The sequence below is a fragment of the Octopus sinensis genome, linkage group LG30 (assembly GCF_006345805.1).
Source record: "Octopus sinensis linkage group LG30, ASM634580v1, whole genome shotgun sequence".
NCBI lineage: Eukaryota > Metazoa > Mollusca > Cephalopoda > Octopoda > Octopodidae > Octopus > Octopus sinensis.
This window is the reverse complement of record NC_043026.1, coordinates 3381900-3453988: the sequence shown is the minus strand read 5'-3', so window position 1 is coordinate 3453988 and position 72089 is coordinate 3381900. Positions and strand designations below refer to the sequence as shown.

General features: G+C 38.6%; 3 protein-coding genes across 8 annotated transcripts; 2 read left to right on the top strand and 1 right to left on the bottom strand.

Moving 5' to 3' along the window:
• Positions 1-24814: 24814 nt before the first annotated feature.
• On the top strand, positions 24815-26086 carry LOC118768487 (zinc finger protein 492-like; the record flags this gene model as incomplete). The annotated part of the gene is made up of 2 exons (XM_036515105.1): positions 24815-24892; positions 25331-26086. Coding segments are annotated over 2 exons (666 nt in total), but the record flags the coding sequence as incomplete, so codon positions are not given.
• Positions 26087-47284: 21198 nt separating this feature from the next.
• LOC115226734 (zinc finger protein 239-like) lies at positions 47285-57064 on the bottom strand. 5 transcript variants are annotated; one of them, XM_036515174.1, is made up of 3 exons: positions 56927-57064; positions 50165-51537; positions 47285-47829 (listed from the first exon to the last, which is right to left on the bottom strand). In XM_036515174.1, exons 2-3 carry the CDS (start codon positions 51177-51179, stop codon positions 47771-47773), a joined length of 1074 nt encoding a protein of 357 aa, XP_036371067.1. In that variant the 5' UTR covers positions 51180-51537; positions 56927-57064; the 3' UTR covers positions 47285-47770. The 5 variants fall into 5 exon arrangements, with proteins under 5 accessions (XP_036371067.1, XP_036371069.1, XP_036371070.1 ...); XM_036515176.1 differs by having other exon boundaries at positions 47285-47836; positions 50340-51537; XM_036515177.1 differs by lacking the exon at positions 47285-47829 and having other exon boundaries at positions 49895-50376; positions 50629-51537.
• Positions 57065-58384: 1320 nt separating this feature from the next.
• On the top strand, positions 58385-62778 carry LOC118768516 (zinc finger protein 271-like). 2 transcript variants are annotated; one of them, XM_036515179.1, is made up of 3 exons: positions 58385-58544; positions 60717-61209; positions 61880-62778. In XM_036515179.1, the coding sequence occupies exons 2-3, from the start codon at positions 61065-61067 to the stop codon at positions 62134-62136; spliced, it is 402 nt and encodes a 133-aa protein (XP_036371072.1). In that variant the 5' UTR covers positions 58385-58544; positions 60717-61064; the 3' UTR covers positions 62137-62778. The 2 variants fall into 2 exon arrangements, with proteins under 2 accessions (XP_036371072.1, XP_036371071.1); XM_036515178.1 differs by having other exon boundaries at positions 58390-58544; positions 60717-61400; positions 61736-62778.
• Positions 62779-72089: the final 9311 nt, after the last annotated feature.

The window sequence follows — 72089 nt, the reverse complement described above, 5'->3', positions numbered from 1 at the left end:
AGATATGCCCTCAAATGTCCGGGTAGACACGCTGGCAAGCTATGCAGATGATACGAAAGTCTCGCAGAAAATACAGAACCCCAGCGATGTTGCACACCTGCAGTAGGAGTTGGACTCAATCTACAGATGGGCTGAGGATAATAATATGCAGTTTAATGCTGAAAAATTCCAGGCCCTGTGCTATCAGCATCCAAAACTGAATATTAAACTTACAGGATACACCGGTCCACAGGGAATTTCAATCCCAGAGCCTAAGTCTGTGAGGGACCTGGGTATCGACATGAGTGAGGATACCTCTTTCCAAGTGCACATTACCAGGATGGCGATAAGTGCAGACGACTGGCTGGATGGATCCTAAGAACATTCAGAACCAGAGATAAGGAAATCATGATGGTTCTCTGGCGGACATTCGTCCTCAGCCGTTTGGATTACTGCTCACAGCTATGGTCACCCACCAGTGTAAAATTAACAGCGGACCGTGAAGCAATCCAGAGAAGATTCACAAAGATTATCTCTTTGCAACAGCTCAGCTACTGGGAAAGGTTGAAACAGCTAAGACGCTACTCCCCGGAGAGAAGACGGGAGAGGTATGCAGTAATATATATCTGGAAGATCCTGGAAGGAATTGTGCCAAATTTTGGCATTGTAAGCTACACCAATGCTAGAACGGGACGACACTGCATAGTGCCAAAGATCCCAGCAATGCCGTCACGCTTCAGGACCAACTACTGCAATAGCCTGGGCTTCAGGAGCTCACAGCTTTTTAATATTCTCCCAAAGAGCCTGAGGAGCCTGCACAAAGTGGATGTAGGGGTTTTAAAATCAAAGCTGGACCTCTTCCTGTCGAGAGTCCCAGATGAACCTACCTCATGGCAAGAGGTGCAAATGAGGATAAGCAACATCAAACTCCATTCTTCACCAAGTGCCACATATTAGAGGAGACTCTCAGTAATAACAGAGTAGCAAACGGCAGTGCTCCAGCATGGTCACAAATCTGAGCTGAAACTACAAAAAGAAAAAATATGTATGTTGTATGTATATATATATCTATATATATATATTGCCATGTTGATTCGCTAGCCTCTGCATGCATTTTTTTTCTCTCCTTCTTTCTGTGTTTCTTCTCTGTGTATCTTTCTGTTGAAGAGCATAGGCTCGAAACGTTAAAGACTTGTTTTATTTATATTTCCTGAGCGCCATACTAATACAATTGTTTGTTTGTATTCCACCTGCCTTCGTCTTTTGTTTATTTCCGTAAACCTGCCTTCGTCTTTTGTCTATTTTCATAAAGCTTCCCGTTATATATATATATATATATATATATAATATATATATATATATATATATATATATGTATATATTTGTATATATATATATATAATATATATATATATATAATATATATATATATATATATATATATATATATATATATATATTTGGATATATATATACAAATATTAATTCAATTTAATGGGATTAATTGATATGCGGGTATTCTATTTCAGATAATAACCTAATGAAATACAATTTTTCAACTGGAAATTTTCAAAAAGTTTGTGACTGATTTCCAACATTTTCGTTTCTCATGTTTTCTTGACAAAGATTTACACTACAGTGAAATGCAGGGTAAATATAATCTTCACAGCTATTAGTAAATGTGTATTAACCCATAATTTCTCAATCTGATAAGTGTGAGTGAGGAAAATTTCTAAGTGCAATTTTTCATTTCACAATTCTCAAAATATTTGCTGATTATTTCAAACATTTACAGTCCTCGTCTTTTCTGATAAATCGATACATGCCTCTTGACCTTACAAGGTCAGCAAGTCCTCAGTGTGCTGCCACTACCTCATACATCGGCACATGAGCGCCCTCACCTTCGCTGTCATTGTTGCACTCCGCCTTGCACCCAGGCAGCCACCACGCTTGCTCATACACTCATTCATGCTTGCCTGCTCCTCACCATCATATGCACCGCTGACAGCATCTCTGGTCATTCATCATTTTTCACATTCAGACTCCTCACCTTCGCCTTGATGTCATGGCTATGACCTCATCCGCTGCCACAGCTGTGAAGACTACACCTCTGCCTTGCTTCTAGTCCAACAATATCATCATTGTGTCCCCCAATGCATTCCCATGACCACCTCCATCAGTTGGTATGCTATGGAAGCTTGCAATCTGTTGCTGCCCTACTGGCTGATTTCGTACTGCGGACACTGTTGCTCATGCTTATGCGCTCTATGATCAACCACCTGCTTCTCTTTACTTCCTCCTCATTGACCCTCGACCTTGACTCAACATCCCCTCCATGCTGGGCACCACCAACGACACCTCACCACTTCCATATATGCTCACTGCTCCGGTTTTGTTATTTTCTGTTGTTGAGGACCCGGTCAGGTTATGCTACTGATCTTGTGTTGCATTGCCACGGATGCAGCAGAAAGGCAAGAAGTAAAAAGAATATAAATGTGATATTATATCCCAGGATTCATGAAGCTTCCAGTCGTTGTGATACGTGCACCAGAAAATAAATAAAGCAAGAAGAAAAAACACATTATTTATAAAAAAATAATGAAATTATTATATAGTGCTCAGGTGCACCACAACTTGTCAAAAGTGCATATAAAGCATATGCAGTAATGTACAAATGTCTGGAAAGTGAACAGTATATGAGTCAGATACATGCTTGTGTGTGTATGGAGGGGAGAAGATCAGGTGTAGTGTTGGTGAATCTCAGAAAGCATGGAAGTTTTGAAGGATGCAGTGCTCCGACAACTAACAACTGATGCCGGCAGTTTGTTCCATGCTTCAGCAACTCTTAGTGTGAAAAAATGTTTCCGAAAGTCATGGGAGCTGTGCTGTTTTCTGACTTTGTAAACATGTCCACGGGTGTTAGACAGGTGGAGTTCGAAAAGGTGCTCAGAGTTATAAATACATTCACACAAATGAAAGAAAACAACAGTGTCCCAGTGCAGCACAACTGAAAAAATTCTTGCAGGAACAAATGGACTTCATAACAAGAGGTAAATGACACTGGATAGTTATTGCTGTTCGTAACAGTAAAGCAGAAGCTAAAACTGTGGCTACTATTACTTGCACATCCCAAGGTTCTCTTATGACTTAACTATTTATAGAGAAGACTGGTGACCAAAATAGGAGTTAGCAATGTATCAGCCCCAACAGGGGCCAGACAAAACTGGTGGCAATGGTGGAGGAGCACATAAAGGTTATAACCCTCAAGTCCACTCTCTAGCAGAATCATTCACCCATGACTGTGGGTGAATAAATTAATTGGGTTTAAAAGACTGTGTTCATTGAGGAGAATCTTTTGGTGAAAACCTTGTTAAAAAGTATCAGCAAGGAGAAAAGTTGTGACTTTAAGTAATGAAATATGGTAAGTAACACCCAAGATTGACTTTGAATCAAAATATATCAACTAATATTGAAGAAAATTATACAACAGTTGTGTTCAAATGAATCATCAAAAAATATTAGCATCAAAAAAGTGGTGTATCTTTAACTGACAAAAAAAAAGGTGATTGTTTACACAAATGAAAATATTTTGGTCATTTTAAGATATTTAACATTATAAAAGTTGGTATCAGATGTAATAGTTCATGTAGCTTAATGGTACAGTATGCTTATCTGTTTTTTAAATGATACGGTTTCTCTGTAGTGGCTTGGTATAAAGTTTTCTGTTTTCATTTTCTAAGAGTATTTTATCGATCTTAGCTGTTTTCACTTCTCCACTGCATTCGAGATTTCTTTTCTAGATTTTTCTAAAATTTTTCTGGAACAACTGAATAACAACATCAGGTTTAGTGAGAAAAATTACATCAGTATATCAAATTTAAACATTTTCACTCAATTTAAAAATTTTTAAGAAGTGAAAACCAACCAGAAAAGAATTTCACTTTTTCCAGAAAAATTTTAGAGAAATGTTAAAGAGGTTTAAAGTTTGATTATTCTTAATCAGAAAACAGAATTTAGAAAACGATAAGTTGTAAGAAGTTTTGAAATTTGAATAAGTTTAAATGAATCAAGTCAAGCGAAACACTGGAGAAGGAAAAATTATCCATAAATTTTTTTTGGAAAAATTACAGGAAAACAAATTGTACATTATTCTACAATGAAAGTTTGAGATACACAAGGATTAGAGTTAGGGTTTAGCAATGGAGTTTAGGGTTTAGGGTTAGAGTTAGGACTATGGGTTGGCATTTAGGGTCAATCTGACTAGTGGATAACCTGGGGTTAATTAATTAGTAACAGAATTTTAGTGAAAGTTTTCCTAAACTTTTTCTGGAACAAATGAATAACAAAATCAGATTCAACATGAAAGAGTACATCAATACACCAAATTTGAAAAAAACAATATGTTTTTTTCTAAAACAAAGGTTCAGAACATAAGTATTGTAGCTTTAAGCAGACAACAGCTTTGCTTGTTACGATGGGAAACAGGCACCGATTTGTCTGTGGCTGAGAAAAAGAAGTGATATTTTAAAAGATTAAAATATTTTTGTCATTTTAAGATATTTAACGTTATAAAAGATGGTATCTAATGTATTATGTTGCTTAGATTAATAATTCAGCAGACTTAACTGGAGTTTTTGAGAAGTACACATTTGATTCTCTGCAGTGGCAATGGTTGCTATTTTTTTAACGTTTTTCTAAGGGAATTTAGTCAACTTTCCAAGCTGTTTTCAGAGCTATTCTATGTTTGGGTTTAGTTCAGATGAAAGAGCTCTGTAAGAGGAAACTTTGTCTATGGTGAAAAACCTTGACAAAAAATATTAGCTGTTGTTTGGCGTTCAGTGTAAAAAGAAGGGGATAATTTTAAGAAATCAAAATACTTTTATCCTTTTAAGAGAAAAATATTATTTGAACTCAAATGAAAGAGTTCATCCAGATGAATTTTTGGGAAAAAGTTTTGTCTAAAAATATTAAACCTAAAAATAGTTATGATTTTTTTTTTGCAATTTTATATTAATTTTTATTTTTTTGTTAAATTATTAAATCATGTACATATAAACATATAAAAAAATATTTCACTCATGAAAAAACCTAATTATTAATTATTTAATTAGAATATAGCATTATTTTATAATAAAAATTGTTTAAAAATGTGTTTATTTGTAAGAGATATGCTGCTGTTAATCCTTTGATATTTTTATATGCAAACAAAATTTCTAAGTTTAAACAAATATTTAAAAAAATATTTACCATAGTATCATTTTTTTCAGTTATAAAGGTAAATATCATAATTATAATAACAGAAGTGCTGCCTGGAAAGACAGTGAACTAAAATCAAAAATGCAGGTGCAGAATCCTAGAATATTCTTAAATATTGAACATGGAAAAGTACAGAACAAGAAGTGATTAATCCTGGAAAAGTACAGAACAAGAAGAGCAAGAACTTAAAATATTGCTGCTGAAGTTAGAATTTGCTAAATAAATTTCAGAAATTGTATTAAATCTACTCTCTGACTGTAGATCTGTCAGTGGTGAGGGGGATTTTATTTTTGGTTGGATGGAGACAAAGAATTTTTCTATTTATGAATATAGGAAAGGGTACAACAAATGTCAAAACCAATAAATCTATTCTTATTCTGAGGAACCCAGCCCAGATACATTTGAATGACCTATAGCAAAAAGCTAGTATGTTGAAGTTAGAAGGGTAAGGGAAGATAGACTATTAGTGCTCTAGAGGTTTTAATGCCTAACTACCATTTGACATTCAGATTCTATATTCAGAAATTTAAGTAAATATTCTTCAGACAAGTTTCTAAATGATTTCAGTAAATTTTAGTATCTTATATAGGGTATCTTATATAAGGATAAAAGATATAGAAATCATTTCATATTTATATAAATATATATTATTTCTATTAATATATAATCATAATTAGCTAGTAAGTGGTGATTATTTTAATGAGTTGAATTAAAAGAAAATTTTAGACATAATACTTACTAACCATGGAAAAAACATATATATATATAATCAAAATAAGCGTCCTACTGATTCAAAATTCTATTCATTTATTTATGCAGCTGAGAATAGCCCTGCATTTAAATTGATGAAATGATTGCCTTGTTCAATTAAATGAAGACGTTTGAAACGGTCGTACTGCATCACTCCTTGATATCCTGTTGCTTATTTTGATTTTATTCACCTATTTGAGTTGTACGGATAATACCGCACTGATTTGGTGCTTCAACTTAAGTACCTAATTCAACTGACTCGCTAATATGGAACAGTGAGAATGAGGGCTCAACACTGCATTGGTAGATAAGTTCTCTTTATTTGTGGGCTAACAAGGTAACCATTGGTTTCATGCCAAAGCCTGCCACATGGAACGTTGGTCTAATGACTATAACAAGTAAAAGAATAAAAAAAAGTGTGTGTCTGTGTGTGTTTACATTCACGCGTACATACATACAGTCTAAATACGCGAATAAACCTCAGCAGGGAGAAACACAAAAAGTAAAAATAAAGTAAGAAATGCAGAAAAATAAACGAAGAACAAAAAATAATAGAATAATAAATGCTACAACATACTTACCATTAGAAAAAAATAAACAACAAAAATCAAAAACCTACCATTTGCTGTCTCTTCAGCTCTTCCTTCCATGGGTCGGTCGTTTCGGCTCCTTCTTCTCGCTCTGCAGTTCCTCCAAAGTAGGTATCTCGTAGACAGTGTCCAGTGGGTAAAACTTCACAACTTTCTTCTGGTTGAATTTCTGGGTTGGAAGTGGATACAGTTTCCTGTTGAGGCGTATCTTTGACTCAGCGGGTACCTTAGAGGTGGGACAGGGAGTAGGATTCCTGAAAAGAGTAAAGTAATGAGCCCTGCGTTTAATGGTGTCTAGATAGTCATCTGACGTTTTATATATTTTAGGTAACGTTGATACAGACACTGAGAACGCAGGCGGTGACATTGACGAGAACGGAAATGTATTTAGCGAGGGCAAATTCACTGAAGGCGACAGAAAAGACGAAGACCATTTTAACACTGATGAATTCTTATATGCTGACATCTTTAACGGCGGCAATTTAGCGGAAGACGACGACGAAGAAGCATGACGATACGAACAAGAATATTCTGCAACATTGGGCAAGAGATATGGACGAGAGTACATTATTTCACGAATAGACACAAAAATATAAAATGCAGAACTAACAGAAATAAGCAGAAAACACTCAACAAAGAAAGGAAGAAAGAAGAAAAGGAAACAATATGCCAATAAATTAAAACAAGAACAAATATAGAAAGAGTGGTACTACTTAAATACAGAGGTCCTGATGCATCTACGTAACGATATAAAGGGAAGGTAACCCTAACGCTAACCCTGAAAACTAACCCTAACCCTAAACCTAGAAACTAAGCCTAACCCTAGAAGCTAACTCTAAAACTAACCCTAACCCTAATCCTAGAAGCTAACCCTAAAACTAACCCTAGAAGCTAACCCTAAACCTAGAATCTAACCCTAAAACTAACCCTAACCCTAGAATCTAACCCTAAAACTAACCCTAACCCTAGAATCTAACCCTAACCCTAATCCTAGAAGCTAACCCTAAAACTAACCCTAACCCTAAACCTAGAATCTAACCCTAAAACTAACCTTAACCCTAATCCTAGAAGCTAACCCTAAAACTAACCCTAACCCTAACCCTAAACCTAGAATCTAACCCTAACCCTAACCCTAGAAGCTAACCCTAATCCTAGAAGCTAACTCTAAAACTAACTCTAACCCTAAACCTTGAAACTAACCCAAACCCTAACCCTAGAAGCTAACCCTAAAACTAACCCTAACCCTAGAAGCTAACCCTAACCCCTGAAGCTAACCCTAAGACTAACCCTAATCCCAGAAGCTAACCCTAAAACTAACCCTAAGAGAGGTTAGAGTGGGGAAAGGGAGGGGGCGGAGGGATGGAGATGGAAACTGAAAAATGAAGAAAATGAGAAAAACAAAAATTATACATCTACTGATATAAAATGATGGATAAAGTGAATCTGTATCAATAGATCAATAACTGAGCGATAAAAGAAACAAGATGGATTGAGGGTGGCGAAGGGAAGTGTAAATGGATTGATAAGGATGTGAGTTAAATATGAAATACGTGGATTAGTTGAAATCAATAAATATATGAGTAAGTAATCGAATTGAAAGAAGAGGAAAGCAAACGAAAATACAAGGGAGGGGGTGAAGAGAGGGGGGATGGAAAGGGGTTAAGAGAGGAAAGAAGAAAACGAAAATAAAAAGAAAATAAAAAGAAATATAAGATGGAGACTATAGAGATTATGGATAATCTGAATCTATTTTCTTTTCTTTTCTAGGCACAAGGCCGGAAATAAACTGAATATATTAAAAGATCGATGAAATAAGGAAATATATATAAAAAGAGGAAGGGAGAGAAGGGGAAGTAGAAGAAGGGATTGATGAAGTCGTTGGTTAAAATCAGAAGAAAATCTGGATTAGTTTGAATGAATAGATTAAGTTGAGAGATTGAGAAAGGGAGAAAGGAGAGAAGGAAGAACTAGAAGCAAAAATAAAAGAAAAACAGTAAAACGGGAAGGAGAGGTGGAGATATAGAGCCAATAGACTGATAAAGTTATCGATGAATTGAATGTACCAATAGGCCAATCAGTTACTAATAGATTAACATAAGGAATGATAGATTAACACAAAGGAATGATAAGGGGGAAAGAATTAGTTGAAAATCCGATAAATGTACGGATTAGTTTAAATCAAGGGATCACTTTGTAATCGATAAAATGAAAAGACGGACGCAACAGTAACGGAAAAATAGAAAGAAGGCCGTAAGGTGGAGTAGACTGGTAAAGTTATCGATGAGCTGGATATAAGAAAAGATGGGTAAGTTATCGATCAATAATGTGTTGTAGATTAATGATTCAGTCGGTTGAAAGAAGAATACAAAGGATCGATGGAGTATTTAAAGTTAACGATAGACTGATTCTAATTACTAGATTAGTGTAATCAATAAAGAGAATAAAGCCAGAGGTGAGATAGATTGATAAAGCTGTTAGTTGAGTTAGTATAAAATAAAATATATATTGATTGATTTAAATTGATAATTGATAAATCAATAAGGAGCCGATCAATCGATTAATCAAACAACCAGATAGAAACTTTGATGGCATGCACTGCTCTCTCACTCAATAATAATAATATTGTATAAGCTTAAAGCTTATAAGCGATCACCGTGTAATCTATAAAGAGAATAAAGCCAGGGGTGAGATAGATTGATAAAGCGATTAGTTGAGTTAGTATAAAATAAAATATATATGGATTGATTGATTTAAATTGATAAATCAATAAGGAGTCGATCAATCGATTAATCAAACAACCAGATAGAGACGATGAAAGGTAAAAAGTTTTGGTTTTTGTTTAAGTGAAAAACGAAAATAGAAAACAAAAAGATCAAAAGAAAGAACCAGTAAGACTGTGAGTAACTTAAAATATTTAAAGTAAACTGTAGAAAGACTTCAACTGGCAGACGGATATGGCAACGGAAATCTTGATGAGCGCAGAATGAAGTGGGGAAAGATGTTTTCGAGTTATGTTGTGACGTAATAACATTCACACACACACACACACACGCACACACACACACGCATACACACACGTGTGTACATGCATATACATATCTCTCTTTTACTCTTTTACTTGTGTCAGTCATTTGACTGCGGCCATGCTGGAGCACCGCCTTTAGTCGAGCAAATCGACTCCGGGACTTATTCTTTGTAAGCCCAGTACTTATTCTATCATCCTCTTTTTGCCGAACCGCTAAGTGACAGGTACGTAAACACACCAACATCGGGACAAACACAGACACACAAACACACACATACATACACACACACACACACATACATACACACACACACACACACACACATATATATATATATATATATATATATATATACGATAGGCTTCTTTCAGTTTCCGTCTACCAAATCCACTCACAAGGCATTGGTCGGCCCGGGGCTATAGCAGAAGACACTTGCCCAAGATGCCACGCAGTGGGACTGAACCCTGAACCATGTGGTTGGTTAGCAAGCTACTTACCACACAGCCACTCCTGCGCCTATATATGTGTAAGTATATTATTTGAATAACCCCCATCTTTTATCTTCTGCTGGTTTTCAATCATTTTACTACGGCCATGCTTGAGCACCGCCTTGAAGGCTTTTAATCGAACAAATCGACCCCAAGACTGGTTCCTTAAGCCTAGTACTTATTCTATCGACCTCTTTTGCCGAACCATAAAGTTACGGGGACGTAAACATACCGACATCGGCTGTCAACCCATGGATGACGGCTAGCATCACGCTTGAAACTCAAGAATATCAACGAATTTGAATTAAACTGTTTTGATCCATACATGTACATGTAACTCCCACTAAATTGATTGAGTGCCCTTCTTTCGTTTGTCCCCTCAATCGTATAATATATATATATATATATATATATATATATATATATATATATATATATATATATTATTATTATTATTATTATTATTATTATTATTATTATTGAGTGAGAGAGCAGTGCATGTCATCAAAGTGATACTGGGGTAAAACATACGAAGCCCAGAATACCCATCATGACTACCTGTCTGATGAGGGTACACCAGGCACATGCATCACAACCATATGTGAATGACATAGTGATCTCACGTCAAGATAAACAGGGCATGACTTTGCAGGTGGGGCCCAGTTAGAATTTTCTTCACGTTGAGTCCATCCCGCTCAAATGGTCCCTGAATAAGGGTTGTTTAAGGATGTTGAACGAAACACCCATGTTTCCAGGGGTGCAGAGATGCACATATCGTCAGCCACTAAGGGACATGCTCAACTGGTTAAGGTCAAACAACTGACAAGCTAATCTGTGGTATTGAGCAGAATATTTGCTGTAGCCCATCTTTTATACCAAGACAAAAAAATGTTCATGGTAACACTTCCAATCAGTTAAGATCAGAAGCCACGAGAGCCACTGCCTGGTACTGCATCAGGGCATATTATTATTATTATTATTATTATTATTATTATTATTATTATTATTATTATTATTATTATTATAGCCTTAATGCAGTACCAGGCATTGGTTCTCATGGCTACTGATTTTAACTGATTAAAAGTGTTATCATGTACACTGTTTCGCCTTAACCAGATGAGTATGTCCTTTAGTGGCTGACGATATGTGTATCTCTGATCACGAGCAGACGTAGTGGGGGGAGGGACATCATAGCTATGTATTGAGAGGAATTCTTTGAGATTTGAATAATTCACCTTAGGAAACATGGGTGTTTCGTTCAGCATCCTTAAACAACCCTTAATCAGAGACCATTTGAGCGGGATGGACAACTCAACGTGAAGAAAATTCTAACTGGACCCTACCTGCAAAGTCATGCCCTGTTTATCTTGACGTGAGATCACCCTGTCGCACACACATGATTATGATGTGTGTGCCAGGTGTACTCATATCAGACGGGTAGTCATGATGGATATATTGGGCTTCGTATATTTTACTGCAGTGCCACTTTGATGGCATGCACTGCTCTTTCACTCAATAATAATAATATTGTATAAGCTTAAAGCTTTTGAGCGATCACCGTGTAAGGACTAAAGAAAATAGTCTAATATTGGGGCATACAATCCCTCGACGGAAAAAAAGTAGGGATTCCGTACGCATGGAACGGAAACCCTACATATTACCGTCGACGACTTATATCCCTTAATATTAGACTATTTTCTTTAATCTGTAGCGTGAGTGACATCCTCACTGAGAGACGTATTAGAAATGATCTCGTGCTAGATAACAACCATCTTCGGCTAGTTTGACCTTGTTGTGTCCACTTCTCTGATTGGTTGGCATTTGGCGCAGTTTGTCTTTTGACTTATTTCGCGCCAGTGTGTAAGCCAACCAATCACGGCCTTCGGATAAGGACTACTTCATTTGAGCCACCATAACCCTATAAAAGGCGAGATCGACAAACTATTATTCGTCTTTGGCTCTAGACCTTCTATGGTCTAGTCACTGACCACAGAGCTACTCAGCCATGTTCCAGTTCTAGCGACAGACGACCAGCCAACCATGTTCCTGCTCTAGCCCTGACGACGCTAACTTACACCAGCGACAGACAGGACGTTCTCCATCTCCGTCGCCTTCCTCTGCCGTCGCCATCACCATCGTCGTCCTTCAACTCTACGTCATCTCCATCTCCGTCGACTTCAGCAATACGTACGCAGCACTCGCTCGGGTTTAAACTCCACGCTGTTATGAATATTTCATCGAGGTAAACAACTCCAGCCTACCTGAAAGAACTTACTGTATCAAGAGACTCGGCACGGTATTGAAGCCACAACCGCTACACGACATGTGTTCAACCGGCAATCTGCCTTCTGACCCCAACATTTTGTTACAGAACTATTGCTATCGTGTACCCCACTTACGAACTGGTAAACTAATTCCATCTTAACTCAATATGCTGAGAGACTCATCTTATGCCCTGTATTCTGTTTTATCTGTCGCACACACGAACACACAGACACAAACACTTATCGCGTGCATACAAACACTCCACTTTGCTAGCACTCTCTCTCTTTATACACATTTGTAAATAAAGTCTTTCTTCTCTCAAACAGTAGAACGGTTGTCGTCCTCATTATTCCTTTTGGCACCGTATTTTATATCATGTATTTGGCTTCTTATTGTGTTAGGGTCGACCGTGCGGCGTTTTAAAGGAGACATTTGTCACCAACTCCTTACGAATGGTCGTATTCCCTACACTGGTGACCCCGAGGTAATATCGATCATGCAGCCATTATTATTCTCAGGGGCCTTAAGTTCGCTCGAACGTTCCAAATTGGTGACCTAGTGCCAGTTTATGTGACCAACCTTTCAGATATCACCTTTTCGCTGCAGAATATCCATTTTATCGCCGTTTTGTCTGTACGGTTGTATTCCCTACAAGTCATTACACAGTGATCGCTTATAAGCTTTAAGCTTATAAATTATTATTATTATTATTATTATTATTATTTAGTAGTTTTATTTTTAGAGCTTGCTTCCACTTCACTACCGAGCGCAGCTCTGTGTGCCCTGGAGATTGCTGTGGTTTATTGTGATGCTCTGATGGTTACTGTATTGAAAGTGTTTTGCGTAGGATGTGTGCAGTGCCCAGCAATGCAATTTTCTGTATGTTATATATATTTGTAAGTCCTGGTGTTTTTGTTATGTATTTTCCTACTATGATAAGAATTGTTTCTGTTTTTAGATTCCACATTCGAGTTACCTCTATTTCCAGGTCTTTGTATTTTGAAAGTTTCTCCATTTCTTTTAGAGACACGTTGTCATCTGCTGGTATTGATACATCAATTAGAAAGCATTTTTTTCTTCATGATCTCTGACAACTATATCTGGTTTGTTGGCCTTAATTTCTCTATCTGTGTGTATTGACATATCCCAGAGTATGCTTGCTTTCTCGTTTTCTATGACCTTTTCTGGTGTGTGCCTATACCATCTTTTTTCTGTTGTTATTCCATAGTGTTGGCATAGCTTCCAGTGTATGTAGCTCCCCTCTGTCGTGTCTGTGAATATATTCCTTCTTAGCCAGGACTGGGCAGCCAGAGATAATATGATTTATTGTTTCTTGTCCATCTCCACATATTCTGTTATTATCATTATTATTATTATTATTGTTGTTGTTGTTATCATTTACAGAATTGTAAAAATTGACATTGCTTACCAAGAACCATCGCATATATATGTGTGCGTGCGTGGAAAATTGGTGTGTTTGTTTGTGGCATTGTTAGCTAACTCTCCCTACATCATCTTATTGATTTTGATGAAACTTGACACGTGAGTAGAACTCATGTTTGGAAACCACATGACATACTTAGATTGTTGGAAAAGTTGATAAGGCCCCTGGAAGGGACTTTGTATATACCTTATGTAACTATTTTTTTAAAACACCCAAGGGAAATAACTCATGCCCCTACACAATATTTTTTTTAACACTCAAGGGAAATAACCCGTTTCATTGTTTATGTTCGATTACTTTGAACCAACGATCAGCCAACCCAATTCTGCATTTCACTACTCAGTTTTGACTGCTAAACATTATCATTGCACTTCCTTGATTTGAATCTTGAACCTTAAAGACTTCATTCATACATTTCTATACATACATAATTTACTCCGATAATTCTGCATTTTTACAGTTACACTTTCTCCATGACAGTAGATAATTTTTTTTCCACAACGCATTTGTAGTGGCTTCATGCAGGTATAGCGTGGGTTCGATCCTCGATTGCCAAATTTCATTTAATACTTCAACAGAACTTTTCTCACAGTAAAACAATAGATTTTCTATGAATGACAGCAGTTATATATTCCCAGATGCCTCCGCTAAGCAAAATCATGTCTTTGCCACTTGACCCTTCTAACCTTTTCTAGGCCACCAGGGGCTGGAATGGAGATAACAGACCCTCAACGAAATCATTTGTTCTCAACAATATGTCTATCCTTCTGGCTGCATTTTCGATAGTTATAAAAACAAGAACTCCGTAAGCTAAACGCAGTTACTGACAGCGATCACCAATGAGTGTGAACGTTATTATTGCACTTTCTTATAACACTTCATTCATATATTTCTATGCATATATACTACATTCATATATTACCTTAAATAAATTAGCCTTCATAAAGTTCGCCTTTAAAATGCCACGACGAGTCAGAGTAGGAATGGGCGCTTCTACTTCACAAGCTGCTCTAATACGACAACGGCGATCTCAAGTAAGTCTCTCATTCATTATGTTTCATATTTACAAAATAAAACAATTATTCTTCATCTATTCTAATTCAATATCTAAACGGTTATATGCATATTTCTGTAATTAATTTACTCATTGCATTAATAGACATTTTTTCAACATCTCCAAATAATTAAGTTCTGCCAATGCACGCAGGGTTTCTATTAAATTTCATTACACTATGAATGCCCATAACTCCGATAATTCTGCATTTTTCAAGTTCAAATTTTACGATGAAAGTCCATAAATTTTTCATTCCACAACGTATTTCATAAGTTTTTCCCACTACTATGAACCTATACTGTGAATGCTTAAAATTTTTAAAAACTGAAACCAAACTTTCACACCACACTGACTCGCGACACCCTGTATTATCAGTTATACTTATTTTACAAATCATAATATTTATTGCTTATTTACAGTTCACACAACATTTTGATGATCGTCTATTCTAATTCAATATCTAAACGGTTACATACATATTGCTGTAATTAATTTACACATTGCATTAATACACATTTTTTCAACATCTCCAAATAACCGTTTCGTCAACCTCCAACAGTCTCTCCCTCCTCCAGCTGACAGTTTTTGTACGTTTTCGTGATGGAAAATACACCTTTTGTGGCAGTTATAACGAAATTGCTTTCTTATATCAGACTAATAAGGCGTTTCAGTAGAACATCTTTATCCCCGGGAATTACCGGGTACACCAGCTAGTATGTGTGTGTGTGTGTGTGTGTGTGTGTGTGTGTGTGTAGGAGAACTAGGATGCTAGCATACCTAAAAGGATTATAGATCCTTGATACGATTAAATTATATGGCGTTACTCCTTACGATTCGTCTTGGCCTAACGGCCCTTAATGTTTATCTTTGTCGATTGCTTACTCGTATTCTTTTAGAATCGAGCTGACCGTCTCCACTTTCGAGCCATCTGACCCCATGACTGTAACGTCAACCGTGTACGCCGATACTACTCTGCCGTGTCCCACTTCGAAAGATATGTCCTTCAAATGGTCAAACTTCTGCAGCAATGGATTGAGAGCCAGCAAGTACAGAGGAGGTCACATCAAACAGCCCTGACGGACCGAGTGTGCAATGCGGCCGTTTATTTTTACAACTTAGTGGGTGCCTGTGTCCATTGCAGCGATCCAACCTCTAAAAACAGCCGATTTCAGGACGGCTTCCAAGTAGCGATGGTCAACCTTATCGGATGCTTTACACTGATCCAAACCGATCAGGGCACCACCGAAGCCAGCTTTAGTCCCAGCCCTCTCTATGATGCATCTCATGCAGTGGAGGTTGTCGTTGATAGACTTGTTCAGGATTGTGCACATTTGTGCTTCCCCGGCCAAAATACCCAAAATCTTAAACTCAGTGTTTAGCAGATTTGTGAGCCGAAAACACACTAGAACGTCCCCATTGTTGGCTTCATAAACAATTTAAATACCCATATTCATCAATGCAAAACTAACGTTTTTAGTTTTCCACTGAACACTGGTTAAATCCATAGAACTGGGATGCACTCCTGTGCCTTAAAATTTTTTTCTTTTACATATTCTACAGAATAAGTATATTCAATGAAGAATATCTCATAAGATGACAATATTCCTTGTCAAAGTTCTTTTTCCATTATCTTGTCTCTTCTTGGCATTGCTGTCGAATTCTGTTTGGCCTGCATATATCTGCTGGTTTTCAACATATATACACAACAACATAGAATTGTCCCTGGATCAGGCAGATACAATCCACATCTCTCTAAACTTTGTCTTTGACTCTTATCTATTGACATAACAAAAGCAAGTTTGATGAGGAATTGCAATCTTCGTAGAGTGAGTGGTAAGCCCGTGTCAGAGGGCTGAAGGGGAGATTCGAGAAATGGTCAGCACTGCTCCAGTATTAAAACACAGTTGAGTTTCCTCAAAGTCAGTAAAATGTCGGTGGTGTTGGGCACCACTGACACTAAAGTGGAGCTCCAGTCTTGATGTTGATGGTGTGAGGAGGAGAGGTTGCAGATATTCAAACATTTTGGAGGATAGGCACAGGCCTGGCTATAATACGAAGCTTGCTTCCCAACCACATGGTTCCAGGTTCAGTTCCACTGCGTGGTACCTTGGGCAAGTGTCTTCTACTATAGCCTCATGAGTCGACCAAAGCCTTATGAGTGAAGTGGATTTGGTAGATGGAAACTGAAAGAAGCTCGTCGTATGCGTGTGTGTGTGTGTGTGTGTGAGTCTGTTTGTTCCCAGCCCCACCATTGCTTGACAACCGATATTGGTGTTTACATCCCTGTAACTTAGCAATTCAGCAAAAGAAACTGATGTGATAAGTACTAGGCTGACAAGGAATAAGTTCTAGGTCGATTTCTTCAACCAAAAAAAAAAAAACCCTTTGAGGCAGTGCTCCAGCATGGCAGAAACAAATAAAGGAAAAGAATAGAGAAAAGACAGACTTTTGCCACGGAATCTATACTTCTTAATATAATCACATTTCCCACAAGTTTTCCCATACTTTCGTCATTAAGTGTATCAACTTTTACGTTCTTTTTATTTTGTTATTTTGTTCAAAAAACTCTTGGAGACTTCCACTGCTCAGTTCTGTAGTTTGTTGGTAAACTGGTCTAAACAAATCCAGCCATTCCTTGGAGCTCATTGACAAGGAAGGTGGAATTACAGTGACATCCTTAACACTTAGGAGACGACAAGGCTGATCGATCGGGCGAAAAGTGAAATGACAAAGAAGATTGTATTCGTTCATTCAATTTCCTACAAGAATATAGTTTTATATAACTGTAAAGTAATTGTTTTGTTTTTGTTTTTTGGAACATTTTTTTTAATATTGCAGGAGTGGCTGTGTGGTAAGTAGCTTGCTTACCAACCACATGGTTTCGGGTTCAGTCCCACTACATGGCGTCTTGGGCAAGTGTCTTCTGCTATAGCCCCGGGCCGACCAAAGCCTTGTGAGTGGATTTGGTAGGTGGAAATTGAAAGAAGCCTGTCGTATATATGTACATATATATATATATATATATATATATATATACATATACATATGTGTGTGTGTGTATGTTTGTGTGTCTGTGTTTGTCCCACTAGCATTGCTTGACAACCGATGCTGGTGTGTTTACGTACCCGTCACTTAGCAGTTAGACAAAAGAGACCGATAGAATAAGTACTGGGCTTACAAAGAATAAGTCCCGGGGTCGATTTGCTCGACTAAAAGCGGTGCTCCAGTATGGCCGCAGTCAAATGACTGAAACAAGTAAAAGAGTATAGAGTATGCCCTGTGTAGGGCTTGTGAAAAGGGCTGTCTTCTTGGCACTGAAACTCCAAATGAGGCTCCGTCTCCAAAGGGTTAATCACCATCAACAATGTTGGGAATCCTTCTAATTATGTTGTAGGCCTCTTGTCTTGCTTTACATACTGTGGCTGGTCATGCAAAACAGAATGGCAATTACCACGGCAACTAGTACAGTCCAGGGGTTCCGCAAGAAGTTAGAAAACTGCTAAAATCGGCAGTAATTTTTAATTCTCCTGTGCAGATATGTGTGCATAAGACTATTAAATTATTGCACAGGGGTTCCCCGGGCCAGTGGAGTGTTTCCTAGGGGTTCCGCTCCAGCAAAAAGTTTGAAAAGCACTGATATATATATATATATATATTATATATATATATATATATATATAGTTATCCGTAATAATGAAGGGTGAAATTAATTAGAAATAGCAGTCAAAGAGTTATAGCTATTTCTTCTACTAAAAAGGGAGATTTCAGTTTTTACTGAGATCTCCCTTTTTAGTAGAAGAAATAGCTATAACTCTTTGACTGCTATTTCTAAATTCGGTATGTGGTAAGGCAATTCGTTGCTAAACCCTTTATTGCTTAGTATATATATATATAATATATATATATATATATATATATATATATATTATATATATATATATCAGTGGTTTTCAACCAGGGTTCCGCAAGAAGTTACAAAACTGCTAAAATCGGCAGTAATTTTTAATTCTCCTGTGCAGATATGTGTGCATAAGACTATTGAATTATTGCACAGGGGTTCCTCGGGCCAGCGGAGTGTTTCCTTGGGGTTCCGCTCCAGCAAAAAGGTTGAAAAGCACTGCCATACACAGTGGGAAAACTAGCAGTAAACCATATTATCTCTCAATAAACTAATGAATGTCAGATACGTATCTAACGATGGCTATGAACACATTGTTGTTTTATTTACATTGTTATTTAGAAAATCTCCACGTGTTTTGGAAACGGATTCTGGGAGGACAACCAACAACATCCAACAACAAGAATTTAATTTTTAAAAAAACCAGTGAGTTGTTTCCCCTTACATACGTTATATATTAAATACGCATGCGTCGTGACATTGATTTGCTTTTCGCTGACCCATGTTCACGTTTTGCGCCGCGAAATCCGTGCAGAAATTCTCCGTTGCATAAATCTTATAATCTCAAACTGTTTTTATTTTGTGTTACTAATTAATTGAAAATTTAACTTCTAAGGTAAGGATATTTTAAAATAATAATATTAAAATATTTTCATCTAAGTTAATTAGAATCGCTCGCGCTATGCCTTAATTTTATATATATATATATATATATATATATATATATATATATATATATACCATCATCGTCTAACGGTAAACAGTACCAGATCTATTATCAATTTTTCCGAAATCTTGGATTGCGCTGTTCTCTGTATTGAGGGAACAGACCGTATTTCCAAAGTTGGTTGATTTACATTATCCAGATAATATCTAATTTGGACATTGTCTGGACAATAGCAACCTTCGGTACTACAAGCGAACAGTGATCCCTGGTGCGCGCAGTCGCGCATCCGTGCCAGCTAGTCGTGAGTAGTCGATCCTACAACGACTACCTAGCAAAGTAAATAAAACACAAAATAAATGATTTTTTAAACAAAGTAAGGATCGACTAGTCATGACTAACTGGCACGCACCGGGACCACTGTTCGCTAGTAGTACCGCAACCTTCAGTGAAACTATAGTATTGTAAGGTTACTTATTAGTTTTCCTTTCAATGCTCCAAATATACTATTCAAAGGAAACAAGTGAATTGTCGCCTGTAGTGGTCTACTTTGAAAAAAAAATGTTTTTCAATGCTTCTAATTGTTTTGTAACGAAAAAAAAAACGCACTTGTCTTTAAAATAATACACACCGTATATCGTTGAAAAATATTTCCTAAGCTCCAGTAGGGGCTCGCTATTAACTTAGTTTTTGCAGTGTTGCGCCAATCAGCTCATTTGCATATGCAAGTCGCTGTAGGATCGACGGGCTACGACTGGCTTGCGCGTCTGCGTGCACCGGGTCCAGTCTACGCGACGAGTACCTACAGTTGTCCATTGGGTTTAAGTCTGACAAGTTTGACAGCCAGAATTTAAAAAATAATAATAATAATAATGAAATTGTTATATACAGTGCTCGTGTACACTACAAAAAAAAAAAAAGAAGTGGTGGCATTAGGCGCAGGAGTGGCTGTGTGGTAAGTAGCTTGCTTACCAACCACATGGTTCCGGGTTCAGTCCCACTGCGTGGCATCTTGGGCAAGTGTCTTCTGCTATAGCTCCGGGCCAACCAATGCCTTGTGAGTGGATTTGGTAGACGGAAACTGAAAGAAGCCTGTCGTATATATGTATATATATATGTGTGTGTTTGTGTGTCTGTGTTTGTCCCCCTAGCATTGCTTGACAACTGATGCTGGTGTGTTTACGTCCCCGTCACTTAGCAGTTTGGCAAAAAACAGACCGATAGAATAAGTACTGGGCTTACAAAGAATAAGTCCCGGGGTCGATTTGCTCGACTAAAGGCGGTGCTCCAGCATGGCCGCAGTCACATGACTGAAACAAGTAAAATAGTAAAATAGTAAATAGTATTAGGTCTGCAGTTGGTGAATTTTAGGAAGCATGGAAATTTGGAAGGATTGTAGTGTGTCGACAGCTAACAACTGATTTGGATAGTTTATTCCATGCTTCAGCAATTCTGAGTGTGAAAATATGTTTCCAAAAGTCATGGGTATTGTGTTGCTGAGTGATTTTGTAAGCTTACTCATGAGAGCTAGACTTGAATTTCAAAAAAGTGCCCAAGGTTGTTGGAGAGATGGTGGATAATCTTGTGGATATCTGCCAACCCAGTTGCCAGACGTCTAAACTTTAATATGTCCATGCTCAGGGAAGCAAGACGTTCAGGGTATGGTAGATACCTGACATCAGACATCTGTTGGTTTGCAGGTTTCTGAACAGTTCCCAGCAGAATGATATGCTGAGCAAGATAGGATTTCCAGACTGGTGATGCAAACCCTGGACAGGCCATAGTCGTATACAGTTTTAAACAGGCAGCTGGAGAGTTGCGGACAAAGGTCTTACTGAGTGATGCTAAGACACCCTCAGACATCTTGACAATTTTAGGGATGTGGTTTGTCCAACGCAGATCGCTGTTTACAATAATACCCAGATCACGTTCACCAACAAACCTCTTAAGATGGGTTTTTCCTCCCAAAGTGCATGGCGGTGCACTTGTCCACAGAGTTGCCCGTCAGTAATCCATTGCTGCATTGCATTCAGGTCTAATTGCAGGTAAGCTCTCTCGCATATAGGATCTGTTCTTTTCATCTCAAGGTACAGCTTGATGTCATCTGCCTATTTCAATACTGTAACCTTCTTCAAGTTGGCATCTATGTCATTAATATATGCAACAAACAGTTGATGTTAAATTATTGTAAAGATGGCCTGATATCCACTCTTGGGTTATGCGGGCTTTGTAAGAAGGCACTGAGTATTGGTTAAACATGTATAGCATTCCACTGCATACTTTGTTCATCCAACACCAAGATGTATCCTGCAGTATTAATTCTAAGACCCTGTGGAAAGATGTGAGGTGATATGACATGACCTTCATTACTCACTACAACTAAACACTGTTGCTAGAAACTTAATGTGTATCACTCTGTGGACATCAGAAGAACCTGTCATTTCTCCTTGTTAAGACTTTCGGTCTTTTGACCTTAATCTAAGTATTCCTTATCAGAGACCAACCAAAGCATGCCATGTTTGTAAGAAATTTTAACTGTGTTAAGTGAAACTATACACCAATGGAACGGTTTTCCTCTGTCTTTGCAAAGAGGAATTGGCCTCTCCTTAGTACTTGTACCATTGAGTCTTCTCAAATTCCCTGACACTCTTTGTTCGTGCGTGTGTGTGTGTATGTATATATACACACACATATATAAAACAAAGTTAACAATGGGAAGTGGTATATTATCTATTTTTATATCTATAAGATCCATAAAACAGAGAGATTAATAAATGAAACATCCGACATATGTTTCAACTGATGTACCAAGAGCATATCCATTTATAATTATATAATTAAATGATTAATCATACAATCTATTTAGTAAAACAGCTTCATCAGGGAGTTTAAGAGAAAGTTCCTAGTTACACCATTACTTTATAACTACCTGGACTAACCTCCCAACTTTGATAATTATTTATATACATATTAAAGCAAGACACTTTATTTCATGGGGCTCCAGTTCACTCAGCTGGTAAAGGGGCCAGCCTTGTCACACTGTGTCATGCTGAATCTCCCTGAGAAGTATGTGAAGGGGTATGCATGTCTATGGAGTACTCAGCCACTTGCGCATTATTCTCGTGAGCAAGCTGTTCTGTTGATCGGATCAACTGGAACCCTCGTCATCGTAAGCGATGGAGTTTCAGTTAAACAATAGTTCCAACAATTCCAAAGTCACTTGAGATCTTGGACAACAGCGACAACCAAGCAATGATGAATGACATTTCTGGAGAAAGAAGAATGTTACTGTCCTCTATTTTGTACTTTAACACAAACATTTTACACAATGTGAAGGTCAGTAAGTACATAGACCTCACATAAAAGTTGTATGATGTAATTTTGATAACATTTAAAAGTACAGCTATGGTAAGTGGAAGTGCATGGTTCAATGGTTAGAGTGTTGGGCTCACAATCATGAGGTAGTGAGTTCAATTTCTGGTCTGGGCAGTGTGTTGTGTTCTTGAGCAAGACATTTTATTTCCTGTTGCTGCAGTTCACTCAGCTGTAGAAATGAGTTGTGATGTCACTGGTGCCAAGCTGTATCGGCCCCTTTGCCTTTCTCTTGGATAACATCAGTGGCGTAGAGAGGGTAAGCTGATATGCCTAGGTGACTGCTGGTTTTTCATAAAACAACCTTGCCCAGACTTGTGCCTCAGAAGGTAACTTTTTATCCTATGCTGATTCATGTTTGGTGTTCAGCCTGCAACCCTGGGCAAGTGCCTTCTCCTATAGCCTTGGACCAACCAAAGCCTTTTGAGTGGATTTGTTTGACAGAAGCTGGAAGAAGCCCATGCAGCTGCCGTGTGAAGAAGTGCTGAGCTCTAATTGTGGCGGGAACCTGCAGAAGGGGTAGACCCAGGAAGTGGTGAGGAAGGATCTTCAGATGCTGGGCCTCACTGAGGAAATGACAAGGGACAAGGTGTTGTGATGATTTGCTTTACTTGAGAAGGTGCATCAAGCTAAGTAAAATCGCAGTCATCCATACATACAGGCTTGTCCTTTGCAGGTAGCAGAGCCAAGTAATATGCACCTGTGCTAGTGGTGCATAAACGCACCTCTGTTGGTGGCACATAAAAGAAAAAAAACATTGAGCGTACTCTGTGAAGTGGTTGGTGTTGGAAAGGGCATCCATGTCACAATCAGATGTCTGGAGTCTGGACAGCTGACCCCTGCTGGTCAGTTCCATGTCAAACCATCCAACCCATGCCAGTATGGAAAATGGATGTTAAACACTGATGATGATTGTGTGTTTTTGTGTCTGTGTTTGTCCACCCACCACCACCACCACCACCACCATTGTTTGACACAACTGGTGCTGGTTTGTTTACATTCCTGTAAATTAGAGGTTTGACTAAAAAGAGATAGACTAAGTACCAAGCTTTAAAAAACTAAGTACGGGAGTCAATACATTTGACTAAAACATTTCTTCAAGGTGGTGCTCCAGCATGGCTGCAGCCATAATTTACTAGATTGAATCTAGTAAAACATAAAACATAGAAAAATGTTGAATCTTAATTTCTAAGTATCTTCTATGGCTTATACTGTCTCTCTGTTATTTCAGATTATCATTTGACATTGGAATTCAAGAATATCTTCTTCACCTTGGATAGATCATCATTATTTATCATCTGCTAAAATTAATGGAAAATGTGATGCTGAAGTAAAACAACTGTGTTTGTTACTGGGAAATATTTCCTCTGACTTAGCAAAATTTTTGCAGTCTGCAAAATGTTACAAGATGATTTTTACATTGTAATTAAACTTGATTGCAAATGAGTTTGCAGTATCTTCAGATATTGACTAAGATCATGGTTGATGTAGCAGTGGAAGTATTTGCTGAGAATAAGAAAATTAAAATTAAAAAGAAGAATAGCCTCTGCATCTTGTGTTGAAACAAGAAAAGATATGGAAATTGAATTGTGGGAGGACAATGTTAAATCGGAAACACAGTCTAGAATGATTCGATTTATTGATGAGATATCAAAAGATGTTGGTAAAACATCATACTACTGTGACATCTGTAAGAAGTCGTTCACTTTAAAAAGTAAGCAAACTGCTCATGAACATACTCACACAGGGAAGAAACCATATCACTGTGCGATCTGTGGTAAATCATTCTCTCGAAGTAATCAATTGTCTAAACACAAACGTATTCATACACAAAAAAGGACATATCACTGTGATATCTGTGGTAAATCATTCTTTCAGAAAAGTAACTTAACTACACACAAACGTATTCATACTGGAGAGAAACCATATGACTGTGATATCTGTGGTAAATCCTTCTCTCAAGTATATAATTTAATTACTCACAAGCGTATTCATACAGGGGAGAAGCCATATCACTGTGATATCTGTGGTAAATCATTCTCTCAAAATGATGACTTAAATAGACACAAACGTATTCATACAGGAGAGAAGCCATATCATTGTGATGTTTGTGGCAAATCATTCTCTCAGAAAAGTAACTTAACTACACACTTATACATTCATACAGGACAGAATGCAAAACCACACCACTGTGATATCTGTGGCAAATCATTCTCTCAGAAAAGTAATTTGACTACACACTTATACATTCATACAGGACATAATCCTAGACCCCACTGCTGTGATATCTGTGGTAAATCATTCTCTCAGAAGAGTAACTTAACAACACACAAATACACTCATACAGGAGGCAAGCCAAAACCATATCACTGTGATATCTGTGGTAAATCATTCTCTAAGAAAAGTAACTTAACATTACACAAACACATTCATATAGCAGAGAAACCATATCACTGTGATATCTGTGGTAAATCATTCTCTCAAATATATAACTTATCTTCTCACAAACTCATTCATTCAAATGACAAACGATATTACTGTGATATCTGTGGTAAATCTTTCTATAAAAGTGATAACTTAACTACTCATAAACGAATTCATACAGGAGAGAAGCCATATCACTGTGATATCTGTGGTAAATCATTCTCTCAGAAAGGTAGCTTAACTACACACAAACTTGTTCATACAGGAGATAAACCATATCAATGTGATATCTGTGGTAAATCCTTCTCTCTAAATCAGCACTTAACTGCCCACAAACACATTCATACAGGAGATAAACCATATCACTGTGATATCTGCAGTAAATCATTCTCTCAGAAAAGTACCTTAATTACACACAAACACATCCATACAGGTGAGAAACCATATCAATGTGATATCTGTGGCAAATCATTCTCTCTAAATCACCACTTAACCAATCACAAGCACATTCATACAGGGGATAAACCATTTCAATGTGATGTCTGTGATAAATCATTTTCTAAGAAAGGTAACTTAATTACTCACAAACATACACACACAGGGCATAAACCATATCACTGTGACATTTGTGGTAAATCATTCACTCAAAATGGTGCCTTAGCAAAACATAAGTGTATTCATACAGGAGAGAAACCCATCACAATCTGAACAACACATAAATGCATTTGTACAGGAGTGAAGCTACATAAATAAGCACATGGTAAATCATTCTCTCAAAACACACGACGGCACATACATGTATTCCTACTAAAGTGTAACTATCCATTTCATTTTATTTTGATTTTCTTTCTGCTTACCTGGGTTAAATAAACATATTAATGCTTTGTTTTACATCTGAATGCTGTTCTTGTTACTAATCATTAACTGTTTTTCAAGGAAGAGATCTTTTATTTAACAAGCCTAGAAAGGTACCAAATAAGCCCTCAAGTTGTTGACAGGTGACAAGAACATCACATATAGTGACTGCCATAGAGCACGAATGTAAGCAACACACATATCATCATTTAATGTCTATTTTCCATGCTGGCATGGGTTGGACAGTTTGAAAACTGGGGAGCTGCACCAGGTTCCAGTCTATCTTGGCATGGTTTCTACAGCTGAATGCTTTTCTTAATGTCAACCACTCCAAGAGTATAATGGGTACATTTTATCTGCCAGTTATGAAACTCTGGCATCAACAGTGCTGCCAAGGTTTTTTTCAAAACGTACAGAATTTTACTGAAGCCCCCAAATACAGTCAAAACGAACTTTTTATACATTTTTTTTGATTTGGAAAACATTTATTGAAACGTTGAATGTTTGGACATCAAAAAGAAAAATCGTCTTCGTGGGGAGTTTCTCTGTTGTATCAATTATTTTCAAATAATGTTTTACAAAGTTGTTCATCAGTCTCCCACATCGTACAATCGGTATTTTGTAACAAAGTTTTTGACCTCAAAAGAGCATTAACCCTTTAGCATTTAAACCGGCCATATCCGGCCAAAAGTATTCTGCCTGTTTTATGTTCAATGTGGCCAGATCTGGTCTCTCACACCAGCCCTACAATATCGTTTTAAAAATTAGCAGCTACCTCTTCAAAATCTCATAGTTACAAGATAATGCATGATTAGTTCAAAACAATGTGGGTAAAAAAGGATTAATTTTGGCAGAATAATGCAACACTAAAGGGTTAAGCGATGAAGTTTTCAAGTGATTTTGACTTTTAGTTTTGATATTGTGGAAAACAGCGAAAATTCTTTCTGGCGATGCAGAGGAGTCTGGTAAAGAAAGAAGACTGAGCATAAAGAATGGCAACAGGGGGTAGCAGTACTCATCACCACATTTCTCTTGTGAAACAGCAAACCAAAATTTTTCTGCTTCATTATATGGGATGAAAGAACGTTGAACCATTCCTGAATAATTTCTTCGAAATCTTTTTCATCACAAAAACTTGGGAAGCACATGATAAGTGGTATAATTGACCTTGGTCTTCCTTCAGTTACGGTTGGTTGGTTCCAACACCTCTAGTAATCCCAAATTGTTCTGCATATCACAAGATGAAAACTGCACAAGCATTTGATTTGAAAGACTAACAAAGAATCGTATATCCTGTCGGTGCCAACAATTCGTCAAGGGCAATGGTGGTAGCATTTTCGTATAAAATTCTCTCAGCTCCAGTGCCAAAGTAGATACAATCTAATGGTTGGGATGTCGTTGCATCGTTGACATTAATCTCACACACATTGATGACAGAAAGTAAGTCAGGTCTGATGAAATTGCTCAAAATTCCCTTCATTCCAGCGTTGATGGCTCTTTTAAGCTTATGCATCCGATAGCCTTCGGCCTGGAATTCCAGGTTTAGTTTGTTAACGTCATTTAAAATGAAAGAGAGGAATGCTAAATACATATTTGTAAGAGGATTCTTCATTTCAGTGAGAATTCGTCGAGCCGTAATTGGACACCCACCCTCTAATGTTACTTGTGCGAAATATGCCAGCAGTGTTGGCCACTGCTCTAAAATGCACTGCGCAACTTTCTTGGGAGACAGCCATCTAGTGCAACTTGCATGCAGGACTTTGTGAGGATCAATTGAAGCTATTTTCTGCAGATCTTTGAATTCATTGATACGCTTAGGACTGTGACTAAAGTATGCTTGTCAATTCTTCAACAGAATTCGGTAATTCATTGCACGTGTTTGATGAACACAAGTGTAAAGAATGACAGACACAGGCTCGCACGAAAAGATCTGCCCTGTTCTGCTTCAACAAGTGCTGAACACCTCCTTTGCTTCCCATCATAACATTTGCATTATCACAGGCAAAACCTATCAATTTTCCAGAGGAATAGCTTGTTTGTTTCAAAATGATAGAAGACAGCTGTATATACCCGTAGCACTGCAATCCTGTATTTCTATAAGTGTAAGAAAATCGTTGACTGTCTTTTGAATTTCAACATCTTAATATCTGGAAACCAGGACATGTTGCTTTTAGAGTTGAAACATCAGTTGTTTCATCAATAACGAGTGAGAATTTTAATGAATGAAGTTTTTTTAATAAAGTGTGAAGCTGTAGGGGCCAATGGCTTTAAGAAAGATTTATGTACCTTTCATTCAGGCACACTTTACATCCTGGGCAATTTTAGAATCAGGACAGGTGTTTAAACAAGGCCAGGTAAGTGGTCCAAAATAGAAATTGGGAGAATATGCTCAGCGACAAATGCACAATATTTTAATTCAGCAGCTGCTACTTTTTGGAATGGGAAGAAATTGATGAGGCCTCGAAATAATTGGTCGACTTTTTTGCTTCCTTTGCATTCTTGCTTTGTTTTTCTCTCTGCTCGTGTCGTAAAATTTGGCTCAAACTACCTGCAATTTCATGCTTGCATAATATGCATTTGCCTTTAGTTGTATCGTTCTTGCCTCGCTCCAACCAACTAGAAAATTTTTCATCACACAATAATTTTTGCAGAAGTTTCCTTTCATACGATGCCCATCTAGCCTTCACGTTCATTAACTGAGGAATGTTCTGTTTTCAAAGTTCTATCACTCATCTCTTGCTCCAGTTAATAGATCTGTAAGATTTATTTGAATTAATCAAATTATTAAACACATTACATACCATTTAAAATCCAGGTTCAGGCAGATACGGTGGATTTGTATAAATAAGTGCTGTAAAATTGAGTCTAATTTATCAAATTTTCAAAAAAAACAATCACATACCTTCAGCCTGTGAGAAAACTTGTGTTATGACAGCTACGGTGTGGTAACGTATATACAATCACCCAAAATTACAGACACCCTTGACCTCATTAGTCAATGCGTGTGTCCATGCAGACGTGTTTGCAAAAGCAGACCAGGCGTACTTTTATTTTTATTAAGCTCACAAACGCACATGTAAAAAAATCAATCGGTCAAAGCCTGGATTTTAAAAACAATGCCAAGATCACTAAAGCATACAGCAAATTCACCTGAACGTACAGCACATCAAAATTTTGGCCAAAACGTACAGTTTTGTACGAACGTAGAGTCATTGGCAGCACTGTGCATCAACCACAACTAGGATCTCACTTGGCTTGACAGGTTTTCTCAAGTATGCTCTGTTGGCAAAGGTCTTGTCACTGCCTCTGTGAAGCCCAAAGTTCGAAAGGTGCTTTTTATGTATCACTGGCACAAGTACCAGTTACATGACACCAGCATTGGCCACAACTACAATTCCACTTGGCTTGACAGGTCTTCTCAAGCAGATTTATAAATGACAAGCTTCTTTCATTTTCCATTTGCCAAATTCACCCAAGGCTCTTGTTGATCCATCCACCACAGCAGAATTGATACTGGTGCTAGTGCCACATAAAAGGCACCCAGTACACTCTGTGGAGTGGTTCACCTTAGGAAAGGCATCCAGCCACAGAAATCCTGTGAAAGCAGAGCTGGTGCAGTCCTCTGGCCTTATCAACTCTTGTCAACCAACCAACTCCTGGCAGCATGGAAAATGAATGTTAAATGATGATGATGATGACTTGCAGTGGAGAAAACCACATGATCGGAAGCGAACTTCTTACCATCCATTCATGACCTGTGCCTATATCAATACCAAACTTCATTCGATGAAAGAATATATCAATGTATTCACACAAGAAAGACATTAACAGTATGATAACAACACTACATTTTATATAACCACAATATGTGTACATTAATAACTTAATTTACTATTTTGATATTTTTAATAAAGAGAAATAATTAAGAATACTTGGATATTTCGTTTTTGGGTTTGGTTTGCAAGATTCTTTATATGAGTTCGTGTGTTGAAGCATGTTCTGTTGTGTCTGGGGAGAGTCATTTTCTTTTTGTGCCTTATTATTTATCAATATACAGATGGATAAGTATACAGACTACATGAACAGACACGGAACCACACATATAAAGATGCACATCCACACATACAAACATGGTACACACACACACACACACAGACAGACATGCACACACAGATGTATATATATACAAGCACATGCTCACACACACATCCATACATAGAAAATACACAAACACGGACAGGCAAGCACATAAATATGCAGGATACGTACATACACATGCAAAAACACACATACGTACATGCATGCATGTATAGGCATGCACACACTGACCCACTGACCCACACACATGCGCACAAACAAACAAAAGGGAACGCAGTGTAAATAACGGACAGAGTCAAAACTATTGGAAAGGTTGCAAGACTCAAAGAAAATTTTAGGAAAATAAAAATAAGAAAGAAGTGGAAATTTTACCAGTGAGTGTGTTAAATAATAAGGCACTAAAAGAGAATGACTCTCCCCAGACACAACAGAAAATACTTGGATATTTATATAGTTATTCATTGCAGTTTAAACAAATAATCAGTATTTAGAACTGTATTTTCATTCATAAATGTGTGCACGGTGGAGGCATGTGTCTTAGTAGTCAGGGTGTTGGATTCATGACCATAAGATTGTGGTTTCAATCCCTGGACTGGGTAATCCATTGTGTTCTTGAGCAAAACACTTCATTTCACGTTGCCCCAGTTCACTCAGCTGTAAAAATGACTTTAGCTTGGAGAGGGATGAGCTCCACCAGGCTTTTTCACCCGAGATACTCTGCAAGGCTGCAGTACCCTAACAACCCTGAAGGGGTTAAGGGACTTGTCAATTAATAACAGAAATCAACCAAGCATTGAATAACCCACCTAGTGGGCCCCTAGCCTTTGACGATGGCACTACTTCTGACTTGACCAGTAGGAAAGATTCATTCAAGAACCGATATCAAAACCATTTTGCCAGCTTTAATAAAACCAACTCGAGGCACTCGACATCGATGCCTGATTTTGTGTGGCAACTTAAAGATGAAAGGATTGTGGTATTTGTTCTGGTTCTTCACATTCTGAGTTCAAATCCTTCCATTTCCTACTTAGGAGGTAGACATAATCCATCACCCAAATTAACAACACAACATTAATACCTTGGGTGCCATAAGCAGAGTCTACTCTGTTGCAAGCATTCAGATCAGGTTTCTGTTTTGAGGATATCTCCCTCCTTCCCTCCCATCAGCCTCAGAGGCCTTGTAAAGGCTCATGGGAACTGATTTCCTCTGGACTGAAGGATAAAAACTTTCAAAGTAAACCACTTTATTCTCACATAGTTACTGTTATATATGAGGTGGTATCAAAAGGTTCCTGCACTAGTTACGTTTAAGAAAAAAATAACTGATTTACCTAAGTTTCTAGCATCATCTTCAAAATAGTCACTTTGTGCAACAATACACCAGCCCCAACGTTCCTGTCACTTTTAGAACCCAGCCTGGAAGTTGTTTTCTGTTAGCAAGTCAAGGACCTGCTGCAATCACTGAGCAAGGGATCCTGTTGTGGGCTTTCTCCAGGTCAACCAAGTACAGTGGTTTACTTTTAGCTAAATGCTTCTACAGTAATTGTTTCATAATAAAGAGAGCATCTGTAGTACTTTTCTCTGGTATAAAACTGAACTGTATCACTCTCTGATTCAGTGGTTAGAGTGTTGAGGCTCACAATCATGAGGTAGTGGGTTCAATTCCTGGGATGGGCTATGTGTTGTGTTCTTGAGCCAGACTCTTTACTTCATCTTGCTCCAGTTCACTCAGCTGTAGAAATGAATTGTGATGTCACTGGTGCCCAGCTGTATCGGCCCCTTTGCCTTTCCCTTGGATAGCATCAATGGCTTTGAGAGGGGAGGCTGGTATACATGGGCGACTCTTGGTTTTCCATAAAACAACCTTGCCCGGACTTGTGCCTTGGAGGGGAACTTTCCTGGTGCAATCCCATGGGCATTCATGACCAAAGTGGGTCGTTACCCTTTACCCCTTTTCTGTAAATTTCCTGACCCAGTCCAGCAATTTGCCTCTATAATTTCCTTTCCCTAAAGCATCTTATACCTTTGTGACAGTTGACTTTGATGCTGACATTGGGTATGGCACCTTCCTGTACAACCTGATTTGCTGCATGGCTAACTAAGCTGTATCCTACTCTGCTAGATATTTCAAGCATTTCGGTGGTAATTCCTGATGGACCAAGGGCTTTTCCTGGCTTCATATCCTTAATTGCTTCCTCCATCATACTGCTGTCATCTTTGGGAAGAATCTCTGCCACTTGTGCATTCTCCACATTTAAAATCTCACAGCAGCACTTCCGTGTTTCACTCTTTCCATTGTCACTAAACCATTATCTGTCCATACACCACATCAGCAATCTGGAACAGTTCATACCTCTGCTACTCATGCAGTAGAGCATTGTTGAACCTTTTGCTTCTTTCAGTTTCCGTCTACCAAATCCACTCACAAGGCTTTGGTCGGCCTGGGGCTATAGCAGAAGACACTTGCCCAAGATGCCACGCAGTGGGACTGAACCCGGAACCATGTGGTTGGTTAGCAAGCTACTTACCACACAGCCACTTCTGTGCCTATATATATATATATATATATATATATATATATACATATATACGACGGGCTTCTTTCAGTTTCCGTCTACCAAATCCACTCACAAGGCTTTGGTTGGCCCGGGGCTATAGCAGAAGACACTTGCCCAAGATGCCACGCAGTGGGACTGAACCCGGAACCATGTGGTTGGTTAGCAAGCTACTTACCACACAGCCACTCCTGCGCCTGTTTATTTTTTGCAGCGGAACAGTGAACACGGTTGCACCCCACACATTGTCTTTCAAGCGTATCTATCCGTGTGCGAGTGAGTGTGTTGGGGGTAAATTTTGATCCTTTCACCCACATCATTTTCTCTGAGGAATCAAGGAATCATTGGATTCTTTTTTTTTTTTTTTTTCATTGAATGAATTCTGGTGACCTCCTAATATGCTACAAAACCCTTTTTTGGTCCGGAAAACGGGATGGGGTGAGGTAGAAGCCTTGGAAATTTCACCCCATTGATCCTTTCACCCACACGATTTTCACTAAGGAAAAGAAAACTCGGACTTTGGGATCCTTTTGGTTCGAACGGCAGTTTTTTAAAATAATTTCCACGTAACTAAACACTTTTAAACTTCGTATACTGGTAGAATGTGTTTATAAAACATCTTTTTCTCTTGGCTTTATCTTACAAACTATAGTTTGTAAGATATTTGTTGTTGTTTTTTTCTTCAATTTCTGCAATTTCAACCAATCAATGATGCCTATTGAGGTGAAAACATTCTGTGCCGTATGAAAATGTCCCTTGTTTAAAAAACAGATTTGGTTTATTTACATTTCTGGGATCTTTTCTTTTTGAAGGCCAGATTTTCCTAGTTAACTAAACAATTTGAAACTTCGTATACTGGTAGAATGTGTCAAAAGAAAACATTATTGTAAACAAAATTGAAGACAAAATTGTAATTCGTAACTTAAACGTAGTTTAATTTTAAGAATTTTAACCAATGAAATCGCAGCATTCGAGCTCAAATTATTTACCTCTTCTTCTGTCTTCTACATGTGCTAGAAATAACAGCTATATCTCTTAAATCGATTAATTTCGTCGCCCAATAAAGATATTAACGATATTTTTTGAATATTTTCTTTATTTTTTTTTTACCGAAAAGGCTTCTCCCATGGTTTTGAAGGGCCAGAAACAACAAAAACAAAACAATAATATGCCTAAATCGGTCTCGAGTTTGCGCGTGGAGTGTTAGTCGTATTGTAAAAATTTGCGAAATATTTTTTCATAAAAGGATGCCCCCAGCTTGTCGGAAGCTGTGATATAAATTGGGAAAAACATCCTCGACACCAGTGCATAATTGGTACTTAATTTATCGACCCCGAAACGATGAAACATTGACCCCCCCCCTTCTGTGCAAATTTGTTGCGGCAAGTGGCAAAACACAACGTGTATTTTTGCTTGTGTGCGTATGTGTGTGTATGTATATGTCCGTTTGTATGTGTGTGTATGCTTATATATTAATTACTATGTGCTTGTGCAAATGTGTGTGTGTGTGTCGTGCGTCTGCTATATTTCTTTATCAATATCGATAACGCAGCAATGTTGGGATTTCATTGGTTAATATTCGAAGATGTTGGGATTTCATTGGTTAAAATTAGTAAAAATTAAACTACGTTTAAGTTACAAATTACAATTTTGTTTTCAATTTTGTTTACAATAATGTTTTCTTTTGACACATTCTACCAGTATACGAAGTTTCAAACTTTTTAGTTAACTAGGAAAATCTGGCCTTCAAAAAGAAAAGATCCGCAGAATATTATATATACATGCATATTCATATATAAACTCAGATATATATATACACCTACAGATATATATACATACTAACAGCATAGCCCGGCGTTGCCCGGGTATGTAAGAGCCCCTAGTAGGCAACGACTAATCCCAATCTAGTTTCTTTCCCTCTAGGGAACGAAGGCGCATGTGTAGGTTGCAATGTCTTCTCTTCACTCGAATACTTCTGTGTATACGATGTTCCTAGCTGTCCCTTTGGGCGAAAACATGAAAACATCATTGTGCCTCCCAACGCGTGAACAGCCCACGTAGAGTTGACCGTGGGCGAAACACTGTTCGCCCAAATGTAACCCAGCGACTTGTAGCGTTTGGCCTTGGGATTTATTGATGGACATTGTGAAGCAGAGTTTGACAGGAAACTGAGAACGCCTGAAGTGGATTGGTAGGTCAGCGCCCGACGGTTGAAGGTGCATGCGTGGAATGAAGACGTCCTCTCCCTTCCCACAACCGGTAAGTATTGTGGCCGTTATTAAATGTGGTGCCAAATGTTTCACAACCAGACGTGTGCCGTTGCACTCTTTAGGTGGAACCAAATTCCTGATGAGCATAAAGGGCGCACCGACTTTTAACTTCAGGATGTGTGGCGGTAGGCCTGGCGGTTCAAGTGAATTCAGGAATTCAACAGGATAATCGGCAAGCTCGGCGGGGTCTGCTGTCCTATCTATAGATTTGTAGACGTGGACATCACCAGGAATAGCTTCAAGTAGCTGGATATTGATGGAGTTGACCGTTGTATTTTTGGGTGCGAGAATAGCTCTGCCTGCCAGCCATTTTAGGTCGCGTAAATTGTTTTGTAGGTCGTTGAAGACAGCGTCCCGGAGGCTAGCAGGGGTGTCGACAGTGGTGCAAAGTGAGTCCAATTGAACGCAGCCATCCACATTAGCCGGCATCCTATTTTCACCGAGCGATAAAAGGTCCCTGGAGAATGCAGTGGATCCGCTGTCACCAATCAACTGCGCGCGCATGTTAGCTTGGAGGTGCAAGGGCCGCACATGTGCCCAAAGAGCTGACGACTTAAGGCACGCGCGCACGGCATCGGCACGGGTTCCTTTTGTAATAACAGGTAGAGTCTGCCTGAAGTCTCCTGAAAGAAGTTAAGTCAATCCTCCCATGGGGGCCGTAGAGTCTCTGGTGTCTTGCAGGGACCTGTCCAGTGCCTCAAGGGCGCCTTTGTGTGCCATAGTGCACTCGTCCCATACGATGAGTTTGCATCTGCACAGAATGTCGGCCTGTTCTGAGTTCTTGGCGATGTTGCAGATAGGTGACTCGGACTTTGCCAGATCGAGCGGGAGTCTGAAGGCAGAGCGGGCGGTTCTGCCACCCGGAAGCAACGTGGCCGCGATACCAGAGGAAGCTACAGCCAGGGCAATGTCTGTGTTGCGTCTGACCTCCGCCAGAAATAGTTTCGTGATGAAGGTTTTGCCAGTGCCGTCAGGTGCGTCAAGGAAGTAAATCCCCCGACGTTGCTGTCTGACAGAGTCTACGATGGTGTTGTAGGCTATGCGCTGGTCTGGAATCAGTCGTGGTTCATTATCTTGGATGTACTGGTGCAGTTCCACAATGCAGTAGGAAGTTTCGCGTAACAATTCAGCAGACATAACATTGGCGTGTTCACATGTGGGTGGTGGAAGGCCGTACTCCGTTAAAGCAGAGCCACCCATATCGATGACAGCGTCTTCGAGTTGAATAAGCGCAAAATTGTAAATGAAGTTGGTGAACGTGATCTCGGCGGAAGGGCAGTGTTGCTGAGCCGTACGTAAGAAGTCCTGCGACATGTCATCCCTGTATTTCATCCAGAGACTTAGTGGGTCACTAAGCTGACATTTTTGAAGAAGGATTGCGAAAAGATGTCGTAGGGCCGAAGGCGTTTGCAGTAAAGCGCCCTCTGTCATAGTGGCGTCCCACTGGGAGTCATCCTCTAGAAGGCCAAGTCTCATACATGCTTCCCTGAAGGTGTCGCACAGAACCCCATTGACGGTACGTATATTGCCGAAACCTGTTGGACAAGTGACCTCATGTAGAAGGAGACGGAGGTAGAAGCATTCGTGCTGGTTTGGCGGGATGTTGTAAACTCGACCCAGACAGGAGTCAAACTTGATGCCTGGGAAGCCTTGACGTTTTTGCCGGATTTCCGTCGAACGCAGGTGTTGTTAGACCACACGAAGTACGATGGGACCTGGGGGTACAAAAGCGTTCGAGCGAAGTCATCACGTTGGCATAATTTGAAGAAACCGGTCAACGTTGTGTCTTTAGGGTTGGTGGCTACCTGCGCAGCAGTTTGCTCTGTGAAGTAAATCCGCTGTCCATTTTCCAAGTGTTCAGCAAGCTGCACTATAGCCGGGTGTCTCTGATGGAGCGGGAAGCCGTAAATGCGCCAAAACGCTTCGTTGCTGCTGAGGTACCGGCCTGCCAAGTAGTTGAACACTTCGTCACGACTGGTGGTCCTCTGGATGCTGAACATGGCAGCATCGATGCCCTTGTTGACATATTTGCAGACATATTGTATTGACCTGATGGAGCTGCAGAACTCAACGTTGACGTGGGCTTTGAATATCTTCAACAGGAGAGGACAGTAGGGGACAATGTAGCTGTTGTCCACTTGATGTCGCCCAACCGTAATCGTGCGGCCTCCATTGGCTGGACTCCTTCGTTTGTACAGCGGATACCCATCGCCGCCTGTTTGAGTCTCCAAAGTGAACCGTTTAGGGAATCCCTTTGAGCAGGCTAATCCATTTTTGCAGCATGGTGTGTTGGCGTAATTTGGTCCACAGGGCCCGTGCACCATGGTAGTGCGGACAATTTCGTACAGTTCGGGGTCTTCATCGGGATCAGGAATCTCGGCGGAAATGAATTTGTCAATGTCATTAGTCTCGATTTTATTAGTTAGCCAAATAAGATGTGAGCATGTGGCAAGCCCCTCTTTTGCCACTCGACCGAAAGCATGTGGCACCTGGCATGCCCGAAAATCTGACCCTTAACTATCAAATCCATCATTTTGCCCAAATTCAGACGGAAAACCCAAGCAACGATGTCGTGTCGATGGGTGTGAGAGTGACCCGGGAGGAGTTCGCGAGTGATTTCGTTGCAGTTGGGATTGCACGTGTAGGTGATAAAGAGGTCCGGCCGGCCGTAAATGCGCACGTAGGTCAAGGCGTCTTGGGTCCTTTCACGCATATATCGTGGTCCTCCCGTGAAGGTGGAGGGTAGAATGCATGGCTTGCCGATGTTGCGAGGGTCATTTTCTTGTTGCAAGCCGTCACGGAGATGAATGTAGGAATCGGAGCGAAGATTAAGTTTAATGTATAGCAGTCTTTCCGATTCCATTTTGGCGGCCATGTCGACGGCGAACTGGTTGAATAGCTGACGACAACGGGGCAATAAGTTGAACTCACCCTCCCTAACCATGAACCGGTATGAGTAGAACGCTCTGCAGGAAACCGTCTTTGATGCCGCAGTAGTTTGATTGGAGGGCTGCGGTAAAGGAATTCCGAAGTGGTAGCCGTCTTCCCCATAAGGGAAAAGCAATGGATACTGAAGCGTGTCATAAGATCTGTGAGTCTCGCTGATCCTGCGTAGGCTGTTACCACGGGAGGAGATGATTATGTCACGGCTGTTGTGTTACTCTCCGTGTATGACTGCGGCAATTTCGTAGCACGCAGGTGCGTTGAAACGGCGTTCGTGCACCCCGTGGGGTCGTTTATCAGCATCAATGACAACGGTGAAGTTTGGAGACGGAGCACTGTCCAAGGCATACCTGAACCTGCAGACGTAGCTGTTGATATCATGAAGCATGGTTTGGAGACGGAGAAGAACGACTTTGCGGGAAACATAGCATGTACCCGGTATTATTCCAAGGCGTGCATCAACCTGCTGGTTGTAGTCAGCAATGAAGTAGATTTGGAGGAAAGAAGACTGCTGAATCTCATCTGGCAGAAGTGACCCAATAAGATGGTAGACCTGTCCCTGCACTTTGAAAGTAGGCATCCAGCCTTCTCTTGGAGGAATTTTGGCCCCGAAAGAGGTCATTTGGAATGAGCAGTTGTACTTTCGAATGATTTCAAGGAATTGTGACGATTCAGGGGTTAAACCCGCTGCGAGATCCTTCAGTGGTTGAGGTTGTTCCCGTAGGGGTGGCAGGTCCACTTTGCCACCAGAGCAGCACAAACAAGGTGGCTCTCTGGGCCATTTCTTGGCTTTGCAAAACTGGCATACAATTGTCATTGACCCTATCTTGATGTCGTCACGCAAGGAGAAGTTAATTGTGGTGTCGTAGTTGAATGCTAGTGACGACCAGAAATCGGGGGCAGGGGTACGTACACCACGAATGATATCCCGACGTTGGTTGATACTCTCAAGTCGAGTGCGCCGTGCCTCAGCAGATTGAGATGCGCGTGCGACAGCGGTAGCAGTGGCATCCCTTGAAAGCCTTTCAGCTCTCGCCTCAGCACCCTCTGAAGCCCTAGCAGAAGCAGTGTTAATGGCATCTCTGGATGTCCGAATAGTTTGTTGGTCTGGAGTTTCGGCAGATCGGGCCATGGCTGTGTTTGCGGCGTTAGGTTCTTGGCGAGCTCTCCTCTGTTGAGGTGTTTCGGCAGATCGGGCCATGGCTGTGTTTGCAGCGTCAGCAGCTTGGCGAGTTTTCCTCTGCTGTGGGGTTTCGACAGATCGTGTCCTGGTGGTGCTAGCAGCGTTAGCCGCATTCCGATTGGCCCTTTGTTCGGGGTTCTCGTGAGCTCTGCTGATGGAAGCACAGGAAGAAGCCCGCATGTTTTGCCTGGACTGTTGCTCTTTCGTCAACCTCGAGCGGAGGGAAGATCTGTACGCTGCGGCCTTTGCAAGTCGGGTAGAACAGTCGCTAGTAGTTTCAGATGCCTGAGCAGCGGCAGAACGGGAAGCTTTTTGCGAGAGGCGCAAAGCGGTTTCCTCGTGGGTCTCGCGTGCCCTTCTAGCCCTAGCAGCCGATGCCTTGGACATCCGAGGGCTGAGGAGCTTCCTTCTCTTCTTGGGTGGCATTTTGGTGGATAGCAATGTGTTTGGCAAAGGTGTAATAAAAAGGAACACGTGGGTAAGTATCTCAAAATGTATGAAAATGTGCAAAAATGGAAAAAAAGCGGGCAGCAATGTGAGTGACAACAATGAAAAAGTGACCAAACTGAACAAACAAATGGAAATGGTTTTTTGGTGCACACGACAAAAGCGGCTTAGAGTTTGCAATTAGCGTCCGAGAACCCTTAGGGTACGTCAAAAATTTAAGGTAAAACGTTTGGGGTGGTAGTTATAAAGAAAGTTTAAACAAAAAAAGTATTCGAATAACTTGCGGCTGCAGCAGCGATTAGCAGAAGTAGGCCAACGTGTGAAGCGAGCGGGTGTGAACCGAGAGAAGAAGTGGGAGTCACAAACTACGCGCACAACTGAGTGTGTCAGTGCATGTGATTGGCCAAAGGGTGTTTAATTGAGAGCATTGTTCACCGTTTGGGGAGCCAATGGGAAGAGCTGCAATCATCGTGTCAAGGACACACGCGCACGTGCGCACACAACCGCAAACGCATCTAAAGCCCAACATTGCTCGGATTTGAAGCAAAAGGAAAACATATGCCATTTCTAGTAGCCTTTATGATAAAAGCGGCAAAAATCGACTGAAATTCGCTATGTGTGCCACATATGATGTAATTAACTGATTTTTTCCAGTAATAACGTATCCTATTGGAATCAAAAGGGTCATATAGCTCCTTGGAGCAGACATGATGCTCGCTATGAATTTCCAAAAAAATTCCTGCCAATTTGTTAAAGATATTGTTGAAAATATGTCATCTTGAATTTGAACGCGATTTCCCAAAATGGCATGATTTTATCGAATTTTTTCTGATGGTAAGGTATTGCATGAAAAACTAACGTCAGAATTAAGTTCCTTAGGGTAACATTAAGCTTCACCATGAGTTTGGTGAAAATCGATTGCAAGTTGCGAAAACTACAACGGAAAATGTGTTGCATACGATAAGCTTAGATTCTCGACCCCATGTCAAATTTATCGAATTTTTTCAGAACTGGGGGAACTTTTCAAACTTTTCGCTGCGTTAGTTTTGAATTATGATATTGGGCTATGTGTGTGTCAAGTTTCGTTAGAGTCGGTTGAAAGCCGTGGTCAGGGTGAGGGTACAACCTGACAGACAAACTGCCTTTTATATATAGAGAGATATATATAAAGTAGAGATTCTGTCCATTTGTGTTTGTTTATTTGTTTGTCCTCCAAAATGAAAGTAAATGGTTCAAGGGAAACTGTTTTACTTTTTCTTATGTTATTTATATATATAAAAGAAATTCTGTCCGTTCGTGTTTGTCCTTCAAAATCAAAGTAAATGGTTCAAGGGGAACTATTATGCTTTTACTTCTTACCTAGGGAAACTATTATACTTTTCCTTCTTATCTTATTTATAGACATAAAAGAGAGATTCTGTCCATTTGTGTTTGTTTGTCCTCAGAAATGAAAGTAAATGGTTCAAGGGAAACTATTATGCTTTTTTTCTTATCCAGGGAAACTACAATGCTTTTTCCTTTTATCTTTATCTATCTATCTATATATATATATATATATATGACAGAGATTCTGTCTGTTTGTCCTCCAAAATGAAAGTAAATGGTTCAGGGAAAACTATTGTTTTTTTTCTTCTTATTTACATATATATATAAAAGAGAGATTCTGTTGGTTTGTATGTTTGTTTGTCCTCCAAAATGAAAGTAAATGGTTCAGGGAAAACTATTGTTTTTTTTCTTCTTATTTACATATATATATAAAAGAGAGATTCTGTTGGTTTGTATGTTTGTTTGTCCTCCAAAATGAAAGTAAATGGATCAAAGGAAGCTATTATGCTGTTGCCTAACCTCTCTCAACAAAAATTATGCAATGGTAAAAGATTGTGCACAAACCAATGAGGCCCATATTCTCACTGGTTGTGGTAAAGGTGACTGTGTTCATTCCTCACACACCAGTTATACCAGTTTCTGGAGAGATTGCATCTTTCCTTTGGTGGCATATTTTTTTCAATATTGTAAACCAAAAATTATGAACACAGACTAAATTACACAGTAATCTCTATTATTGTAAGCAGTTGTATGTATGATGCATGTCTTTATTTCTGTATGCAGTATCTATTCATATAGATGTATGACTATCAACTATTAACGGAGGTGCAATGGCCCAGTAGTTAGGGCAGCGGACTCGCAGTTATAGGATTGCTGTTTTGATTCCCAAGCCGGGCGTTGTGAGTATTTATTGAGCAAAAACACCTAAATCTCCATGAAGCTCTGGCAGGGGCTGGTGGCGAACCCTGCTGTATTCTTTCACCACCACTTTCTTTCTTCCTGTTTCTGTTCTACCTGTATTTCAAAGGGCCAGCCTTGTCACACTCTGTGTCACGCTGAATCTCCCCCGAGAGCTACGTTAAGGGTACACATGTCTGTGGAGTGCTTAGCCACTTGCATGTCAATTCCATGGGCAGGCTGTTTCGTTGATCGGATCAACTGGAACTCTTGTCCTGACAGAGTGCCACAAATATTAACCAAATATAAACAAATATAATGGCGGTGCCCCAGCATGGCCACAGCTCATAAGCTGAAACTAGAATCAATCAATCAATCAATCAAATTAACCAAATACAAGCATTTGTATGAACTGCTAATTTAACAGTAAATTTGCAACTGACATACCATTCTGCTGTCATAGCCGTAAAGACAGAAAGTTGCCAATGGATAATGCCATTCACATTGGGATATAATTCGAATTAAAAGTAGAAGAATAAAAATGAAACAAAATTACATGACATTCCGTTGAGGCAAGTGGAAATCAGAAATCAGAACCAAAATTGAAGTCGATCAACATCAATGGAAATTGCAGCTGTGATACCAGTGCCGGTGGCACGTAAAAAGCACCGCCCAATCGTGGCCGTTGCCAGCCTCGCCTGTCCACCGTGCCGGTGACACATAAAAAGCACCATCCGATTCACGGTCGTTGCCAGCCTCGCCTGGCCCCCGTGCCGGTGGCACGTAAAAAGCACCATCAGAACATGGCTGTTGCCAGCGTCGCCCTGACTGGCCTCCGTGCCGGTGGCACGTAAAAAGCACCATCTGTCCGTGGCCGTTTGCCAGTCCCGTCTGGCACCTGTGCCGGTGGCACGTAAAAAGCACCCACTACACTCACGGAGTGGTTGGCGTTAGGAAGGGCATCCAACCGTAGAAACATTGCCATATCAGACTGGGCCTGGTGCAGCCTTCTGGCTTCCCAGACCCCAGTTGAACCGTCCAACCCATGCTAGCATGGAAAGCGGACACTAAATGATGATGATGTATAGAGATGTTATTCTTTCACTTTTGACATGAAATGCCAAACCATTGCCAATGTTATATTGTTTTAATGCAAATGAACCCCCCAAAAAAAGTAACATGTTAACACTCACAGGGTCTGATACTATTATCGTGTAAAATTGATTTAATTTGGTTGAGCTGTCTGAGAATGCATTGGGAACAGACAGGCAAAGAATTTTATATAAATAGATTATATAATTGCCATTACTGCATTGATAAATAATAACATGTGCAAGTCACTTATTGTTATCGTTTAATAAACAAACAGAAATTCATCTTTCTCCTACTTCAATTATTGCATGTTTTTTTCTTTCATGACACACAAGCATGTATCTGACTCATACACTGTTCACTTCCCAGACATTTGTACATTACTGCATATGCTTTATACGTACTTTATGACAAGTTGTGGTGCACCTGAGCACTGTATACAATAATTTCATTATTTTTTTATGAGTGAAACAAGTACACGAATAAAAGTATATACATATATACACATACATAATATACATATACACGTACACAATATATAACACACACACATACATATATATGTTTATATAAAAGAAGGGAAATGTTAAAGTTGGCATTTAAAAGGAGACAGGGAAAGAGAGAACAAAGTAAAAGAGAAGGACATATGAAGGATATAAAATAGGAAAGGGAGGGTTGTTATTATTATTGTCGGAGCACTGCATCCTTCAAAACTTCCATGCTTCCTGAGATTCGCCAACACTACACCTGATTTTCTCCCCTCCATACACACGCAAGCATGTATCTGACTCATACATTGTTCGCTTTCCAGACATTTGTACATTACTGCATATGCTTTATACGCACTTTTGACAAGTTGTGGTGCACCCGAGCACTGTATACAATAATTTCATTATTATTATTATCAATAATTGCCATTACTGGATTGATAAATACAATAAATCATAAAATTCTTTTATTATTGTCATGTAACAAACAAACAGAAGTTCATGCATAAAATTTATCTTTTTTCTAATTCAATTATTACATATTTTTTATTATAAAAATACACACATACAGGAGGAGTAAATTATATATATAATAATACTTTGAACGTGGCTGCCCAGAAGTAGTAAAAGTAACTCAATGACGAGCATTACTGCTACTTTATTATATATACAAGATGCCAACTTGTTGAAAGCATGTTTTCTCTCCACCCTGGAAATTGGTGGCCAAGATAAAACTCTGAGTTTCGGATGCCAAGATGGAAATTCACGCCGCCATCTCTTCAGTTATGGCCGCATAATTGAAGAGATGGCGGTGTGAATTTCACCTCGGCATCCGGAACTCATGAGTTTTATCTTGGCCACCGAATAATTGTCACATATTACATTTACAGATAATTTCCTCTATTTACATAATATCGAGGTCTCTTTCTTTCTTTTATCTTACCATTTTTATCAATCGTCCGGGTTGCAGATCCGTGGAATAAGCTGCCGGACGAGATAGTGAAGATGCCGAAGACCGCTCGGTTGAAGGTCTCTCTTGACCAGAAATGGCCTGAATTCTTTGCATGAACACCCCTGTACATAACTCCATGTCCCCCTACATGGCCTAGCTTTTTGCTTTTTGAGCCAACTTAACTTAACTTATATATATATGGAAAGGAAATGGAAATTGCAGCTGTGGTACCAGTGCAGGTGGTACGTAAGAGAACCATCTGAATGTGGCCGTTGCCAGCGCTGCCCCGACTGGCCTCTGTGCCGGTGGTACGTAAAAAGCACCATCAGAACATGGCTGTTGCCAGCGTCGCCCTGACTGGCCTCCGTGCCGGTGGCACGTAAAAAGCACCATCTGTCCGTGGCCGTTTGCCAGTCCCGTCTGGCACCTGTGCCGGTGGCACGTAAAAAGCACCCACTACACTCACGGAGTGGTTGGCGTTAGGAAGGGCATCCAACCGTAGAAACATTGCCATATCAGACTGGGCCTGGTGCAGCCTTCTGGCTTCCCAGACCCCAGTTGAACCGTCCAACCCATGCTAGCATGGAAAGCGGACACTAAATGATGATGATGTATAGAGATGTTATTCTTTCACTTTTGACATGAAATGCCAAACCATTGCCAATGTTATATTGTTTTAATGCAAATGAACCCCCCAAAAAAAGTAACATGTTAACACTCACAGGGTCTGATACTATTATCGTGTAAAATTTGATTTAATTTGGTTGAGCTGTCTGAGAATGCATTGGGAACAGACAGGCAAAGAATTTTATATAAATAGATTATATAATTGCCATTACTGCATTGATAAATAATAACATGTGCAAGTCACTTATTGTTATCGTTTAATAAACAAACAGAAATTCATCTTTCTCCTACTTCAATTATTGCATGTTTTTTTCTTTCATGACACACAAGCATGTATCTGACTCATACACTGTTCACTTCCCAGACATTTGTACATTACTGCATATGCTTTATACGTACTTTATGACAAGTTGTGGTGCACCTGAGCACTGTATACAATAATTTCATTATTTTTTTATGAGTGAAACAAGTACACGAATAAAAGTATATACATATATACACATACATAATATACATATACACGTACACAATATATAACACACACACATACATAATATATGTTTATATAAAAGAAGGGAAATGTTAAAGTTGGCATTTAAAAGGAGACAGGGAAAGAGAGAACAAAGTAAAAGAGAAGGACATATGAAGGATATAAAATAGGAAAGGGAGGGTTGTTATTATTATTGTCGGAGCACTGCATCCTTCAAAACTTCCATGCTTCCTGAGATTCGCCAACACTACACCTGATTTTCTCCCCTCCATACACACGCAAGCATGTATCTGACTCATACATTGTTCACTTCCCAGACATTTGTACATTACTGCATATGCTTTATACGTACTTTATGACAAGTTGTGGTGCACCTGAGCACTGTATACAATAATTTCATTATTTTTTTATGAGTGAAACAAGTACACGAATAAAAGTATATACATATATACACATACATAATATACATATACACGTACACAATATATAACACACACACATACATAATATATGTTTATATAAAAGAAGGGAAATGTTAAAGTTGGCATTTAAAAGGAGACAGGGAAAGAGAGAACAAAGTAAAAGAGAAGGACATATGAAGGATATAAAATAGGAAAGGGAGGGTTGTTATTATTATTGTCGGAGCACTGCATCCTTCAAAACTTCCATGCTTCCTGAGATTCGCCAACACTACACCTGATTTTCTCCCCTCCATACACACGCAAGCATGTATCTGACTCATACACTGGTCGCTTTCCAGACATTTGTACATTACTGCATATGCTTTATACGCACTTTTGACAAGTTGTGGTGCACCCGAGCACTGTATACAATAATTTCATTATTTTTATTATCAATAATTGCCATTACTGGATTGATAAATACAATAAATCATAAAATTCTTTTATTATTGTCATGTAACAAACAAACAGAAGTTCATGCATAAAATTTATCTTTTTTCTAATTCAATTATTACATATTTTTTATTATAAAAATACACACATACAGGAGGAGTAAATTATATATATAATAATACTTTGAACGTGGCTGCCCAGAAGTAGTAAAAGTAACTCAATGACGAGCATTACTGCTACTTTATTATATATACAAGATGCCAACTTGTTGAAAGCATGTTTTCTCTCCACCCTGGAAATTGGTGGCCAAGATAAAACTCTGAGTTTCGGATGCCAAGATGGAAATTCACGCCGCCATCTCTTCAGTTATGGCCGCATAATTGAAGAGATGGCGGTGTGAATTTCCACCTCGGCATCCGGAACTCATGAGTTTTATCTTGGCCACCGAATAATTGTCACATATTACATTTACAGATAATTTCCTCTATTTACATAATATCGAGGTCTCTTTCTTTCTTTTATCTTACCATTTTTATCAATCGTCCGGGTTGCAGATCCGTGGAATAAGCTGCCGGACGAGATAGTGAAGATGCCGAAGACCGCTCGGTTGAAGGTCTCTCTTGACCAGAAATGGCCTGAATTCTTTGCATGAACACCCCTGTACATAACTCCATGTCCCCCTACATGGCCTAGCTTTTTGCTTTTTGAGCCAACTTAACTTAACTTATATATATATATGGAAAGGAAATGGAAATTGCAGCTGTGGTACCAGTGCAGGTGGTACGTAAGAGAACCATCTGAATGTGGCCGTTGCCAGCGCTGCCCCGACTGGCCTCTGTGCCGGTGGTACGTAAAAAGCACCATCCGATCGTGGCCATTTGCCAGCCTTGCTTGGCCCCCGTGCCAGTGGCACGTAAAAAGCACCCACTACACTCACGGAGTGGTTGGCGTTAGGAAGGGCATCCAGCCGTAGAAACATTGCCAGATCAGACTGGGCCTGGTGCAGCCTTCTGGCTTCCCAGACCCCAGTTGAACCGTCCAACCCATGATAGCATGGAAAGCGGACGCTAAACGATGATGATGAAGTTATCAAGAAACTATATATAAGGAAAATACTAACATAATTATCAAAGGGCAGTACCTATTCTATTGGAGTAAACTCAAGTAAAAGTAGACAATTACTGTAGAAAATTTACTCACAGAAATTACTGCCTAGGGTGCCACCTATGGTCCACAATGGAGCAAGTCTAAGTAGAGTAGTCTCTCCAATTGGTCAATTACAATTTGAACTGAGGTCACAAGTTAAAACCATTAGAAAGGATTTGTTTGTAAAATAAAATAAGAAAAACGTTAAGGCAGGAGAAGTTAATGATTTACCACAGATATTACAGGAATATGTCTCTCTTGAATGAACATGTTTGTGAGAAGTTTAAGTACTACTTTGATAGAATGATTTACCACAGATATTACAGTGATATGGCTTCTATCCTGTATGGACACGTTTGTGTGTAGTCATGATATTACTTTGAGAGAATGATTTACCACAAATGTGACAATTTAAGGCACTTCGCTGAGAGAATGATGTACCACAGGTATCACAATGATATGGCTTCTCTCCTGTATGAATACGTGTATGTCTAGTCAATGTAGCACTTTCGGAGAATGACTTGCCACAGATTTCACAGTGAAACGGCCTTTCCCCTGTATAAACATGTATGTGAGAACTTAAAGCGCTTCGGTCAGAGAATGATGTACCACAGACATCACAGTGATAAGGCTTCTCTCCTGTATGAAGACGTAAGACTTTAAGGCACTTTGGTCAGAGAATGATGTGCTGCAGACATCACAGTGGTAAGACTTCTCTCTAGTATGAATACGTTTGTGTGTAATCAAGTTACTACACTGAGGGACTGAAGACGTAATCTGAAATAAATTTCTTTATTTCATTAATGTTTTTACTCAGTAGAGTTAAGTGAGTCGTCATAAACTGGTGTGATAAATAGTGAGTCACGACTCTAAAAAGTTTGGGAACCACTGAACTAGACTAAAGGATTCTTTTGACTTCATGATGCTTCTGCTCTTTTGCTACCCTCTTAAAAAAGTGCAGGCTGCATTTCATTGTGGCCCCAACATCTGTAAGGTTCCTTATACACCCAGTAAGTTTATAAATTATTTAAAAAGTATAGGAGTGATCACCAGGACGCATTGAACCTGATGTTGATTCTATTATTGAGCGTAGCAAGAGACAGGATCATCCTTCTCACAGGCCTCACTGAAGATGTAATCTGAAATAAATTTCTTAATTTCATTAATGCTTTTACTCAGTAGAGTTAAGTGGGTCGTCATAAACTGGTGTGATAAATAGTGGGTCGCGACTCTAAAAAGTTTGGGAACCACTGTTCTAGTGTTAACCGTTTAGCATTTAAACCAGCCACAACTGGCCCAAATATGCTACCTCTTTTATTTTCAAACTAACCAGAGTTGGCCTCTTACACCTACCCTACAATGTTATTCTAAAAATACTCAACCACATCGTCATCACTTGAAAGCTGTGAGTTAATGCAGGACAAATTGAAAATAACGTGAATAAACATCACATTGGACAGAATGAACTACATGGGCGCAGGAGTGGCTGTGTGGTAAGTAGCTTGCTCACCAACCACATGGTTCCAGGTTCAGTCCCACTGCGTGGAATCTTGGGCAAGTGTCTTCTACTATAGCCTTGGGCCGACCAATGCCTTGTGAGTGGATTTGGTAGATGGAAACTGAAAGAAGCCTGTCGTATATATGTATATATATATATATATATGTATGTGTGTGTATATGTTTGTGTGTCTGTGTTTGTCCCCTAGCATTGCTTGACAACCGATGCTGGTGTGTTTACGTCCCCGTCACTTAGCGGTTCGGCAAAAGAGACCGATAGAATAAGTACTGGGCTTACAAAGTCCCAGGGTCAATTTGCTCGACTAAAGGCAGTGCTCCAGCATGGCCACAGTCAAATGACTGAAACAAGTAAAAGAGTAAAGAGTATAGTAAAGGGTTAAGTCGTCACTTACAGGGAATGTTTTAGCACAAATATCAGTGGGAACACTTCAGCCCTGCCATGATCTCGTTTGTGAGAAGGTAATTTGCTATTTTGAGTGAATGACTTCTTGTATGGATATGTCTGTGATCAGATAAGCGAGAACTCATAGTGAATGATTTCCCCACAGATATCATTGTGATATGGTTTCTCTTCTGTGTGAAAATGTCTGTGAGTTTCTGATTTGTCATTTAGGGAGAATTATTTATCACAGACATCACAGGAATAGGGTGTCTCAATAAATTAGCTTACTATTAAAAGAGAAATATTTGTTACAGATGCCTAGACTGGCTTCCGTGCCGGTGGCACGTAAAAAGCACCAATCCGATCATGGCCGTTGCCAGCTTCCCCTGGCACGTAAAAAGCACCCACTACACTCACGGAGTGGTTGGCATTAGGAAGGCATCCAGCGGTAAAAACACTGCCAGATCAGACTGGAGCCTGGTGCAGCCTTCTGGCTTCCCAGATTCCCGGTCGAACCGTCCAACCCATGCTAGCATGAAAAGCAGACGTTAAATGATGATGATGATGTCACAGTAACATGGCTTTTGTATGAATACCTTCATGAGTTAAAGCACTGATGAAAGAGAAGAGATGTTACAGGAATATGGTGTCTCTCTTGAATGAAAATGTTTGTGAGAAGTTAAGCACTACTTTGAGAGAAGGATTTACTACAAATGATATGGTTTCTATCCTATATGAGCATGTATACGAGTACACCACAGTGATAAGGCCTCTCGCTGGCATGATTACGTTTGTGACATTTTAAAACACTTTGGTCTGAGAATGATGTACCACAGATATCACAGTGATAGGGCTTCTCTGCTGTATGAACACGTATGTGCCTAGTCAAGTTACTTTTTTGAGAGAATGATTTACCACAAGTGTCACAGTGAAACGGTTTCTCTCCTGTATGAACAAGTTGGTGTATAGTCAAGTTATTACTTTGAGGGAAAGATTTACCACAGATGTCACAGTGAAATGGCTTCTCTCCTGTATGAACACGTATGTGAGACTCCAAGGCACTTTGCTGAGAGAATGATGCACTGCAGACATTACAGTGAAACGGCTTTTCTCCAGTATGAATACGTTTGTGTGAAGTCAAGCTACCTTTCTGAGGGAATGATATACCACAAATGTCACAGTCATATGGCTTATCTCCTATATGAATACGTCGGTGTTTGGTCAAGCTGTCTTTTCCCCGGAATGATTTGTCACAGATGTCACAGTGAAATGGCTTCTCTCCTGTATGAAAACGCTTGTGAGAATCTAAAGAACTCCGCTGAGAGAATGATGTACCACAGACATCACAGTGAAATGGCTTCTCTCCTGTATGAATTTGCTTGTGTATAGATAAATTACCATTTTGAGTGAATGATTTACCACAGACATCACAGTGATATGGCTTCTCTCCAGTATGAATACGTTTGTGTTTAGTCAGTGAAACATTTATAGAGAATGATTTACCACAAGTGTCACAGTGAAATGGCTTCTCCCCTGTATGAACACGTATATGAGAATTTAAAGCATTGTGGTTAGAGAATGACCTACTACAGACATTACAGTGAAATGGCTTCTCTCCTGTATGAATACGTTTGTGTGTACTCAAGTTACAACTCTGAGAGAATGATTTATCACAAATGTCACAATGAAATGGCTTCTCTCCTCTATGAATACGTTTGTGCGTATTCAAGCTGCTCTTTTGAGAGAAAGACTTTTTACAGACATCACACTCATGTGACAATTTTTGGCTCCCTTTTTCTCTATTTTCTGGAAAAATCAGTTTCTTTATTTTCTCACTCTTTTCCATTATTTTTCTTCAAAAATCACAGTATATATCTTTTTTCACCTTTTTGATTCTATAGTATTTTGTTTCCAAATATTTCGACTGCTCTATTTCTGTCCCTTATCACCTTTGTCCCAAAGTTCTTTAGTAAATTTATCCAAGTTTAGTTTGAACAAAGACTCATCTTGTAGACACTCCAGCCAGTGATGTCCAGAAGGTTTGCTAATAATACTTTTCAGAGTAAATATATCAGAGGAATTCTGCCATAGATTTAGAGAAACAATCTTATATATCTGTTCTGTACAATATTTCCATTTTGGTCTTTAAAAAGATGATAAATAATGAGGATGTATCTTCAGTTATGCCAATGTCATCTGATATTCTGAAATAATAAAGAAACAACAGTGTAAGATAGAGAGGCTACTTAAAAAATACAGATTCAACATTTCCATAGAGATAAATTCTAGAAATAAACATTTAACTGAACAACAGAACTTTCTAATTTATTAGAATTTACATCAGAAAATCTTCTGTGAAGCTAACATATTTTTAAACTCCAGCTACACATTCACACACACACACACACATATATATATATGTATATATATATATACTTTTCCTTGTATCAGTTGTTTTGGCTGTGGCTATACTGGAGCATCACCTTAGAAGGTGTTAGTTGATCAAATCAACCCTAGGACTTCACTTTTGAGCCTAGTACTTATATTGGCCTCTTTTGTGAAACCACTAAATAATGGTGACATATACACACCAACACTGGTTATCAAGTGTTGGTGGGGCGTCAAACAGTCACAAAGACACACAGAGATATATATGTATATACACATAAATACTCATTAATATATATATATATATATATAATATATTAATCAATATAGGGTGGCAAAAAAATTTTGTAGAATTTCTTTGCCACCAGCGGCCTAGTGGGAAAAAATTAAATAGTCATAGACCATTTATAAGTTCAACATCACAATCAAGGAACGGCCATAATAGGCCATTCACCCACTAGAAATAACAGCCAAAGCTTCAACCGCAAAATAACATTAATTCCGCAAACCAGGAGAAAATTAAAAATTACAGGGTAAATGTTTTTTAATTTTCTCCTGGTTTGCGGAATTAATGTTATTTGCGGTTGAAGCTTTGGCTGTTATTTCTAGTGGGTGAATGGCCTATTATGGCCGTTCCTTGATTGTGATATATATATATATATATATATATTGGGCTTCCTTCAGTTTCTATCTACCAAATCCAATCACAAGGATTTGGTCGGCTAATGTCTATTGTATAAAATACTTGCCTAAGTAGGTACGCAGTGGGATTGAACCTGGAAACATATATATATATATATATGCTTACACGTTAATATATATGTATGTGTATGTATATACATGTGTGTGTATGTGAAGGTATTGGGGTTAGTGGTCTGAGCAATCAGCTCCTAATAAGGTCATAATTCCAATTCCCAGCAGTGTGCTGTGTTGTTGAGCAAGACATGTTGCTCCAGGTTCACTCAGCTGACAAAACTGAATTGTACGAGTAATTTGAAGGGCCAGCCTTATCACATGGTCACATGCTTAATATGTGAGAGCTCCGTTATGGGTGAGCGTGTCTGTGGGGTGCTCAGCCACTTACATGTTAATTTGAAGAGTAGGCTGTTCTGTTGATTGGAATTAGAAAAGCCTGACAGGGAAAGAGGTGTCATTATCCCATTGTAGGAGGGTAAAGGAGCCTACCACAACTGCAACAATTATAGGGCTGTTTCTCTCCTCTCAGTTGCCACTAAGTCATCTGCTTGCTTCTCAGCAGTCAGGTTTCCCACCAAAGAGGTCAATACTGAAAACATGACTTTAAAGACTGAAGGGAAAAAAAAGAGAAAAAATTTTAAAAAAGGTGAAAGAAATTACTCATTTTGCCCCACCTACTAAGTTTTGTTCCCTTTCTCTATATCAAGAAACAAACATTCGATGCAGAAAGTGGTGTAGATGTTCTTCAGTTTCTATTTGGCTGTCTTCATATTTATTATGGTTGAATGAGATATTCCCACAAAGATCATCATCATCATCATTTAACGTCCGTTCTCCATGCTAGCATGGGTTGGACGGTTCGACCGGGGATCTGGGAAGCCAGAAGGCTGCACCAGGCTCCGGTCTTATCTGGCAAAGTTTCTACAGCTGGATGCCCTTCCTAACGCCAACCACTCCGTGAGTGTAGTGGGTGCTTTTTACGTGCCACCTGCACTGGTGCCAGGCGAGGCTGGCATCGGCCACGGTCGGATTGGTGCATTTTATGGAAGCCAGTCGAGGCGGCACTGGCTTCGGCTACGATTCGGATGTTGGGATTGACATGTGCCCTTCATTTAACCATCTTACAAACAATAACTCTGAGCCCCTTTTTGAACTCCACCTGTCTAACACCCGTGGACATATTTACAAAGTCAGAAAACAGCACAGCTCCCATGACTTTAGGAAACATTTTTTCACGCTGAGAGTTGCTGAAGCATGGAACAAACTGCCGGCATCAGTAGTTAGTTGTTGGAGCACTGCATCCTTCAAATCTTCCATGCTTCCTGAGATTCGCCAACACTACACCTGATTTTCTCCCCTCCATACACACGCAAGCATATATCTGACTCATACACTGTTCACTTCCCAGACATTTGTACATTACTGCATATGCAGACACCCATAAAATTATTAACCATCTCATTAACAATAACTCTGAGCCCCTTTTCAAACTCCACCTGTCGGCTTATTTACAAAATCAGAAAACAGCACAGCTCCCATGACTTTCGGAAACATTTTTTCACTTAAAACTGATTTCTTTTACTACTTGCTCTTGATAAAATGACAAGAGCGGTCAAATACCTTTCCTGGAGACGTATTAAAGCGTCAATTCCAAAGATATTTTCATTTGGTTCTCGTTCATTTTACCAAATTCAATTCCATATAAATACTGGAGAGTAATTTCCATTCGTCAATAAAGAACTATGTGATTAAACGGGAAGGCGGCCCTAAATTCCGGTCTGAAAGCTACGTCCCACAGAGATGACAAGAATTAAAGCACCTCTCAGTTTCATTCAAACAAATCTGAAGCTAGTACAAGACTTATGACGGCATTCCTTCGATATAACTCGACAAAAGTCAAACCATTTCACTTCGGATATTTCCGTGGAAGCAAATGACAGTTCGATTCTGTTTGGAAATTTGCAGATTTTACATAAATATAGGGCGTAACAAATATCAGAAAATCAAAAAAAAAATGTGTGTAATAGGTGTAAAACAACTTCCTATGAACGAATATGAAAAAAAAAATTCGCGCACGCGAAAGGGGGGTGGGGGAGAGGCCTCGGAAAATTCACATCGGGAAGTTCCGAAAGCGTCTGAGGAGCTGACCCGGGCACCAAAACAAAAAAAAAATAGTGTAATATGTGTAAAACAACTTGCTCTAAACGAATATGACAAAAAAAAATGCGCTCTCGCGAAAGAGGGGTGGGGGAGAGGCCTCGGAATATTTATATCGGGAATTTCCGAAAGCGTCTGAACCGGGCACAAAAACAAAAACAGCGTAATAGGTGTAAAACAACTTGCTCTAAACGACTATCATGAAAAAAATGCGCGCTCGCGAAAGGGGGGTGGGGGAGAGGCTTCGGAAATTTCACATCTTCAGTCCACGGCCTTTAAACTAAGAAAAAATAGTGTAATTGGTGTAAAACTACTTGTTCTAAACGAGTATCAAGAACACACACTCACACATGAATCATAAACTCCGTATTTCGCAAAAAAAAAAAAAATAAAGAGAAGAAATTCTGGAAAAAGTGAAGAAATGTTGGATCTCATTCCTTGGTTAAAGCTATTTTAAACATTAAATTTATGCTTTTCTTTGAAATAGTTCAGATATATGCAATTCTTCTCACTTATTAAGATGCATTTATCAGAAAAAAAGAGACAGAAAAAATAATTATTTTGTGTCAATCCTTCCCTAATTATCCTTTATTAATTAGTTTTGGCGTGTATTTTTTTCCCAAATTTATTTTTTCACCTTTACAACACTGTTTAGTAAAGCAATTAATTATCTTTATAATTTGCATATTTGACTTATTAATCAAAATTCTCTCGATGTAATATATACTAAGTAATGCATCCTTCATTTATGTGTTCCGTTCTGTATTATGCATGCGTGACTGTTTGTATGTAAGTGTGTTTAACTGTGCACATGAATGTGAATATTAAAGAACATATTTATTTACTATGATTGTTATTTTCAGAACAAATAAATCTTTTGGCTGTTATGTTATTGATGTTATTATTATTGCTAGTTAAAGGGTGGTGACTTGGCTGAATATTTTGAGTCTTGTAGTATGTAGTTGTGTTAGTCAATATTCTGAGTTCAAATCCAACTCATTTCTTTATCATCGTTATCGATGGACCACTCAAAGAGGTATGTATACATTATCATTTTCGTAACATAATTTCTGTAGTATTTCAAGATGTTTCTGACACGTATTTTGATTCACATGGCGGAGATCCAACATTTCTTCACTTTTTCCAGAATTTCTTCTCTTTATTATTTTTTTTTTTGCGAAATACGGAGTTTATGATTCATGTGTGAGTGTGTGTTCTTGATACTCGTTTAGAACAAGTAGTTTTACACCAATTACACTATTTTTTCTTAGTTTAAAGGCCGTGGACTGAAGATGTGAAATTTCCGAAGCCTCTCCCCCACCCCCCTTTCGCGAGCGCGCATTTTTTTCATGATAGTCGTTTAGAGCAAGTTGTTTTACACCTATTACGCTGTTTTTGTTTTTGTTTTTGTGCCCGGTTCAGACGCTTTCGGAAATTCCCGATATAAATATTCCGAGGCCTCTCCCCCACCCCTCTTTCGCGAGAGCGCATTTTTTTTTGTCATATTCGTTTAGAGCAAGTTGTTTTACACATATTACACTATTTTTTTTTTGTTTTGGTGCCCGGGTCAGCTCCTCAGACGCTTTCGGAACTTCCCGATGTGAATTTTCCGAGGCCTCTCTCCCACCCCCCTTTCGCGTGCGCGAATTTTTTTTTTCATATTCGTTCATAGGAAGTTGTTTTACACCTATTACACACATTTTTTTTTTGATTTTCTGATATTTGTTACGCCCTATATTAACCGATTTTACATACACACATGAAACGGGTGTAGAACGAATATGCAAGGCTTTCTTTCTTCAAGTTTATAACTTTATGACTTTTGGTCATTATGGAGGAAAGCAACGTCGGGTATCTTTAATTTTACAAAACAAGAACTATGTGGGAATGAGTAGCTTCCAGAAAGCAAGCGATTCACTAAGTAAAAATCGGAAAAAAAAGCCCAGGATTTTATAACATCCCACGGAAGTTTCCAGAAGAGTTCTGAAATGTCCTTTAGAATAATTCTGGCTAAAACCTACAATGATTTCAGTTGAAATCTTTCTAACCAATGTCATAATGGTAAGAAAATAATAAGAAATTACTCATTTTGCCCCGCTTACTATTTCTTCCCCTTCCCGATACCAAGAAACGAACATTCGATAAATTATAATAAAACATTCGTTTCTCAACATTTCTGGGGTTGTAGAGTATTTGGGATATTTCTCCAACTAAAATACCCAACAAACTTAAGAGGAAACGATGGAGAGAGTAGAAGGTAGCCACCATAGCTAGAAATAGCAGCTAAATGTGGAACAAAATCTGATACACGAATTATTGAAAGATTAAATGTTTTCATTGTTTAATACTTACGGAAATGTCTTTATAAAAGATGGTGTCGTTGTTATGAGTGCGTCAGGTGGTAGAGAAATGTTTTATAAATGTATTGCCGAGTGAATTAATAGAAATTCTGGCGCCAAACAAAGCTTGTCAAGATGTAATGAATAGAAGCGGAAATAGGCTTAGTGCGCATGCGTATGTAATAGGTGTGAGATATTCACATTTTGGCACAATGCCAGCAATTTCGGGGGAGGGGAGGGTGCGTAAGTCGATTACCGCGGACCTCAGTTGTTAACTGGTATTTATTTTATTGAACCCCAGCAAAAAGGTGAAAGGCAAACTTTATTTGGATCTTTTCGCTTTGACCGGCAGATTTTTAACACAATTTCTAGTTAACTAAACACTTTTAAACTTCGTATACTGGTAGAATGTGTTTATAAAACATCTTTTTCTCTTGGCTTTATTGAGAAAATTCTATAGTTTGTAAGATATTTGTTGGGATCTACATTGGATTCCACATTTTTTTTTCTCTTGGCTTTCTTGAGAAAATTGTAATTTGTAAGTTTAACGTAGCTTAATTTTTCGAATTAAGCTACGTTTTCGAATTTTAACCAATCCTATTGCCTCTATTGAGCTAAAATCAAAGATCCCGGAATTTTTATTCCCTAAAAAAATAATATATAAATATTATACATAGGCGCAGGAGTGGCTGTGTGGTAAATAGCTTGCTAACCAACCACATGGTTCGGGTTCAGTCCCACTGCGTGGCATCTTGGGCAAGTGTCTTCTGCTATAGCCCCGGGCCGACCAATGCCTTGTGAGTGGATTTGGTAGACGGAAACTGAAAGAAGCCTGTCGTATATATGTATATATATATGTGTGTGTGTGTTTGTCCCCTAGCATTGCTTGACAACCGATGCTGGTGTGTTTACGTCCCCGTAACTTAGCGGTTCGGCAAAAGAGACCGATTGAATAAGTACTGGGCTTACAAAAGAATAAGTTCCGGGGTCGATCTGCTCGACTAAAGGCGGTGCTCCAGCATGGCCACAGTCAAATGACTGAAACAAGTAAAAGAGTAAAAGAGAGAGATATATATATATATATATATATATATATATATATATATACCGGAGTAAACACATAAATGTGAAACAAGGTGGAAAAAAGAGTACTCAAATACCAGTGGTAGAGTAATATGCTTTATTTTAAGCAGTTTTTGCTAGCAAAAACTGTCTGATGAACGGCAACGAGAAACTCAGAGTAACAGATTTTGTTGAATTTTCTGCTGCTTAAAATAAAGTATATATATATATATATATCTGTAAATATATACTTATGCATGACTGTGTCTGTATATATATTCATGTCTACATGTGTGCTTTTTATTTGCACAGTAAAGATGTATTCTAGAAATTTAACCCAGAGATGCTATAATGAGACGCACTCAATATAGGAGATGTAAAGACCGACATGAAACATCAAGGGAGGTAACAAGCGTGAGCTAATGGAACCATCGAGTCCAAAAACGCGCATGCGCACCATGCGTCCATCTCTTTCCATTTTAGCATCGAATTATTTATGTCCATTGCTTGAATTTATGAATACATTTATAATACTTTGTAAACAACACTATCCTTTATAAAACATTGCTGTAAGTATTAAACAAGGAAAATATTCAGTCTTTTTAATTCTGTAGACTTTCGATATTTGACGACTCGATTCTTTGTGTTTTTTCTATCTTTTATGAATGAATGATGTCTATGATTTGCGCGGGATTTGGCTGCTATTTCTAGCTATGGAAGAGAGGTGTCTATGATTTGTGCGAGATTTGGCTGCTATCTCTAGCTATGGAAGAGAGGTGTCTATGATTTGTGCGAGATTTAGCTGCTATTTCTAGCTATGAAAGAGAGATGTCTATGATTTGTGCGAGATTTGGCTGCTATTTCTAGCTATGGAAGAGAGGTGTCTATATGATTTGTGCGAGATTTGGCTGCTATTTCTAGCTATGGAAGAGAGGTGTCTATGATTTGTGCGAGATTTGGCTGCTATTTCTAGCTATGGAAGAGAGGTGTCTATGATTTGTGCGAGATTTGGCAGCTATTTCTAGCTATGGAAGAGAGGTGTCTATGATTTGTGCGAGATTTGGCTGCTATTTCTAGCTATGGAAGAGAGGTGTCTATGATTTGTGCAAGATTTGGCTGCTATTCTAGCTATGGAAGAGAGGTGTCTATGATTTGTGCGAGATTTGGCTGCTATTTCTAGCTATGAAAGAGAGGTGTCTATGATTGTGCGAGATTTGGCTGCTATTTCTAGCTATGGAAGAGAGGTGTCTATATGATTTGTGCGAGATTTGGCTGCTATTTCTAGCTATGGAAGAGAGGTGTCTATGATTTGTGCGAGATTTGGCTGCTATTTCTAGCTATGGAAGAGAGGTGTGTCTATGATTTGTGCGAGATTTGGCAGCTATTTCTAGCTATGGAAGAGAGGTGTCTATGATTTGTGCGAGATTTGGCTGCTATTTCTAGCTATGGAAGAGAGGTGTCTATGATTTGTGCAAGATTTGGCTGCTATTTCTAGCTATGGAAGAGAGGTGTCTATGATTTGTGCGAGATTTGGCTGCTATTTCTAGCTATGAAAGAGATGGTGTCTATGATTTGTGCGAGATTTGGCTGCTATTTCTAGCTATGGAAGAGAGGGGTCTATGATTTGTGCGAGATTTGGCTGCTATTTCTAGTTATGGAAGAGAGGTGTCTATGATTTGTGCGAGATTTGGCTGCTATTTCTAGCTATGGAAGAGAGGTGTCTATGAATAGTGCAACGGGTATTAAAAAATGGGGAGCAGGAAACGAAAATGAAAGGAAAAATGCGTGGAAAGCAACGGCGGGATGGGGAGAGGACTTCGGAAAATTCACAAGATCCGAGTTTTTCCCTAATAACTTTTAGGAAAATGGTTTTATTTTTTTTAAATGAAATTTTATACATTACGATTATAACGAAATTTGTGGGTAAAATCTTTTCCTAGGGGTGGGGAGAGGACTTCGGTAGAATTTATCTCCTTTCATAAAAGGGGTTAATTTTGTATTTTCGTTTTATTATCATCATCATCATTATTATTATTTTTGTATTATAAATTCAGAATTGATTTTCCAATAGGCGCAGGAGTGGCTGTGTGGTAAGTAGCTTGTTTACCAACCACATGGTTCCGGGTTCAGTCCCATTGCATGGCATCTTGGGCAAGTGTCTTCTACTATAGTTTCGGGCCGACCAAAGCCTTGTGAGTGGATTTGGTAGACGGAAACTGAAAAGAATGTATATATATATATACATGTGTGCGTGTATGTCTGTGTGTCTGTGTTTGTCCTCCTAGCATTGCTTGACAACCGATGGGGTGTTTATGTCCCCGTTACTTAGCGGTTCGACAAAAGAGACCGATAGAATAAGTACTGGGCTTACAAAAGAATAAGTCCCGGGGTTAAGTTGCTCGATTAAAGGCGGTACTCCAGCATGGCCGCAGTCAAATGACTGAAACAAGTAAAAGAGTAAAGAGTAATTAAGGAATAAATTGTATCTCAATTGAAGAATAAATTGAATTTAGAATCACAAATTCTATACAACATATTTTGCTTTTTTCTTCCAAAATATACAAAATTTCATTTGCGGACAACACCAGGTGTCTCTGCTAGTAAATTAAAATGTTCAGTTGTGAGGTAGATGTTTATTTCTACAGTTCCTCTCTACAGACGTGTTGTAGATTTTCCACTGTTGAATCTGTATTTATAAAGTAACCTCTATATCTTTCACTGTTGTTTCTTTATTATTTCAGAATATCTGATGACGTTTGGGATACCAAGAGATATATGCTCCTTATCTATCATCTTTTGAAGACTGAAGAAAAATGTTGTACTGAAGAGATATATAACACTGTTTCTATAAATCTTTGGCAGAATTACTGTGAAATATTTCCTCTGAACTGTGATTATTAGCAAAATGTGTACACTGATTGTAGTGTCTACAAGATGAGATTGTGTAAACTAAACTTGAATAAATTTACAAGAGTTCTTAGACAAAGGTAACACTAGACAAAAATACAGCAGTATGAGTAATTGTAAAGAATAAAGTATAAGAACAAAAGCAAGAAATATATATGCATTGTGATTTGAGAAGGTAAATAATGGAAAAGATCGAGAAATCTGAGGAAATGATTTTTCCTGAAGGTATGATAAAAGAGAAAAGTAAATTGTCATACAACTGTGATATCTGTAAAAAGTCCTTCTCTCAAAAAGGTAACCTGAAAACTCACAAACGTATTCATACAGGGGAGAAGCCATATCATTGTGATATTTGTGGTAAATCATTCACTGGAAGTATTGACTTAACTAGGCATGTACGCATTCATACAGGTGAAAAACCATATCATTGTGATATCTGTGGTAAATCCTTCTCTCAAAGTGTTGTCTTAACTACACACAAACGTATTCATACAGGAGAGAAGCCATATCACTGTGATATCTGTGGTAAATCATTCTCTCGAAGTTACCATGTCACTTCTCACAACGTATTCATTCAGGAGAGAAGCCCTATTGTTGTGATATCTGTGGTAATTCATTCTCTGAAAGTAGTGTCTTAACTAAACACAAGCGTATTCATACAGGAGAGGAGAAATATCGCTGTGATATCTGTGGTAAATCATTCTCTCTAAGTAACCATTTAGCTGATCACAAAAGTATTCATACAGAGGAAAAGAGATATCTCTGTCACATCTGTGGTAAATCATTCTCTGTAAGTAATCACTTGGCTGATCATAAAAGGGGTCACACTGGAGAGAAGAGGTATCTCTGTGACATCTGTGGTAAATCATTCTCTGAACGTAGTGCATTAACTAGACACAGCCGTATTCACACAGGGGAGAAGCCATTTCATTGTGATATCTGTGGTAAATCATTCTGCAGAAGTAGTGACTTTACAAAACACAACGTATTCATTCAGGAGAGAAACCATATCACTGTGATATCTGTAATAAATCATTCTCTCAAGGTAATAACTTAGCTAAACACATATATATTCATACAGGAGAGAAGTCATATCACTGTGATATCTGTGCTAAATCATTCTCCACAAGTAGTGCCTTGACTTCTCACAAACGTGTTCACACAGGGGAAAAACCATATCACTGTGATATCTGTGGTAAATTATTCTCTCAAAACAGTGACTTAACTAAACACAGACGTATTCATACAAGATAAAAGCCATCCCATTGTGATATCAATGGCACATCATTCTCTGGAAGTCTTCAATTAGCTAAATGCAAACATATTCTTAGAGGAGAGAAACCATGTCACTGATGTATGTGGTAAATCTTTCACTGAAAGTAGCCACTGATGCAGACATGTATATATTCATATACAAGTATAACTATATCAATGTAAAATTTCATAGCAACAACGAATATTTTGACCTTTACCTATAGTGTGAATAGCCTTGTGGGTTTTAATCTCAGCAATAACTGACACGTTGAGGCACTGTATTTTTAGCTGTCATTTTCAGCTGGTTGACCCTTCTTGATGCAACTCACTTTAGATATCTCCTATAGCATACAGTGATATTGATTTTAGTTAAAATTCCTCTATAAGATAAAAAATTGCTCATCTGTATCAATATGTATTCATATAAAGAAGGAGATACAACAGTGTGTGGCAACTGCCTCCCAATACTACATTTTATTTCACAACAACTATATTTTCACAGGTGAGATAATTTATGTCTGGGATATTTTTAATAAAGGCAATTTCTTCTCGCTTTTGAATTCGTATTGATCTGAAACTATGTTGAAACTAATATTGTTATATTTGGGAAAAGCTATAATTAATAAAGTCTAATACATGTTTGTTTGTTTGTTTTTTCATTTATTCTTTTTTTTTTAAGCAGTTGATGTTTGCGTCCCACAAAATATTTTTCATCACACTGATCTGTAGCTTTCTGAATGGTGTGGTGACAAAGTTTCTCTCACCTTTCGTCATCTGACTCCAGATCATTTCCTCCATTACAGCAAAACCCCTGTTTCTGTCTCTGCCTCTCGGTTACACTCTAACCTTTCATCCTCTGACACAAGTTCCCTCTTCAAATGCCCCTGCCCCTCTCAAAATTCCTTGTCTTGCAAGTTACTTGGTGATCCTGCCACTGCTGGTGTCACGTAAAAAGCATCCAGCCATAAAAACCCTGCCAAAACAGACATAGTAACCTGGAGTAGTCTTCTACCTGGCTGGCTTCTGTCACATGTTCTGCCCATGCATGCACTGAAAATGGATGTTAAGCGATATGATTATGATCACACCCACACACATAAAGAGATGACACTGGAAAATCTGAATGTTGTGTAAAGACTTCATTAGCTTACAATTGTTTGTGCTATAGATGTGGTGAACTCTTAGTTGCTCATCAGATAACATTTAGATTTTCCAGTGTCATTTCTTTGTTTTCTGTTACTGCTCTACGCTCATATAACATTGTGTTCTGGACTTTTTGTATCTTGAGTTCTACTCCAGGTTATCAGTTTCACTATGTCTAAGCGAAATATTAAATCATTTGTATGTTTGTGCGTACATCGGTTTCCTACATATCACAGGCCTTCAATGGGAACTTGAGACGGACCGTCTCAAGTTCCCATTGAAGGCCTTGCAGCCTTGGTTTCTTCTGGGTCCTCTTTTCACTAACAAGTTCCTTACATAACATTTGTTTAGGGATCCTGCTATCCTTCTAATAAGGTGTCCAGTCCAACATAACCAGTGTTTGTGCACCATTGCCTCAATACTCAACATATCAGCTTTCCTCAGGACCTGTGTGTTTGGATTTTTTAAGGCCCTGCTAACATTCAGGATATGTCAATGCCTGTCATCACCACAGATGGAGGGAGCAGGTTAAGGAGGGGGTCAACACCTATGTGAGAGCACATATTCTGCATGAAGAATTTAAGCCTGCTGGTGTAGTGAATGGGGAAATCTTGGTTTCCAATGTTTGCAGTCGTGTATGCTTGTCAAGAGCAGGGCTCATTAGTCACCATTGGAGCTGCAAATGCAAAACATAAGTTAGTCCTAGAGCACAAAATGTTCCTAAAGGTCAGCAATAGTCTTCCTCAGTCACAAGTACACGACCATCATCATCATCATGCACGTATGTACATATATACAAGAGAGTGAAAAAAGAAAAGAAAGAGACAGCACATTTAAGAGTTAAATTTTTTATTTAAAAAAAACATTACAAGAACATAGCTTATCAGGCAAAGGCAACTGAATGCAGAGACTGAGGAAGGTCAAGATGCTTACTGGATATTGAGCTGCTATTGGTTAAGGAGGGTTGTGCAGCATTGTTGATAACAGTATTGATATATCAATGAGATAAGATAGAGATCCCAATCTAAAGATTATAGATCATGAGAATGGACAGGATGTTGGTGGCACTGTATGGTAGTATGGAGGCAAAAACTTAAGCAATACCAACTTTGCCTTTCATCCTTTTGGGGTTGATTAAATAAGTACCAGTTACGCACTGGGGTTGATATGATCGACTTAATACCTATGTCTGTCCTTGTTTGTCCCCTCTATGTTTAGCCCCTTGTGGGTAGTAAAGGAATAGATAGTGTGTGCGTTCACCTGCTGTATGAATGCATATGTGTGTGACCTGATGGCATCAGCTCAACTGTGTATATACGTGTTTGCTAGGGTGGGTATCAACTGTGTGAGTGCACATATGCAGGACTCTGTGTGTGTGTGTGTGTGTATACATGTGCATTAGTACCATCTGTGGGCGTGTGTCTATGCATACATGTCTGGGATGCATGAGTTTGTGTGCATACCAATGTCTGGTGTGTGTGAACATACTCATTTCTGTATTTGTAAGTGTATGTAAGAATGTGTGTATGTAAGAATCTGTGTGTGTGTATGTGTGCTTGTGTGCATCTGGCATTTGCATATGAGCATTCGTACCCCTAGCAACATGTCCCAACCACACAATCCAAGAAACACAGCTTGAGATATGCATTTGATATCCCTCATATTTCAATACTATTATCAACAACACCATGTGACCTGCCTTGACCAATCACATCCTAGTCTCCAGTAACCACTTTGGAATTCCTCTATCTCTGCATTTAATCATCTGAGCCTGACAAGCTAGGTTCCAACGATGAGCCTAAAAGACTTCATGGGGCCAAATCAGACCCTTTTTAAATAAAAATAATAAAAATCCTTTTTACTAAAGGCACAAGGCCTGAAATCTGGTGTGAGGGGACTAGTCAATTACATTGACCCCAGTGCATAACTGGTACTTGATTTATTGACTAGAAAAGATAAAGGCAAAGTCAACCTCAGCAAAATTTGAACTCAGAACATGAAGCCAAACGAAATTCCACCAAGTATTTTAATCTGCATGCTAACGTGTCTGCCATCTTGCCACCCAAATAATAATAATAATCCTTTCTGTTATTAGCATAAGACCTTGGGTTTTGGGGGAGGGAGCCAGTCGATTACATCATCCCTAGTGCATGACTGTTACTTCATGGACCCCAAAAGGTAGAAAGGCAAAGTCGACCTCGGTGGAATTTGAACTCAGAACATAAAAATGGATGAAATCCTACTGTTTTACCTGGTTTTTGATCTTAACTGATTGGAAGTGTTATCAATGTACGTAACTTTCAGAAAAATGTATATCTTACAAAGATGAGATTTTTAAAATTAAACTTTGGGGTGATAAGTTTTTGAGGACTTACATTATGATTATCTTCATAAAGATTTAGGAAAACATTTTTCTAGAGGAGTTTCCAATCTTTCTCAACCCCCACCTCAGTTTTGTTATCATCAATTTCCATAAATTTGGATTTTCACAATTTTTTAAAAATAATTGCGTGAAATAAAAACACTATGTATTCTAAACCTTAGCAAAGATTTTGCAGAAATTTCATTTAAAAATGTGATCAGTTTTAAAGAGAGCTATGAGGAAACAAAGTCATGGGTGGGGCACTAAACTGTAGTTATATCCAAAACAGAATTTACAAATAAATCAGTGATTACAAAATTAATTAAACTGAGATAATTACTGTCTTATGAATCTATTTTATAGACAAAAATCAGCAAACCTTAAAAACATTGCAGACATTCAGAGATACCTCACATGTAGAATACTTTAAAAAACAATGAGGGAACCAGTGGTTAGTACGACTAATTAAACTGACTTAATTACTATTTCTCTGTTGTCCCCATATTTCCAGCCTTTCTAATTTTATCACACTGTCGTCTACCTCACAGTTCCAACACTATGTCCCCCTGGCTGGGACTTTGCACCAGCCACATATTTGGTCTATAGCCCCTCAGTAGATTGTTCCCTAGGAACTTCCAGTTGTCATATATGCTATACATCTCTATCTCCTCCACCATCAAATGCTTCGACTAGAACATCTCATTTCTACAAAGACTCACAAGGAATAAATATCATCATCATCATCCTCGTTTAGCGTCCGCTTTCCATGCTAGCATGGGTTGGATGGTTCAACTGGGGTCTGGGAAGCAAGAAGGCTGCAACAGGCCCAGTCTGATCTGGCAATGTTTCTACAGCTGGATGCCCTTCCTAACACCAACCACTCCATGAGTGTAGTGGGTGCTTTTTACGTGCCAGGCGAGGCTGGCAATGGCCACTATCGGATTGGTGCTATTTACGTGCCACCGGCACGGGGGCCAGGCGAGGCTGGCAAATGGCCACGATCGGATTGGTGCTTTTTACGTGCCACCAGCACGGGGGCCAGGCGAAGCTGGCAAATGGCCATGATCGGATGGTGCTTTTTACGTGCCACCGGCACTGGTATCACAGCTATATATATATATATGGATATTCTGAAAAACATTCATTCATGAGGAGTCACGATGAGTAAAACCTATACATTCACTCACTGGTTGTTGGTTGTCTATATTTCACTTCTTTTTCTCAGTAACTGATGCTTAGGATCCCAGAAAATATTTTCTTATTTAACATTGAGAAAGCAAGAGATTGGTTTCAAAAAATAGTTTCACATAAAAGTTCTTGTAACAAGGCGCAGGAGTGGCTGTGTGGTAAGTAGCTTGCTAACCAACCACATGGTTCCAGGTTCAGTCCCACTGCGTGGCATCTTGGGCAAGTGTCTTCTGCTATAGCCTCAGGCCAATCAATGCCTTGTGAGTGGATTTGGTAGACGGAAACTGAAAAAAGCCTGTCGTATATATGTTTGTATATATAAATATATATATATATATATATATATATATATATGTATGTGTGTGTGTATGTTTGTGTGTCTGTGTTTATCCCTCTAGCATTGCTTGACAACCGATGCTGGTGTGTTTACGTCCCTGTCACTTAGCACTTCGGCAAAAGAAACCAATAGAATAAGTACTGGGCTTACAAAGAATAAGACCCGGGGTCGATTTGCTCGACTAAAGGCGGTGCTCCAGCATGGCAGCAGTCAAATGACTGAAACAAGTAAAAGAGTAAAGAGTAACATATTCAAAGTTTGGGAGAAATTACTTTTATTAAAAATATCACAGAGGTAAACTATCTCATCAATAGAGATATAGCTGTAGAGATAAAAACTATAGTGTTGGAAGGTTATTATCAAACTCCTTCCTTATATAAAAACATTTGCAGTTATAGATGTTTCCATTTTTGTTTTCCATAAAACAAATTTTTAAAGTAAACCATATTCTGGCATACAGTAAGAGGTAAGTAAAGGGGTTGGCATCAGTAAATGTCAAACCTAAAAAGTGGGTGATATATCGAGTGGATTAGTTACTTGTATAGCAAAATGCACAAGGTTACCCTTACATCAGATGATGCCTAAAATGTTTGTTATTGTTGTTATAAGTTTTGACATTGATATAGTTGCACTTACATATGTGTAGATGTATGTTTATTTAACTTATGACTTTCAGAGAAAGATTTACCACAAATGTCACAGTGATATGCCTTCTCTCCCATATGAATACGTTTGTGTTTAGTTAAGTCACTACTTTGAGAGAATGATTTGCTACAGATATCACAGGCATATGGCTTTTCACCTGTATGGATACGTTTGTGAGAAATTAAGTTACTACTTGCAGAGAATGATTTACCACAGATATCACAGTGATGTGGCTTCTCTCCTGTATGAATACGTTTGTGAGAAGTCAAGTTATAACTTTGCGAGAATGATTTATCACAAATATCACAGTGAAATGGCTTTTCGCCTGAATGAATACGTTTGTGTTTAGTAAAGTCGCTACTTCCAGAGAATGATTTACTACAAATATTACAATGAAATGGTTTCTCTCCTGTATGACTACGAATGTGTCTAGTTAATGTACCAAATTTGGAGAATGATTTACCACAGATATCACAGAGATATTGCCTTTCCTCTGTATGAAAACTTTTGTGCTCAGCCAAGTAACTACTTACAGAGAATGATTTACCACAGACATCACAATGATATGGTTTCTCTCCTGTATGAACAAATTTGTGTCTTGTTAAGTCACTATTTGCAGAGAATGATTTGTCACAGACATCACAGTGAAATGGCTTCTCTCCTGTATGGATATGCTTATGTTTACGTAAGTAACTACTTACAGAGAATGATTTATCACAGATATCACAATGATATGGCTTCTCTGCTGTATGAATACGCTTGTGTTTAGTTAAGACACTACTTTCAGAGAATGAATTACCACAGATATCACAACAATAGGGCTTCTCTCCTGAATGAATACGTTTGTGAGAAGTCAAGTGATAACTTCGAGAGAATGATTTACCACAGATATCACAGTGATATGGCTTCTCTCCCGTATGAACACGCTTGTGTGTAGTTAAGACAGCACTTTGAGAGAATGATTTACCACAGATATCACAATGATATGGCTTCTCCCCAGTATGAATACGAATGTGCTTATTTAAGTCAATATTTTGAGAAAATGATTTGTCACAGATATTACAGCGATATGGTTTCTCTCCTGTATGAATACGTATGTGTATTGTTAGGGCAGTACTCCCAGAGAAAGATTTACCACAGATATCACAATGATATGGCTTCTCTCCTGTATGAATACGTTTGTGTTTAGTCAAATTACCTTTTAGAGAGAATGTCTTTTCACAGATATCACAGTCATAGGATAATTTACTTCTCTCTTTTATCATGTCTTCAGGTAAAATCAATTCGGTATGTTTCTCGCTTTTATCCATAATTTTTCTTTTCAAATCAATATATAATAATAATAATGATGATGACGATAAATATATAAATATATATACGCAAACATATATTTTTTATTTTGTTCTTATAGGTTATACCTTGCCAATATTTCAATCACTGTATTTCTGTCCAATGTTACCTTTGTCTCAGAACTTTTTTCTCAATTTATCCAAGTTTAATTTGCACACAAATTCGTTTTGTTGACACTGTAGTCAGAAATGCAAGGAACGTTCGATAATAATAACAGAGCATATATTGCACTGGAATGCCATGATAACTTTACAGAAATCGTATTATATATCTGCTTTCAATAGCATTTTCTTTGTCTTCAAAACACGATAAAAATTTTGAAATATCTTCAGTTACCCCAATGTCATTTGATATGTCCTGAAATAATAAAGAAACAACAGTGTAAGACACAGAAACTACTTAAAAATTGCAGATTCAAGACATATACAAATATCAGCACGAGAGATATACATATAGAGAGAAAGAGTGAGAGAGAATGTGGTAAATATATAGAAGGTGAAAGCTCGCAAAGAGAAAAGCATAAGAGACAGAGGTAGACAGATAAAGAGTTGTACGTAGATACATGCGACACACAATATTCCCTGTGATTGATCTGCATCACCTCATAACAAGACAGATGTGGGGAACAGTTGTGTCGTTAAAATATATGAGGAAACAAAGTCGAAGACATAAAACATGTAACCCTTTCTCCCAATTATATTTTTTTCACAACAAATTCCAACATATTCGTAATCCACATTGTCTGAAAAGTATTTCTAGAAAATTTCATTACCAAAAATATCCATTTTTCCCGAAGTTATGACGAATCAAATTGCTAGTTGAGTGAGCACACATCGGTAGTTATATCAAGAAACATTCGATAAATAATAATAATAAAGTATTGGTTTCTCAACATTTCAGCGGTTGGGGTGTATTTGAGAATATTTCTCAAAACACAACAAACACAGCAACGATGGAGGATGTGGCTTCCATAGCTAGAAATAGCAGCCAAATCTCGCACAAATCATAGACATTTCTCTTCCATAGCTAGAAATAGCAGCCAAATCTCGCACAAATAATAGACATCTCTCATCCATAGCTAGAAATAGCAGCCAGATATCGCACTAATCATAGACATTTCTCTTCCATAGCTAGAAATAGCAGCCAAATCTCGCACAAATAATAGACATCTCTCATCCATAGCTAGAAATAGCAGCCAAATCTCGCACAAATTATGGACATCTCTCTTCCATAGCTAGAAATAGCAGCCAGATATCGAACTAACATAGACATTTCACTTCCATAGCTAGAAATAGCAGCCAAATCTTGCACAAATTATGGACATCTCTTCCATTGCTAGAAATAGCAGCCAGATATCGCACAAATAATAGACATCTCTCATCCATAGCTAGAAATAGCAGCCAAATCTTGCACAAATAATAGAAATCTCTCATCCATAGCTAGAAATAGCAACCAGATATTGCACTAATCATAGACATTTCACTTCCATAGCTAGAAATAGCAGCCAAATCTGGCACGAAACATAGTGATTTCTCTTCCATAACTAGAAACAGCAACCAGATCTCGCTTAAATCATAGATAACTATCTTCCATAGCTAGAAATAGCAGCCAAATCTTGCACAAATTATGGACATCTCTTCATTGCTAGAAATAGCAGCCAAATCTGGCACGAAACATAGTGATTTCTCTTCCATAACTAGAAACAGCAACCAGATCTCGCTTAAATCATAGATAACTCTCTTCCATAGCTAGAAATAGCAGCCAAATCTTGTACAATTCATAGACATCTCTGATACATAAAAAATTGGAGAAACACAGCCAATCGAAAAGTCAAATACTGAACGTCTACTGATGAAATACTCACGGAAAAGTTTCATAGGGGATAACGTTGTTATAAGTGCATTTGTAATAGATGAGAAATGTATTAAAAGTTTAGAAATAGAAATTCATTCAACCAACAATTCAATAATGTCAAGACGGAAACGGAAATGTATCTCGTGCGCACGCGTGGGTTTTACAGAAAGCACGGTAGATAACTCTTGTTACTATCTTTCTGTTCCTGGGGACCTCAACTATAATAATAATAATATAATAATAATAATAATGATAATAATAATAATAATAATGATAATAATAATAAAAATAATAATATAATAATAATGATAATAATAATAATAAAAATAATAATAATAATATAATAATAATGATAATAATAATAATAATAATAATAATAATAATGATAATAATAATAATAAGAATAATAATAATAATAATGATGATAATAATAATAATAATAATAATAATAATGATATAATAATAATAATGAAAATAATAATAATAATAAAACATTGTGTACAGTGCTCAGGTGCACTACAACTCATCTAAAGTGTATGTATAGTACATAGGGTAATGTACAAGCGTCAGGAAAAGAACAGAGTATGAGTCATGACATACACATATGTGTATGAGTATAGAAGTGGGGCAATCAGGTGTAGTTTTGGCAGATTTCGGAAAGCATGAGGGCCTTAAAGGATGCAGTGTCATGGCAGTCAACAACTGAAGCAGGCAGTTTGTTCCATGCTTCAGCAACTCTGAGCGTGAAAAAATGTTTGCGAAAGTCATGGGAGCGGTGCTGTTTTCTGACTTTGTAGGCATGTCCACGTGTGTTGGACACATGGAGATCAAAAAGGTGTTCAGTGTTGTTGTTGGTGAGGTTGTTGATAACTTTGTGGGTGTTTACCAAGTCCATCGCCAGACGCCGGAGCTTCAGTGAATCCATGCCCAGGGAAACAAGGCGCTCTGCGAAAAACGTCAGACGTATAAAATATTCTAAAAACTTCTTGGTATTATTTGAATGAATAGTCTGTGTCCCTCAGTAGATTGTCCTGCAGGGACTTCCAGTTGTCCAATATGCTATACATCTCTATT

Coding starts and splice junctions, on each gene's coding strand:
- LOC115226734 (XM_036515173.1), bottom strand. CDS start 51,179: ATGGAAAAGAGTGAGAAAATAAAGAAACTGATTTTTCCAGAAAATAGA.
- LOC118768516 (XM_036515178.1), top strand. CDS start 61,065: ATGGAAAAGATCGAGAAATCTGAGGAAATGATTTTTCCTGAAGGTATG. Junction 61,401..61,735: donor AGAAGCCATATCACTGTGAT/ATCTGTGGTAAA, acceptor TATCTCTGTGAC/ATCTGTGGTAAATCATTCTC.